This window comes from Phaseolus vulgaris, chromosome 2 (assembly GCF_000499845.2).
Source record: "Phaseolus vulgaris cultivar G19833 chromosome 2, P. vulgaris v2.0, whole genome shotgun sequence".
Taxonomy (NCBI): Eukaryota; Viridiplantae; Streptophyta; class Magnoliopsida; order Fabales; family Fabaceae; genus Phaseolus; species Phaseolus vulgaris.
This window is the reverse complement of record NC_023758.2, coordinates 8,282,006-8,354,094: the sequence shown is the minus strand read 5'-3', so window position 1 is coordinate 8,354,094 and position 72,089 is coordinate 8,282,006. Positions and strand designations below refer to the sequence as shown.

The 72,089-nt window shown below is 36.3% G+C and overlaps 4 protein-coding genes across 10 annotated transcripts in view; 3 read left to right on the top strand and 1 right to left on the bottom strand.

Annotated features, from left to right (window-relative positions):
- The first annotated feature begins 31,624 nt into the window (after positions 1-31,624).
- Positions 31,625-32,509, top strand: LOC137810580 (thioredoxin H2-like). Of its 2 annotated transcripts, none has more exons than XM_068611931.1 (3): positions 31,625-31,824; positions 31,965-32,042; positions 32,139-32,509. In XM_068611931.1, exons 1-3 carry the CDS (start codon positions 31,696-31,698, stop codon positions 32,268-32,270), a joined length of 339 nt encoding a protein of 112 aa, XP_068468032.1. In that variant the 5' UTR covers positions 31,625-31,695; the 3' UTR covers positions 32,271-32,509. The 2 variants fall into 2 exon arrangements, with proteins under 2 accessions (XP_068468032.1, XP_068468029.1); XM_068611928.1 differs by having other exon boundaries at positions 31,629-31,824; positions 31,920-32,042.
- A 3,467-nt stretch (positions 32,510-35,976) lies between these two features.
- On the top strand, positions 35,977-37,103 carry LOC137810579 (thioredoxin H2-like). The gene is made up of 3 exons (XM_068611927.1): positions 35,977-36,192; positions 36,386-36,508; positions 36,657-37,103. Exons 1-3 carry the CDS (start codon positions 36,037-36,039, stop codon positions 36,786-36,788), a joined length of 411 nt encoding a protein of 136 aa, XP_068468028.1. The 5' UTR covers positions 35,977-36,036; the 3' UTR covers positions 36,789-37,103.
- Positions 37,104-40,645: 3,542 nt separating this feature from the next.
- On the bottom strand, positions 40,646-42,851 carry LOC137810578 (uncharacterized). Its single transcript, XM_068611926.1, has 2 exons — positions 42,146-42,851; positions 40,646-41,352 (listed from the first exon to the last, which is right to left on the bottom strand). Exons 1-2 carry the CDS (start codon positions 42,526-42,528, stop codon positions 40,902-40,904), a joined length of 834 nt encoding a protein of 277 aa, XP_068468027.1. The 5' UTR covers positions 42,529-42,851; the 3' UTR covers positions 40,646-40,901.
- Positions 42,852-70,796: 27,945 nt separating this feature from the next.
- Positions 70,797-72,089, top strand: part of LOC137810576 (uncharacterized) — a 3,495-nt gene continuing 2,202 nt past the window's right edge. For 2 of the 6 annotated variants that reach the window (XM_068611924.1, XM_068611922.1), the window contains exons 1-2: positions 70,797-71,140; positions 71,485-72,076. Coding sequence is in view for 2 of the 6 variants with exons in the window: in XM_068611920.1 (XP_068468021.1) it covers positions 71,524-71,672 (149 nt within the window). In the remaining 4 variants the exon portion in view is untranslated. The remainder of the gene's footprint in view (positions 71,141-71,484; positions 72,077-72,089) is intronic. The other 4 variants (XM_068611921.1, XM_068611920.1, XM_068611923.1 and 1 more) reach the window with 4 other exon arrangements.

Here is a 72,089-nt window from a genome sequence, read left to right as displayed (position 1 = left end):
CTAGTGATCGAGATCAAGCTCAAGTGGACATGGAGGCCAATCATCAAGAGCAAGGAGAGGTTGAGGCTCAAATGGAGGACGCTCATGGAGTTCAAAGCCCACCTCAAAGGCTTACAAGAAGTATGTTCAAGGCTTTAGGAGCTAATGGACGTTTGTTTTCTCTTTTTGTAATTTCTTTGTTTGAAGGTGCTTAGAGGGAAACATAAGAAACTTCTTTTGTCAAAGCATCTTTAGGTTTTTAGTTTAGGAGTCTTAGGGGGGTGTGCATTTAGTAGAGAGGTGTAGAAGTAATAGGGAGGTGCCAAAGTGGGAGAGGAAGTCACACCTTCCTCATGCTTGGCACCACTTTCATATATTTGGGGGGAATTTTGAATTTAATTAGCTTTGCATTTCAGCACCTCTAGGCTATAAATTAAGGTGTTGCCTTTGTATTTTTCAGATTTGAATTTTGAATTAGAGAAACTCTACTCAATTTGAGAGAGAATTGGAGAGCTTTGTGCCTTCCTCACTTAGTCTTATCTTGAGAGTTCTTTGGTTACCTCAAGTGGCGGCTTTGCACACTCATCTTGGAGTCTCCATCCTCTAAGTGGCGTGATCATCCAACCATTCCTCCATCTTCATGAGCTTTCTCTTCTCCTTCCTTCCTTCTCTTTTTATGTTCATGTCTTAGCTTGTTTCCTTTGTTTTTCAGTTCGGTTTTCTAGTGTTCTTGCTATTTGCTTCGGTCTTTTACTTTCTGCCGATTCATCTTTGATTCTTCTTCTTTTCTAAGCTTAATTGTTCGGTGCAATTCTATTCTTATGCATTTTGTTCGGTGCTTTTGCCTTTTCATTCAATTTGATCGGTTCAATTTGACAATACATGGAACTTCCATATGAGTTTGGGTTTTGGTACTAGTCTTGGTGAGTTCTTGAACATAGAACCTTGATCCAATTCTATGAAAAAGTGCCTATCTCATATCCAACTCAAGATGATTCCTAAGAATGTCAAGAATCATCCATATTGTGCTATTGGAATCATATCATGTGGTATCTAGAGTTTAGGTGTGTTCTTGTTTAATTTTTGAGTTGTGTTGCACTTTAATTCAAGAGCTCTATAATTCTTGTTGTTTACATTTCTGTTTTTAGGCTTATTTTGAGTTTTTTTTGCTGTTTTCTTAATTGTGCCTATCATATGTTTGTGTATTTTCCTTTTTTGAATCCATACAAGTTTTGTCCTAGTCATGTTTTTCCATAATTGTCATCACTTCTTGTAGTACTTTTATTGAATTTTTTGTTTCTTGCTTTGGTGTCATACTATTTTCTGAGTTTAATATTTGATCCTTTGTGCATTTTCTGTTTTAGATTGAGTTCATACTTGTATTTTAGACCTATACAAGTTCCTATACATCATTTTCCATTATGTCTTTGCTAGTTCTTAATTCTGTTTTTCATTCCTGATTAGGATTTCTCTGTTTTCTGAAAACGTGCTTACTGTTTTTCCTTATTGAAATTGATTTACTCACTGGAAAATTCTGAAATTCTGGATTTGTGTTCTTCAAAGTGTTAGAAAAGAGTAGAAAAAATAAGTACTTAAAAATTCAAAGTACACAAAAAAATGATAAATAAAATACAAAAAGTGTACAATTCTGCCGAAAAAAATACGGTAATCTGGCAGCGATTTTGAAAAATTTATCTCAATTAATTGGCTTACTGTTTTTGCGTGATTCCAGTGCCATTTTTGATCTAAGATCTTGAAGTTTCTGTGGTTAAAATTTCATAATCCAGTTCGCTTTATTTCGTTCCATTTAAATCAGTGAACATCAAGCACAGTTTGCATAAAATTTTTTTCCAGTAGCTCTGTTTTTGTTTTCTTCATCTACTTTAGTGCTTTTCTTTAAGTATTCTTTTGTGTGCCTAATTTTTTCATTGAGTTCCTTATTTTCTTGCTTGTCTTTTATTCATTACTCTTTGAGTTTGTCATACATCTAGTATTCCTTTTGTTATAGCCTTTTATTGCTTATACCTTTTCTTGTTTGTCTTTATTGCTTCATTGGTTTTGTTGTGGTTGGCTTTGAGATTGGTGTGCCTTGCTTTGACATCTTTCATTTGAGGATTCCTAAGGCCTCAAGATCAGCTTGGTGCAGGGATATTATTTCTTTGAGAGTGATTTTCAGGCCAGTTTCACTTCGGCAATTTGGTTGCCAAATTCATTTTTGCTAACTTTGTTTCTTAACTTCTTTGCTTTTTTTTTTTTTGTGTTTGCTGTTTTCATTTGCAAATGGCTGGCTATTCAAGTGGTGAATCTTACAAGCAACACTCTCCTTCCAAAGCTTCAGTCCTTGGTGAATTGCATAAAGCTCAATGCACCATTCGGCGTTTGGAGGAAAAATTGCAAAAGATGGAGGTGCAACAAGCTAGGCCATCTTACTCTATCAATGGTGGGCATCATTCACAAAGACCTTCATCAAGAGGTTCTTCAAATGACTTTTTCCGTGAGGAGGACCATAGGAGAAGGCAAACTCCACCTCAATTCCATGGACATAGACATCACAACCAAGGGGAGAGACATCACCGTGGAGTTGGATACTACCAAGATGCAAAGGCTAGGCTATCTTCGGTCAAGCTTCCATGTTTTAATGGCTCTAGTGATCCTAATGTATATTTAGATTGGGAGGCTAAGTGTGAACAAATATTTGAGATCCATGAGATCCAAGATGAGCACAACCTTAAGCTAGCCACCTTAGAGTTTAGTGATTATGCCATGAAATGGTGGCATGGTATTGTAAAGGACATTATCTATCACAAGGGTCCTCCCGTGGAATCTTGGAACTCTTTAAAGGATCATATGCGGGCTAGGTTTGTGCCCCCATATTTTAGGAAAGACCTCATGTTGAGACTCCAACGGTTTCAACAAGGCACGCTAAATGTGGATGAATATTACAAAGAGTTAGAAACGCTTTTGCTTAAAGTTGAATTAGAAGAAAGTGAGGAAGCTATGATTGCTACGTTTGTGAGTGGTCTAAGGAAGGATATTCAAGATGTTGTTAAGTTACAAGAGTATTCATCATTGGGTTCTTTAGTTCATCTTGCAATGAAGGTGGAAGCCCAACTTGCTAAGAAAAATTCTTTCAAAACTTTTCCCAATGATGGTTACTACAACAATTCTTGGAGGAACAAAAAGTCTTTTTCAAAATTTCCTTCTAAAGATTCTTCTTTCAAACCCAAGGAACCTAAGCCATCTACTTCTAGGCCTAAATCCCCAATTAAATCGTCTAGTAAGAAATGCTTTAAGTGTATGTGTTATGGTCACATTGCGGCTAATTGTCCTTCTAAAAGGAATATGTTTGTGCATAATGGCATTGTCATGAGTGAGCATGATTCGGATTCACCTAGGCATTCTTCACCTTCTAGGGCGTCTAGTGAGAATGAGAGTGGGAGTCCACTTGAAGGAGATTTGTTAGTTGTGAGAAGACTTCTTGGACAAGTTTCACAACCTTTTGATGAAAGTCAAAGGGAAAATATTTTCCATACAAGATGTCTTATTCAAAACAACATTTGTTCTTTGATAGTGGATGGGGGTAGTTGTGCTAATGTGGCTAGTACAAGAGTAGTAGATAAACTTGGATTGCCTACTATCTCTCATACAAAGCCCTACAAATTGCAATGGCTTAGTGAAGTAAATTGTTGTGAATAAATAAGTCCTCATCCATTTCTCTATTGGAAAATACAAAGATGAGGCATTATGTGATGTTGTGCCCATGGAAGCTACATATGTTCTTTTGGGAAGGCCTTGGCAATTTGATAGAAAAGTTTTTCATGATGGCTTTTCCAACAAACTTTCTTTTGATTTCCATGGTCACAAGGTTACTTTAAAATCTCTCTCTCCTAGAGAAGTCCATGAGGACCAAATCATCATGAAAAAAAAGAGGGAGAGTGAAAAAGATAAAAAAGATAAAAAAAGATAAGAGTTCTAAGCCTACACTTCTTGTGTCTAGGCATGAGCTTCAAAGGGAAATAGTGGCTCACCATCCTCTTTTCTTAGCCATCCCTAGAACTCTTAAGCTAGAACCACTTGTTGATAGTCCTCATTGTTTGGAAAATTTGGTAGAAGAGTTTCAAGATGTGTTTCAAGATCCTCCAAAAGGACTTCCACCTTTGAGAGGGATTGAGCACCAAATTGATTTGATACCGGGCTCTTCCTTACCAAATCGTCCAGCCTATAGGACCAATCCAAGTGAAACCAAGGAAATTCGCCAACAAGTTGAGGCTTTGATTGAGAAAGGGTGGGTTCAAGATAGCATGAGTCCTTGTGCTATGCCTATCATCTTAGTGCCTAAAAAAGATGGCACATGACGAATGTGTTCGGATTGTAGGGCCATCAATAACATTACAATTAAGTATAGGCATCCCATACCTAGGCTTGATGATTTGTTGGATGAATTGCATGGTTCAAAAATCTTTTCAAAGATTGATCTTAAAAGCGACTACAATTAAATCCGTATCAAACCGGGTGATGAATGGAAGACGACTTTTAAGACCAACTTTGGTTTGTATGAGTGGTTAGTTATGCCCTTTGGTTTAACTAATGCACCAAGTACCTTCATGCGCCTCATGCATCATGTTCTTAGACCTTTCATTGGTAAGTTTGTTGTTGTTTACTTTGATGATATTCTCATTTATAGCTTATCTTTGAATGATCATATAATGCATGTTAGGCAAGTTTTAGAAACCCTTAGGAAGGAACATTTGTATGCTAACCTTGCTAAATGTATGTTTGCTCTTGATCATATAGAATTCCTTGTGAGTAGCAAAGGGGTCCATGTGGACAAAACAAAGGTGATGGCCATTCAAAATTGGCCTACACCGAAAACTTTGAATGAAGTCCGAAGTTTCCATGGACTTGCTTCTTTCTATAGAAGATTTGTACCAAACTTTGGTACCATTGCTGCACCTCTCAATGATATAGTGAAAAAGGATGTGGTTTTTCAATGGGGAGAAGCACAACAAAAAGCTTTTGAAACTTTAAAAGAAAAATTGACTAATGCTCCCATCTTAGCCCTTCCTAACTTCACTAAAACATTTGAGATTGAGTGTGATGCTTCAAGTATAGGCATTGGGGCTGTCCTCCTTCAAGAGGGCCACCCCAAGCTTATTTTAGTGAGAAATTGAAGGGAAGTCATCTCAATTATTCCACTTATGATAAAGAATTATATGCACTTGTTAGGGCTTTGTTTACTTGGCAACACTATCTTTTTCCCAAAGAGTTTGTGATACATAGTGATCATGAATCTCTTAAGTATTTGAAAAGCCAAAACAAGCTTAACAAGAGGCATGCTAAGTGGGTGGAATTCATTGAGCAATTTCCTTATGTGATCAAACATAAGCAAGGCAAAGTAAACATTGTAGCGGATGCACTTTCTAGAAGATATACTTTGCTAAATCTTTTAAGTTCTCAATATCTTGGCTTTGATCACATTAAGGAACTTTATCATGATTACCTTGATTTTTCTCTCATCTATCGCGAGTGTCTTAAGAGAGGACACAAAGATTTTTTTATACAAGATGGCTTTCTTTTTAAAGGAAAACGTCTTTGTGTCCCTCAAAGCTCTATTAGATTATCTCTTGTTAGAGAAGCCCATGAGGGGGGGGGGGGGGGGGGGGGTTAATGGGTCACTTTGGGGTTGCTAAAACTTTGGATGTGTTGCATGAACATTTCTTTTGGCCTCATATGCATAAACATGTTCATAGTTTGTGTGCTAAATGCATAGCTTGTCGCAAAGCTAAATCTAAGATGCATCCCCATGGTTTATATACTCCTCTTCCTATCCGTTCAATGCCTTGGGTTGACATATCTATGGATTTCATCTTAGGATTACCCAAGACATCAAAGGGAAATGACTCCATTTTTGTGGTAGTGGATCGTTTTTCAAAGATGGCTCACTTTATTCCTTGGCACAAAGTGGATGATGCATGTCATATTGCAAACCTCTTCTTTCAAGAAGTGGTTCGCTTGCATGGGATCCCTAGATCTATAGTGTCCGATAGAGATCCCAAGTTCTTAAGTCACTTTTGGAAGACCTTGTGGGGCAAGCTTGGAACTAAACTTTTATTTTCTACCACTTGCCACCCACAAACTGATGGTCAAACCGAGGTGGTGAATAGAACTTTGGGACAACTATTGAGATGTTTCATTTCGGGGAATCCTAGAGTGTGGGAGAATTTACTACCCCATGTTGAGTTTGCATATAACCGTGTAGTAAATTCTACCACTTCACATTCTTCTTTTGAGGTTGTCTATGGGTTTAACCCCTTAACACCTCTTGATCTTCTTCCTATTCCCATTCTTGGAGATGTCTTGTGCAAAGATGGGGATGAAAAGGCTTCTTTTGTGAAAACTTTGCATAAAGACATCAAGAAGAGAATTGAGAAGAAGGTTGGCAAGTATGCTGAACTTGCCAATAAAAGGAGAAAAGCATTGTTGTTTGAGGAAGGTGATTGGGTTTGGCTTCATTTGAGGAAGGATCGTTTTCCTACTTAAAGGAAGTCCAAACTAATGCCTCGTAGGGATGGACCTTTCCAAGTCCTAAAGAGGATTAATGACAATGCTTATGAGTTAGATATGCCTGATACATTCTTAGGTAGTCATACTTTTAATATCAATGATCTAACTCCTTTTTCTGTAGGTCTCCAGAATTCGTGGTCGAATTCTCTCCAACTCGGGGAGTATGATGGAGATCAAGCTCAAGTGGACATGGAGGCCAATCATCAAGAGCAAGAAGAGGTTGAGGCTCAAATGGAGGACGCTTATGGAGTTCAAAGCCCACCTCAAAGGCTTACAAGAAGCATGTTCAAGGCTTTAGGAGCTAATGGACGTTTGTTTTCTCTTTTTGTAATTTCTTTGTTTGAAGGTGCTTAGAGGGAAACATAAGAAACCTCTTTTATCAAAGCATCTTTAGGTCTTTAGTTTAGGAGTCTTAGGGGGGGTGTGCGTTTAGTAGAGAGGTGTAGAAGTAATAGGGAGGTGCCAAAGTGGGAGAGGAAGTCACACCTTCCTCATGCTTGGCGCCACTTTCATATATTTGGGGGGAATTTTGAATTTAATTAGCTTTGCATTTCAGCACCTCTAGGCTATAAATTAAGGTGCTGCCTTTGTATTTTTCAGATTTGAATTTTGAATTAGAGAAACTCTACTCAATTTGAGAGAGAATTGGAGAGCTTTGTGCCTTCCTCACTTAGTCTTATCTTGAGAGTTCTTTGGTTACCTCAAGTGGCGGCTTTGCACACTCATCTTGGAGTCTCCATCCTCTAAGTGGCGTGATCATCCAACCATTCCTCCATCTTCATGAGCTTTCTCTTCTCCTTCCTTCCTTCTCTTTTTATGTTCATGTCTTAGCTTGTTTCCTTTGTTTTTCAGTTCGGTTTTCTAATGTTCTTGCTATTTGCTTCGGTCTTTTACTTTCTGTCGATTCATCTTTGATTCTTCTTCATTTCTAAGCTTAATTGTTCGGTGCAATTCTGTTCTTATGCATTTTGTTCGATGCTTTTGCCTTTTCATTCAATTTGATCGGTTCAATTTGACAATACATGGAACTTCCATATGAGTTTGGGCTTTGGTACTAGTCTTGGTGAGTTCTTGAACATAGAACCTTGATCCAATTCTATGAAAAAGTGCCTATCTCATATCCAACTCAAGATGATTCCTAAGAATGTCAAGAATCATTCATATTGTGCTATTGGAATCATATCATCTAGTGCTGCTACTGATCATGAACAAGATGAACTTGCTGATATAGATTTTCAACATGAAGATCTACCTGAAGCACATCAAGATGTTGGACCTAGTGCTGGTGCTGGGAATCAAGAAGAAAGGATTCAAACCATGTCTCCTTTTGAGAGACTCATGATAAATAGGCTTGATAGCTTTGAGGAGAATCAAAGGAATCTTCATGATCTCTGTGTCAACAATTTCCAAAGGATTGATAACAGGTTTGACAGCATGGATGCACGCTTCATGACTCTAGATGAACAGATCGAGGCTGTACAGAATCAAATCTTTGATCTTCAATATGCTGATGATGATGAATGAAGAAAAACAACCGGTTGATGTATCGAAACAACCGATTGTTTTCTTGGTGGATGTATCAGTTTTTCTTTTTGCTGCTTTTGCTGTTTAATTCTGATGTATTCAAAACTGTTATCTTGTTTTATCTCTTCTCTTTGTCTATTTGTGAAGACAAATAGGGGGAGATATATGTTGTGTTTAATTTCAGTTTTTATTTTTTTTTTGCAAAACAGTTTGGATGAGTGAAACCTTATAGGTTTTTGCTCTTATATTTGTTTGTTGATTACTATGATATTATGCTCTGAATTTCTATACTTGTTTCTGTGCTAACCAAATATCAGAAGTTCTATGCTTTGCTTAAAACTGTGCTTTGTAGGAACTGCTTCAGATTCAATCAGGTACAACACAAGCATCAGGGTTTTGTCTTCATCAAATAGGGGGAGATTGTTGAACCAAGTGGTGTTCAAGCTTTGAAGAGTCCAAACCCTTTGAAGGATGTTGAAGGCTTGCTGTTGCTGAGCTGTCTTAGTTAGGATCTGGGGTAGTTTGAGTTTTGTAATACACTCTAGATTGAATCCAAAGCATAGGCATTCTCAATCTTTTAAAAGAAAAGTGTTTTTCAAACTAAGTGAATAACAACCGATTGTTTTGTCGAAACAACCGATTGTTTTATACTTAGATGTTTTTAGAAAAGATTGAAAACTGTTTTTCAAATGGTTGAACTGTTAAAACCAAAACAACCGATTGATTCGAGGAAACAACCGATTGTTTGTTTTGGTACCATAACAGAAAAATTGTTTCAGCTTTGACTGAGCTTTAAATGATTCTAACTGTTTACGCTCCAGTCTTTAAAGCTTTGACCAATATTTAAATGCAATGAATAAGTTTGTTAAGATTTGATAACAAACATCTTTGAATAAATTCAGAAAAACAGATTTGAGAAATAACAATCTTTTGAGAACAACAAGATTCTGATTTTCAAAGAGTTAAGATTGCTTAGAGATTGAGATTGATCAAAGAGTGTGAGATAGGATTTCTACTTGTATTGATTTCAGATTTTCTTCTGTAACAAGTGTAATCCTTGTATCTATTGAACAAGTTTCTTCTATGTGTTTTCTGAGAAGTGTTGTGTGTTCTGGAGGGGATCAAGATCAGCATTCTTAGTGTTGGTGTGTTGGCCAAGAGAAGTGTGTGTCTTGAGGGGATCAAGGTCACTTTCTTGGTTTTGTTGTAAGTGATCTAGGTTTGATTGCTTAGTGGAATTCCTCAGTGGTTTTTGAGAAGACTGGATGTAGCTCTGGGTTTAGAGTGAACCAGTATAAACATCTGTGTGCATTCTCTCTATCCCTAACTCTTTAAATTCAATTTTGATATTTGTTTACTGGTATAAACAACCGATTGTTTCTGCGAAACAACCGATTGTTTTCTGGTGCTGTTGTTTTTTTGCTTATTGTTTTGGCAAACTAGATTCCTTATCAACTGTTTCTTGAGATAATTTCATTCTTGGCTTAAAATTTTTCGAAAACCCTCTTTAAACAATTCATCTTTCAAAGGGTTGGGACGTCAAAATCAGGGTCCTTAAGCTTTTTCCCCGTGAGTTTTCAGCCTCACACTCTTTGATGGTGATGACCTTCTGATTGGGGGCTCGGCCATTCGAATGAGAATAATCGGTAGGAGAAGTTGTTCCTGGTCTCTTCCTTTTGAAGACAAGGCCTAAGGTGGTATGCCCGTCCTGATCAGATTGGATTTGAGCAACACCAAATGAAGCTTTTCTCTTTTGCGACAAAGAATCCTTTTGCAATCTCGTAGCTGCCCTCATTTTCCTGGTAAGCTCGGCCAACTCAGCCTTGCTAATATTGGAAAGCATGCTATCTGCAAAAACAAATAAATATTTAGAGGTCATGGATTAGCTTTTCCCTTCAAGGGTGAGAAAGGAGATGTACCAATATAGGCTTTGAGAGCACCGTGGAGATATTTTTTAGTCAACAGTGTTGGAGTATCAAAGACGACTTTTAGATTCACCAAAAATTCACAAATGCCTTGGTCCCTTGGGGGCAGATCTTCCAAGTGATAAAATTTTTTAGGTCATGATTCCCTAAACTCCCTAATTCGTAAACGAGAGGTATAATAAGAGGTCTCTTTAAGAAGTTCATTTTTAGCCCAAGGATATGCAAATCTATAATCCATCCTTGAAGACAACTAAAGCATAAACAAAGATAGAATACGAACACAATTCAGGACAAGGCATATGTTGAGTGAATCAGATCAATGTAAGTTAAGATAGATTTCTCAAGACGCAATCAATGAAATGAACGTTAAAGCACTTAGTGAAGATAAGTGGATAAAGCATACCTGGTTTTCCGGTGAGAGATGACGGTGTGTGGTTGCGCGAAGAAGGGAAGGAGAAGTTTGTTCTAAGGAAAGGAAAGCCAGAATACAATGGTGATTGTGAAGAGAAAGGGAAAAATATATTTGAAAAAGGAAGGTGAAACGGTAGGACTTTCCCACCGTTGATGCATGCGCCACGTGTACAATCCACGTTTAGTAAGGTGAAGTGTCTTTTCATGAAGTGCTTCGATAATCGTGCCCAACTACCCCCTACGAGAAGTGTCATATCAACCATCGTGCAGGTAAGCCTTTTCGCCTTATCAAGCTCGGCTTGAGCCTGGGGGCTTGTGTACTGGTCGAACGTGCTCGGATCCTCAACCCAAGCACTTAAGGGTAGTAGCTCGGTTAGACAAGTTATGTGAGAAATACCCTGCTCAGCCTGGGGCAGGTATGGCCCAATGACATGTCATGAGGTCAGCCCAGATAATTGGCAGTCCATATTGAAAGACAAAACCACATGGTTAATAGCTGAAGTAGTTAAGCGTGTATATATTTTCTTCGTTAGGAATAATGTTTCATTGTACTCGAAGACTAAAGGTGCACATTAACGAAATATTCTTGTTGTTGAAATTATATTCTTATTGTTGAAAATTGTTGAAAGAACGTCTATAAAAAAAGGTTTGAGACCCTAAGTAAAGGGAAGCTTTTTTTAAAACTCTACACTTATACAAATTTTATAGTTTGAATGATATCACTGACTTGATCGTCGGAGTATAATCAACAGATGGAGTCGCCTTCCTCACAAAGCGTCTTCATCTCGATTCAATACACCAAGCAAAGTCCCTTTAAACCAGAACTCAACCGATGAGAACAAATTACAATTTAATTTTCTGTTATATGATGTTGGGTTTGTAATGGAACACTGTAGTTCAAGATTTGTTGTAGGTTTTTTTAATTAGTATGGTGTCATATGCACACTTCATACTTCATATGTGTAAATAAACAATGACTTGATCAGCATTGGAACACCTGATGTACTCCATATAATTTCACTTTTAATTACTGATAAAAAAAAACTATCTCATCTTATAATCTCTTTTACTTAGTTTAAACATATTGAAATTCATGATTGAACTCTTTTTACTTAATTACTTTTCACTTGATTAAGTGTAGTGTTTAATTTATTATATTATAGCATTTATGCTTTATTAATTACAAAATTATAAAATATTGAAGGATATTTTAATAAAAAATAGTTAATACAATAAACAATTTGAAAGGAATGGGCAAACAAATTTCAACAAGTGCGTTATATGCTTATAAAAATAAGAAAGAGTGTCATAAAGAACCTCTTTTTTTCTTGAAATTTTTTATTTCCCCCTTTTCTGCAATTTTCATGCGGTGAGATGAACCTAGACCAGTGTCATAAAGAAGATGCCTCAAGGCTAGCCGCAATTTAACGATTGAGACAGCACATGGATATTGACCTGAAAGAAGCTTCGCCATTTTTATTTGGTGGAGAAGAAGTTCTTATTCGAAACTTTTCCCTCTTCTGTACATAAATATATTATTCATCGTCTTTTCGGCTTCCATTTTGTTCTGTCATTTGCGGTTCATCACATTACATCGCCCTACTTTTTCCTTTTGCTCACAACTTGATAAGATTTAGGATCAACAAAATGCTATCTATGTTATTCACTATCACAGATTACTATTTCAGGGCGAGGAGAACACACACTCTTCCATTCCACAAAGAATTACATTGCAGAATTATCATATAGGGAAAGTTTATGATCCCATCGTTCATAAAATAAAATTTACTAATAATTTGTTTAGTGCTATTTCCCAAATTCAACATCAACCATGTATAATGTTGGTTGTTTTAAAATCAGTCTACAAATAATATGAGAGTCGAATTCAAATTTGGCTTGAAATTAGTATATGAAGAAGATTGCTTCTTCCTCTTCCCCTTCCTCTTCATCATGAAAACTTTTTTTTATCACCCTAAACCCTACACCATTAATCTTACTCCTAAACCTTAAATTCAAATTCTAAATCATAAACCTTCTATCCTTAAACCTATTTTTTAAAAAAATATTTTCATATATTTTATTTTTTTAATTATTGATATACTTAAATCATATGTAAAACAATCAAGTATTTTTAATTTATGTCACCACAAGTTTTTAACACGAATATGTTAAATTTAACCAAAAGGAAATATAATTTAAAAAAAAATATGAACTAAAGTCATTATAGGATAGGATGACTTTAATGTAAAAAAATTATGTAGTTATGCATGATTTTAGTCCACTTATGACAACTTTAGTTCAAATATAAAAAAAATGAGATTAAGGTTAATCAAATTGGTGAAATATGACCACGATTCTTTCAATTTCAAAATGCAAGTCGTGTGGACTGCTAATGATTTTAGTGTAATTTTTGTTTGTCCAAGTAAAATCGTTTACGTGTGACGACTTTAACACAATGAACTCCTGCTTCATAAACAGGACTTGTCTATTTGTGTAATAAATTTGAATTTTCTCATTCTCGTAATATCGAATACAAATGGCATCATTTATGTGGAAAATCAAGTGATTGTCCTACAATAATATAATAATTAATATTTTTATAAGAAAGTTCATTGAATAAATGTTAATAAATAGGTTAGACAAATATAATAATAATTAATCACCTCCCTTTTTAACACTTTGATTATGAATTAAGAATAGTTTGATCAATGCTAAGTTGAAGATAATTTAATATATGAAGAAGATATTTTAGATGAGGTTGGTTTGAAGATACTCTTAAAAATATGAAGATTATAATTATTTGATAAGTAACTAGTTGAGATTGAGTTAAGAGTAAGTTGAGAGTTAGAATTTCATTAATTAAAGTTAGGCTAACAGAAACTAAATAAGCTAGCTTGAACCTGAAAGAAAAATATTTTAGTTGGTAGTAGATTTAATAGAAACTTCATAATAGTTGTACTCTTTTATTTAAAAATGATTAATATATTAATTTTATTAAGTAAATTATTAATATATGATGCTTTTAAATAAAATTATAACGAATTTATAGATTGTTTTTAATCCATACATATTTTAATCCATAAAATTAGTGTACAACTACGTTGAATTTTGCTATGAATTTTATAGAGACAGATGAAGATTACTAAATACTAACACTAAAAAAGTCGACTATCATGTATCTTGTCTAGTGGGAACATGAGAGGGAGAGCCAGCGGGAGCAAATACCAGAAAGTGGCATGGAGACCATGGATTATCACAGGATTTCACAACATTCTTCTTCTCCAATTTCCCAAACGAGTATACTGAATCGGATATGTTCAAAGTTTTTCAAAGATGGGCCAGAGTGAAAGAAGTTTTCGTATCTCGAAGGTTAAACAAATGGGGGAGAAGGTTCGGTTTCGTGAGATTTTTTGATGTGAGAAATGTAAGGTGGCTGGAGGGTGAGCTAGATCAACTTATTGTCGGCAATAGGAAGCTATACGTCAATATCCCGATATATCGTCGATCACAAGAGGAATACGACAGGCACGGGAGAAGGGAGTTGAGGAACACAGAAGTGGGGAGGCACAGGGGGGAAGGGAAGGAGCAGCAGCAGGAAACTCGGGAGAAAAATGGAAAGAAGGTCTGGGTGGAGAAGCAAGGTAGCAAGTCCTTTGTTGAAGCGATCACAGGGGCAAGCCAGGCGACCTGGAAGGAACCAACGGTAAAAATCCCACAACAATCGATGCCTTGGATGAAAAGAAGCGGTATTGGTCATTTTAAGGATGATCTAACTTTCGACCAGGTGGAGGAGGAGCTACTCAAAGGGGGGCTAAATATGATGTAGGTAAGGTTTTTGGGGGATAACCATGCCTTATTGACCCCAAAAGAAGGGGAGGATTTGGAAGCTCTATGTTCGGATAACAAGCCATGGTTCGACAGTATTTTTGTTAGCATTAAGCCTTGGACGCCGGCTTTTGTTGTGGACCATAAACGTGTATGGGTGAGGTGTTACGGGCTGCCACTACCCTTGTGGAACATGGAAGGTTTTACGCAGGTGGTGGGAAAAGAGGCAACGTTGGTGTTTGTGGACGATGCTACATTATCTTGGGAGAACTTAGAGTTCGCTAGACTCCTTGTGCGCAAACATCTAAGTCATAGATTACGGTGGGCAAAAACTATGAGGCTTAATGATCTAGTATGCAACGTTGTTATGGAGGAGGAACTATCAGCAGATGGCGGAGGTCCCTGTAAATGCAATGTTTTTGACTCAACGGATAGTGTATCGTCCTCCGAGACCAATGTTGAGGAATCATCCCTATCGCTCAAGAGTAGCGAGGACGAGCTCCGGCAGTGGGTGTTGGGTTTAATAGTGCCAAAGTTCAAGAGGGGGGGTGAATTGACCTTTTAAAACTTTCTCACAGAAACAGTGTTTAACACAGTTTTACAGAAAATAAATCGATTTATGTGAAAATGAACAGATTTATTTCAGCACTGTTTTTGTTTGAAAACGTTTATACAGCAAGGTTAATCACAAGATTATGCAGATAGATTTTACAGATGCACACACACAGATATCATATTGAAAAACAGTGAAACACAGAAAACAGCAAACCTTAATTCCAATTAATGTGATTTAGGTTCAGTTAAGGGCTTGACAATTAGTGAGACAATCTATCACACTCAACCAGTTCCAGTGACTTTTAACAGATTATAAGTGTTCTTCTTGAAACACACAGTTTTCCAGAAATTAAGAACAATGAATCACAGAACAACAAACTTCAATTTTAAGCAATTGTTTAAGGTTCAATTAATAGCTTTGACAATTTCTCGAGCAACCTATCACAGTCAATCTGTTCCAGTGGCTTTTAGCAGATTTTATATGTTCTCATCAAAATCAAACAACTTTTTTCAAAAATTAAGAACAGTATGCACAGAGCCCAGAAAGAACAGATTTATTTTCAATTGAACAGATTTATTTCTTTGCTGTTTTATCCATTTGCATAAACGAAATTGCAGAGAGTGAGAGAGAATGAACACAAGCAATTATACTGGTTCACTCAACTGAGCTACATCCAGTCTTCACCAAAACCAGGTGGAAATCACTAAAACACAGTACAACCAAGTACAATTCCCACTGTTCTTCAACCCTACAAGAACTTAGGTACTCTTGCTGAAAAAACCTATTTCAGCACACACCCACTCTTCAAGAAAACCTATCAAGAAGAGTGTTCAACCAAACTATTACAAGAAAGAGAAGTGAAATGACTACACATGATTGAGGATACAAAGATCTACCTTAAACCAGTTGGCAAGATTGCTAAAACAGTAGCTGCACCTCACACCAAGCTTTTGGAACCAAACCAAGAACAAGCACTTGACATGGCACCAGAGACAAAAAGAATCTATTCATTTACAGATGAACAGATTTATTTTTCAAAACGAAAACAGAGAAAGTTTAACTATTTAAAACTCAGTCGTTTTGAAAGATAGAAGACTTAGTCAAAATACATGATGCACAAAATCTAATTTTCACAAGACTTAGCCAAGGCATCAGTGTAAAAAAGAATCTGTTTATTTAGAAAAGAACAAATTTATTTTTATGCAGTAAACGTGTTTTTTGTAAAACATGTGAAAAATAGTTTAAGAAAACTTATGCTTGTTCTTATCACATGGTCAGTGGTTATGAGGTGAGTTACTTAGCAAAAAGCCCACTCTTAAACAACCTCTAAGCACTACCTAAGACACACTTAAAGCAAAGCAAAATACAAATGAAATGTACATATAAGTCTTCATCAAACACAATCTTGAAGGGGCAGCAACCATCTTCAACAGTGGGAAGGGGAGAGCTCACGCCCAAATCGAGAGGAGGACGACAGGCAGGAAAAGGTGAGGGGCAATTTGGGAACCTTGTCAGAAAAACAATTTTTTAAGGATTTAAGTACAGGAATCAGAGACAATCAGGAGTAAAGTTGCTCTTTTATCATGAAAGAAGTAAGTGAACGCAGGACGCCTATGGAATGTGCAGGACTAGGTTCACTTTCAGAGTTTGCGTGTGCCGAAGTCTATAGTAGCAGTCCTATACACGATGATTTGGCCAAATTGGTGGTTGATATAGAATACTCCTCTTTTTTTACGTTCAAGTGCAATGGTGTAGGCCAAGAAGGTTTTCTGGAGTCCCAACCCGAAATGGGGGGGGACCATTTTCCCTCTGAAAAAGAAGGTGGGCCAAGGCCCACTAAGGAGACCTGTGGGAGAGAGGAAGGGAGTGGAGGTTACGCGGGTGGGATGCAGGGGGCACAAGTGACGGAGAATGTATGCAACAACGTCAGTTACACACACACCAAAGGACATCGGGAGAGAGATACAAGGCCCTTGAAAAGTGCGACGTCGGATAAGAAGGAGAGAAATGGGCCATTGGGGGAAGACGAGCCCCAAAGTTATGTCGAAGATGACGATGTTGAAGGGGGAAAACAACCAAGGGGCCATATGATACGAATTACAGGTCTGTGTAATTCGCCACTCCGCCAGCGGAAGGAGAAAGGGCTCATTGAATTGGGGGATTCATCTCTCCCCCAAAGGAGGCGGTCTGTTAGACTACATGAGAAACAAGCTCGTTCCGCACCGCCCATGAACCACCTAGAAGGTAAGACCTCTGCTTCAATTTCGGATGGAGACATATTTAAATGTAATTCTCGACTGTGTGAACAAGGCAATGGGGGGGGGGGGAACCAGAATTGTTATGAGAGATTGGAAAATTATCAGAGATTCTCTGTCATGGGAACGAAGAGGAAGTTGTCCAAGAGTACGTGTGCATGGAAGTAAGAGACACGGAGGGTGCAAAACATGCCAAGGAGGGGGATAAGGATGGGTTATCATGATAATTGTAAATCTGAACATAAGAGGGTTGGGGGGTGGCACTAAAGCAAGGTACTTGAAGCACATTATAGCTAGAGAGGGAGCGAAATTTTTGTGCCTGCAAGAAACTAAAACGGTCCATTTCTCGGATGCTAGATGTTACTCGCTATGGGGGGATAACAAAGCTGGATGGTTGCTTTACGAAGGGGATAATGGCGGAGGAAGCTTACTTTCGATGTGGCACACAGATGCTTTTAGTTATGACAGCCACGTTATGGGGAAGGGGTTTATTGCCGTGACTGGGAAGTATGTGAAAGCTAACTGCAGGTGTGTGGTGGTCAATGTCTACGCTGCCTGCTCTTTGGGGGAGAAGAAGATCCTGTGGGGGGAGTTATCACGAATCAAAATGGCATCTCATGATATGATCTGGTGCTTTAGTGGAGATTTCAACGCTGTTAGAAGCATTTGCGAAAGGAAAGGCGCGACGGAAAGGGTTTCTCAATCAAGCGAAATAAGAGGTTTCAACCGGTTCATTGATACCAACTTGTTGATCGAGCTCCCTTTCGTCGGTAAGCACTTTACTTGGCTCAACTCCAATGGGAAGGCCAAGAGCAGGCTTGATAGAGTCTTGCTATCGCAAGATTGGATGCAAATGTGGCCAATGTGCAAACAGTATGTGCAGCGAAGGGAAGTTTCTGACCACTGTGCGTTAGTAGTAAAGGTTGTGGACAAGGACTGGGGTCCTAAGCCTTTTAGAACTATCGATGCATGGCTAGTAGAGAAAGGATTCATGGAGATGGTGAAGGATAGATGGTCTGATTACTGTGTACAAGGGAGTAGCTTCATGAAGGTTAAAGAGAAAATGAAGCGTTTGAAGGGGGATTTAAAAGTATGGAACAGGGACACCTTTGGTAATTTGGAGACATCTAAAAAGAGGATTTTACAGGAGATAGAGGACCTCGATTGCCTAGATTGCAACGGTAATCTGCTGGGAAGTGATAGAATGAATAGGATCGAGTTAGTAGGACAGCTCAAGGAGATTGATGTTAAGATTGAGTCTCTTATGCGCCAGAAGACCAGAGTCAACTGGCTCAAGAATGGGGACTCATGTACGAAGTTCTTTTATTCATCACTGCGATGGAGAAGAATCAGGAATGAAGTGAAGGGCGTCGAGATAGGAGGTTTGTGGTGCGAAGAACCAAGCACGGTACGTGTCGAAGCAAGGAGATGGTTTGAGAATAGGTTCAGAGCAACAAAAGACTTACGGGTAAGACTCAATGCAGTTGATTTTAAGTCTTTATCTATGACAGACAACCTGAATCTGATTGAGGGATTCACTGAGAGGGAAATAAGGGATGCAGTGTGGCAATGTGAAGGCTCAAAAAGTCCGGGACCTGACGGGTTCAACTTCAACTTCCTAAAGAAGGGATGGAAGGTAGTAAAGGAAGATTTTTTGGGTGTGTTGAAGTTCTTTCATGAAACAGGTTGTATACCGAAGGGATGCAATGCGTCATTCATTGCACTTGTTCCTAAGGTAAGGAATCCTGTGTCTCTCGATCATTTCAGACCTATATCCCTAGTTGGGGCCATGTATAAAATTATATCCAAAGTGTTGGCAGAAAGGATTAAGAAAGTGCTACCCACGATTATTAACGACTGTCAGTCGGCTTTCCTGAAGAATAGGGGGATCCTGGACAGCGTTCTAACGGCTAATGAAGTGGTAGAAGACATTAGACGACGAGGGCAAAGTGGGCTATGCCTAAAGGTCGACTTCGAAAAAGCGTACGACTCGGTTAGATGGGAGTTTCTGTACGATATGATGGGAAAGATGGGGTTTCATAGGAAGTGGATCAGATGGATCCATGGCTGTCTGGAAAGTGCCTCTATCTCTGTGCTGGTGAATGGGAGCCCGACAGATGAATTTAAACCTGAGAGAGGGTTGAGGCAGGGAGACCCACTTGCCCCCTTTCTTTTTTTGATAGCAGCGGAAGGCTTGTCAGGGTTGGTAAGGCAAGATGTGAAGGCTAACTTACTATCCGGTTTGAGGGTCGGGAGAAAAGAGGTTGAGATAAGTATCTTACAGTTTGCTGATGACACTCTTTTCTTCTGTGAGGTCTCTTTTAGCAATGTGGTGACTTTAAAGGCTATCCTTAGAGGGTTTGAGGTAGCGTCAGGCCTCAAGATAAACTTCTACAAGTCCAGGATTGCAGGTATTAATGTGCATAGGAACAAGATCCGCTGTTATTTGAGGAACTTGAATTGTGTGGAGATGACAGTACCTTTCAAGTATTTAGGGCTTCAGGTGGGAGGCAACCCGAGGAGGAAGAAGTTCTGGGAGCCAGTCATTGATAAGTTGGAGAGCAGGCTAAGCACGTGGAAATGGAGGTTCTTATCAATGGCAGGTAGAATCTGTGTTATTAAATCGGTGCTTACAGCAGTACCCCTGTACTACCTTTCCATGTTCAAAGAACCTGTTTCGGTTTGTAAGAACATCAAGCATATTCAAAGAAGGTTCCTGGGGGAAGGAAAAGAAACCGATCTCATGGGTCAGTTGGGAAAATGTGTGCAAACTAAAACAGGAAGGAGGGCTGGGGATCATAGATATACGTGATTTCAATTATGCTCTGATGGCAAAATGGAAGTGAAGGTGGCTCTCAGATGAAAAAGGAAGATGGAAGGACATCTTGGAGTCGAAATATGGAGGAGGTGGTGAGGGGACTAACCCACCATTTAAGCTGCAGTCTTGGTGGTGGAGGGACCTACATAAAGTTTGTATGGAAGGAGGAGGAGAGGGATGGTTCCAAGCCGAAATGGGTTGGAGGTTAGGGTGCGGTGACAGAGTGAAATTATGGGATGACGTGTGGGTTGGGAATACCAATCTCAAATCCGTGTTCCCCAAATTGTACACCATATCATGTAATCAGAGTCAAACAGTGGAAGAGGTAGTCATGTGGGAAGGGGACGTCTGGCGATGGAACTTAAGATGGAGGCGGGCCAGGTTTGAGTGGGAGTCGGTGATGGAAACAGACCTAGCCTCATATATTTCTAGGGTTGTTATTACACGGCAGGAGCAAGACACTCGGGTATGGGGGATCAATGATAAGGGGTGTTTCTCAGTGAAATCAGCTTATGCGAGCATAAGAGGAGATGGCACCCGCAATGCTATTTTTGACCTCCTTTGGAAGGCCAAGGCCTTTCCCTCTGTTCTGACCACTGCGTGGAGGTCCTTCCTGGATAGACTACCAACTAGAGAATGCCTGAGTAGGAGGGGGGTGACGATGGAATCCACTTTATGCGAGTTCTGCCATTCTAAAATTGAAACCAGCCATCACTTATTTTTGGAGTGTCAAGTGGTCGTGCGTGTTTGGGACTTATGTCATAGATGGCTAGGCATCCTTTCTGTTCAACACAATGTTCTGAGTAATCACTTTGAAAGTTTCACTTTGATTCAGGCCAGTAACAAACAAGACTTGATTTGGAAAGGTATCTGGACTGCTATAGTACGTAGTGTATGGGAACATAGGAACTTGGTCGCGTTCAAGCAAGGAGTTGTAGATGCTGAAGAGATGTTACAGCAAGCTCAACTGAAATTATGGTTGTGGATGAAGTATAAGGTATGCAAGTTCAATTACTCTTTTGTGGATTGGGTTTTAAACCCAATTTTGTGTATCAAGAGCTATAAGTAATGGACCTCCAAAGTAAAGTCCGGTCCAGGAAAGGCAGAAGGGTCCGTGGAAGATTGGAAGATCTGTAGGCCATTTAGCATTTGTGGTAAGATCGTTGGTTTGCAGGTGCTGTGTTCAATAGGCGTAAGCCAAGGCGCGACTGGGATGGATGGAGGCTATGGTTCTGTTCGCTCGGCAGAATGGCTTGGGCATGCTCGAAGAGGTTGTTGCCTTGGTCTGGGGAGCACTATAATAAACGGGGTATATGACTGTTACGTAACATGGTGCATGTATGGACTGGAATGGAGTAAGGACTGTAGGGGACGTCTGTGGTCGATCAAAGTTATGCAAAGGTCAACATGATCGCCGGTCGACGAAGCGGCGTTCTCCATATGTGTGTAGTCGGTGGTCGCCGAAGTTATACAAGGTTAACATGATCGCCGGTCGATGACACGGCGATCTCCATGCGTGCGGAGTCGGTGGTCGTCGAAGTTAGTCAACATGATCGCCGGTCGACGAAGCGGTGTTCTCCATATGTGTGTAGTCGGTGGTCACCGAAGTTATACAAGGTTAACATGATCGTCGGTCGATGAAACGGCGATCTCCATGCGTGCGTAGCCGGTGGTCGTCGAAGTTATGCAAAGGTCAACATGATCTCCATGGTCGATGAAACGACGATCTCCATGCGTGCGAAGTCGGTGTCGCCGAAAGGTGTGTAGTCGGTGTCGCCGAAAGGTGTGTAGTCGGTGGTCGCCGAAGTTATGCAAAGGTCAACATGATCGCTGGTCGATGAAGCGGCGATCTCCATGAGTGCGTAGTCGGTGGTCGTTGAAGTTGTGTATCATTGCCGTATTCGAAGAACAGAAGATCAGATACTGAAAATCACCGAGGTAGACACATCGTCGGGTTTTCCAGAAAGTTACTTGAAGCTTTTGGAGTTTAGGTGACAAAGTTCAGACGTGCTGGTTCGATAAAGATGTCTGTTAACCTTAACAAGAGCAATGAGATGAAGGGAACAGCACGGTCGTCGACGAGGGGATTTCCCGAGTGGATCCTACTCGAGAGCAGGGTTTCCTTAGGTCAAAGCATACATGGCGAGAAGCATTGGCGGCAGGCGATTTTGCAAAGATTGTGCTCCTTGTGGCACTTAGTGCTCACCAGAGTAAGTTACATGGCGAGTTATTCCGTGCATGGGTAACTCGTCGTGTGGCGAGGTGTTCTGGGTGTTTCGGTAAGGTCGAATGTTGCTTTGAGGTAACCTGTTGGTTATATTTTTGGGTATGTTTTTCTCACTTTAAGGTTGTTCTGCTCCAACCATAAAGGAGAGTTTCTTTTGTGGATGATATAGGAAGTCCACTTGTGGTTACTGTATATGGGTTGGGATACCCCTGAAGTATTCCCGTTAATTTTATTTATTCATTGCTGATAAAAAAAAACACTAAAAAAATTTATTAAATATAAATTAATTTTAGAGATAAAAAATAATTAGTTACTATATTAATTAAATTAGATACTATTTTAGAAATTAAAAAAATTATTGATATTTAAACTAATTTTTATTATTAATAAAATTTATAATTTATTTTTTAAATTGATATATAATTAGTTATCACGGTTTTAGTTATCAACTAATTAAGACTCTAAATTTGATAGTTAAAATCTTGGTAACTAATTAGATACCAATTAACTAAATTAAATACTAATTCAGAAATTTTATAAATTTTGAAACTGCTTACAATAAATTTTTATTATATAATTTAGTCAATATAATAATTAATTAATTTTTTACTCTAAAATTAATTTATATTTTATTATTTTCTAGTAGTAACCAAATATTAATTTTTGTCTCACCAAATCATGCAAGTATCATGATTAGTTAATACACCTTAACAATTAAGTAATACTAGAACTAATAATGATACACACTTTAATCTATGTAAAAAGTTCAATAAATTATTTTTTAAAATTTGATTAAGAAACCTTAACATTAGCTAGGATTTTTTTTATTGATAACTTCAACCAACCACATTAAGCAAAAATAATTATTGAGTAATGCCACCCACGATGTTTTTTCACCGCGACTTCACAACCACCGTACGAACACACGAATCGTAACCTGCAACCACTACATGAACGCACGAACCGTAACCTGCAACCACCGCACAAACCGTCACCACCGAGTGACTTCCTCTGCCCAATCGCTGCCACCGCGCGACCTGTTCTGCTCGATCGCCACCATCGCCGCACTCGTTCAGAGAAGACACGCCACCTCCGCACCAGAGAAGACGCAACGAATGTGACTGAAACCAAAACGCAGCGCAAAACCCTTGTTAGTATTTGCGAATGGCGGGGGCCTATATGAGTTTCCTCATCCCATGAAATTGTTTGATGGATCGAGAAGTGTCTTCTAATAAGAAAGCATTTGTTATGTCAGGCCAAAGGAAGACATTTGCTTAGGCTTTGGGAAATACATGTGACATTCCTTTGTCCCAACTCCTTACTCCTTATATTAAGGGAGACATGATTGTTGTCTGGATTGATGAGGCAGATTACTTGGTTGGTCTTCAGGATTGTAAGACCATCTTCATGGTCGGGTTATTCTATCTAAGGGGGATAAACCTCTCACACACCTGGATTTAACTAAAAAGTTGCAGCAAGTGTGGAAGGCTCTTGAACCGTGGAAAGCAATTCCTCTTGGGAAGGATTTCTATGAGTTTAAGTTCACTTCTCTAGAACACATGCGATGGGCCCTCGGGATGGGTTCCTTGAATTTATTGCCTGGTTTCTTGAGATTGTTTGCTTGGACAAAAGACTTTGTTCCTGCAACCATGAAGAGTACCAAAACTCAGGTCTGAGTTAGAATCTACAACTTGCCTTTGGAGTATTGGAGACTAATGCTCAGTTTGTTTCTAAGCAATGAAAAGCGTAGAATTACTGTGTGGGAGGAAAGCTCGAAAATCAAAACATTAAAATATTAAAAACACAGAAACCCATAAAACTTTTGCCCTCTAAACTTTCTTCGCACATTTGCGAAGAAAGTTGAGTATTCGTATATTTATTTAATTACTTAATTTTAATTTACTTTTATACCCTTTTTATTTTAAATAAATTATTATTTATATTTAAATAGAATTTTAATTTAAATATAAAAAATATATTTAAAATTATACGAAAATAATTATTATAAAATAACATAATTAATCATATTATATATATAATAAATTATAAACATAAATAATAATAATAAATATACTTTTTAATAATAAAGAAATAAATTTATATAATAATTATATTAATTTAAAAAATTAAAATTAAAAATAATAATGTTATTTATAATAAAAATAAGTTTTTATCAAACATTTATAATAATAAATATTTAAATAATATTTTAAATAAAAAATAATTATAATTTATAAATAAATAAATAAAATTAATTTTTTAACAATTTGTAAATGTAAGGGCAAATATGTAAAGTTACATTTTTATCAATTAAAAAAAATACAATTTTAATCACACCCATCACATCACTCACAAACTTTCGTCACACTTTCCACTCTATTTACCTTAATCCAAACATCCTAACTTTCTTTACACTTTCTCTTCAAATCATCTCAAATCCACTCCCTCATTTCCCCTCTCTAATCCAAACAAAGCATAAGGGAGATATTTTCCATCATCCGAGGACTTGGTACTCCTTTCTCTTTGGATGAGCATACTATGAGAAAGAACAAGGGTATGTTTGCTAGAGTGTTGGTGGATAATGATTTGTTGTTCCCTTTTCCCGATCACCTCTTGGTTGAACGTCTAGACTATGCCTTTGTAGCTGGTGTGGAATATGAATGGCTCCCTCCATTTTTCTCTCACGGTAAGACGATTGGGCATGAGTTTGCTCAGTGTCAGGTGATTCATGATCAGGGTCGTGTTCTTGGGCATCAACATAAACCTTCTCAGAAGACAACTTTTGATGAACAGGAACAGGGGAGGACCGCGGTTCCTAAACAATGTAAAAAGTATCAGAAGAAAGATCTGCAACCGCAACTCGTGGAACGCCCCACTGATAAATTTTACATTGATGCTCCTGGTGGGGCTAATGTAGGGTCACTTTTGGGTCACCTTGCTTCTGATAAAACAAATGAAGTGGAGGATGATTTTGCAAATATGCCTCCTATCGAGTATTCATCAAATCATGAGAGGTCCACATCCAGGCAAGGGTTGCCCACTCTAACTTTGGATTTCCCATAACTGGGGATGCTAAGAAATTCATCTGATGTTATGCAAGCTAAAGGTTCAGAGTCACATTCAATTATGACTCCTATTGATGATCATCATGTGGAGTTCTTTAATATTCCAATTGATGGTCATCATGTGGAGGTCCCTGATATTGTGAATGTACAATCTTCGTAGCCTCATACCTCCCCTCGGAAGGCTAAATCTCTTGGGGATGTTAAAGCATTATCGTTGGTCCTGCAAAATCACTTTTCCTCTCTTGATGGTTTGGAAATTATAGATGTTGTTTCAGAATTTTGGGTTGATCCTAATGAGATGGAGGAGGATGCCAGTGATACTGGAGAGGAAATAGTTTGCACTAAAAGAAAACCAGGGAGACCACCTAAGGGGACAGGTAAATCCAAAAAAATTGTTGAGGCAGCTATCTCTACAATGTCGCAATGAAAGTCTTTTCATTTTTCTGGAATGTTAGAGGATTTGGAAACCACAAAATTGTGGAGATGTTGATTAGTTTACTTAAAATACATAAACTCCTCCTGATTTTTCTTGTTGCATCTATGATGTCGTACACTAATGCAATCGACATCCTTTTCAAATTTGTTAATATGCATTTGGTGGCTACATCTCCTATTGTTAATAAAGCTTCTAAGCTTTGGTGTTTGTCAGTTCTAATCTTCTCCAAAATTTCTTGGTTAATGATCGGTTTATTTTTGTAACTTGTCTTTTCATGATAATTTTTTTAGCTTTGCAAGTGTTTATGGTGCTAACACATACTTGGCTTGACGGTTTTTGTGGAGGGATCTTAGTTCCTTCACAGTGCCTTGGTGTATTCTAGGAGATTTTAATTTTGTGCTCTCGGCGGATGACTGCAAAATGGGGTGGCTCCTAATCAAGTTTCTTGTAATGAATTTCTTGATTGGATTAATACTAATGATCTTTCTTGTATGCCTTTTACTAGATCTTTTTATACTTGGTGTAATGGAAGGGGAGGGTTGCATAGAATTCATAAAAGACTTGATAGGGCTTTTATGTAATGGAGTGTGTCTGGATGAATGGGATTCTGGTACTTATCAGGTTCTTGTTAAAATTTGTTCTGATCATTCCCCTATTCTTGCTAGTCTTGCGAGTAATTCTTTGAGGAAGGTTAGCAATTTTCGTTTCTTTTCTATGTGGCTTTAGGACACTTCATGTCTGAAGCTTATTCATGATTCTTGGGCTAATAAGGTTGTTGATTTTCCTATGTTTATTTTGCAACATAAGTTAAAAAGGTTGAAAATTGAGCTCCGAGATTGGAATAAAAATTCTTTTGGTAATGTTCACAACGCAGTTCTTCTTAAGCAGGGTCTACTCCTTGGTATTCAATAGAACTTAGAGACTACTAGTTTGTCTGATATTGATGGACTTCTTTGTCAAGAAAAGATTGCTATGGAGGAGCTTGATCATGCTCTTCACTGTCAATATTTGTTTTGGAAAGAAAGGGCTAAGATGTTATGGTTCAAAGATAGAGATCGAAATACGACTTTTTTCCATGTTGTGGTCAAAAGGAGAAATAATTCCAGTGGGATTCATTGTCTACTGATTGATAATGAGGTTACTGAGAATCCTAAACTCATTGATGATCATATTTTGGACTTTTATAAAAAAAAATATGTTGAGTCTATTTCTAATGTTCTGAATACAAGTTATATGGAGCATTTTATGGGTTCTTATAATCCTGAGCTAGTTTCCTCATAGCAGAATATGATGTTGATTAAATGTTCTGATTTTTTGAAAATCAACACTACTATTTTTAATCTTAATGGTAATAGTGCTCTTGGTCCTGATGGTTTTGGTGGTGTTTTCTATCATTCTTGCTGGGACATTATTGGGACAGATGTTTGCAATGTTGTTCAATAGTTTTTAAACAAAAATGGGTTCTCCCTGTAATGAACAATAATGTGGCATCTCTTATTCCTAAGATTCAGGGTGTTGACTCCATTAAAGATTACAGGCCAATTGTTGTTGTTAATTTCAAAATTTAAGATTATTTCTAAGATATTGGTGGATAGGCTTGTACTTGCGGTTGCTAGAATCATTTTTCCTAATCAATATGGGTTTGTGCAGGGTAGTCAGATTCAGGATTGCATTGGTATTGCTTCTGAAGCTATTAACATGCTTTCTAAAAAGGTTAGAAGAGGTAATGTGGCTTACAAAGTTGATATTCATAAAGCCTTTGACACTCTTAGTTGGAAGTTCTTATTATTAGTTTTGACACGCTTTGGTTTTCACCCCTCGTTTGTCAATTGGATTAGTATAATTCTTCGTTCAATTATGCTTTCTATCAAAATAAATGGCAGTTTGGTGGGGTTTTTTCCTTGCAATAGAGGTGTCAGACAAGGTGATCCTTTATCTCCTTTACTTTCTGTCTTGTAGAGAAAGTTCTTAGTATAGGTATCTCTAAGCTTGTGAATGATTAGAAAATTTTACATATGGCTAGTCCGCAAGGTTATCTCAATCCCTCTCATATTTTATATGTTGATGACACATTTGTTTTTTGTAGGGGGGATTTTTCTTAAAACATATGGTGATTTTTCTAGTCAATGTGTTAATAACTCTAAAAGTAGCTTTTTCACCGTGGATAATTTTGCAAGATTTGTCACCAAAATTCAACGTATTCTTTCTTGTAGTCATGGTTGTTTGCCTTTCGATTATTTTAGAGTGTTTATCTTTGTTGGTTCTCCAAAGTGTCGATTTCTTCAACCTTTGGCTGATAAAGTCAAATTGAAGCTAGCATCTTGGAAAGGTAAATCTCTTAGCATGATGGGTCGAATTCAGTTGGTTAATACGATGATTACTGGATTTCTAGCTTATAGCTTTAATATGTATAATTGGCCTATTTCACTTCTTAACCAAGTTGAGCAATGGTGTCAAAATTTTATTTGGACTGGTGATATTCTAAAAAAGGGCATAGTCACTGTGAATTGGGATACGATTTGTTCTCTTCTTGAGAATGGAGGTTTGAAGATTATTAATCTTCGTCGTGAAAATAATGCATATCTTCTTAAGCTTGCTTAAAACTTTGCTTATAGCAACAGACCTTGGTCTTTACTCTTGAAAACCAGGGTTCTTAAATCAAAATACAAGTTTAGAATGGTTTATAGAACCTCGTCTCTTTGGCGTGGAATTAAACAGTTTTATTCTACTATACTTGATTATACTTCTTGGATTGTTGGTACAAGTTCTTTTATTAATTTCTGGAATGATAAATGGTGTTCTACTACTATTTTAGCCAATATTGTAGGGTTATCTGATGGTGCTAGCATTTCGGATACAGACTCTCAGTTTTGGACAGATTGTGACTGAAATATTCCTTTATCTTTATAGCAGATGCCTCATTTTTTTAATCATATCATGGTTAAGGAGGAACATGATATTCCTAATTGGATTCTAGATGAGTCTGGTTGTTTCACTCTTAAATTGGCTAGGACTTTTTTCTTGGAACCAGGAGTTCTCAGTGGTTGGGGTAAATTCATTTGGTCTTCATCTATTCCGCCTTCCAAAACTCTAGTACTCTGGAAAGGTTTTCATGGGCGACTTCCTACAAATCAACATATTCAGAATAAAATTTTACATATATGTTCTATGTGTACTCTTTGTGAAAAAGCATGAGGAATCACTAGTGCAAAAAGAAGAAAAGGATACTCTTTATTTAGTGCGGCTTTTGTGCTACCCGCTTTCGTAAAAAACGCGGTGGCATTTTTTAAATTATTTTGATTTACGAATGCGGCTATTTATATAGCCGCACTTATAAATCAAACCGCTTGATTTACGAATGCGGCTATTTGTATAGCCGCACAGCCGCACTTGTAAATCAAAACGTTTTGATTTACGAATGCGGTTTTACCTTTAGCCGCATTCGTAAATCCGTTTTTATCCTAAATTTTGAAGCGCGCCACACACAATTTCATACTTTCTTTCTCGTCTTTGCCTTCGTTTCACGTTCGCACTCTGAGTTCGTCTCCTTCTGCTGCATCTGCATTCCATTTGTGTCAATGTAAGTTTCTTGAGCTCTCTTTCTTCCTCTTCATCTTCACAAATATATGCATAGATGTTTTCGTTTTTCCTATATATATATATATGTTTCTTTCCTTGCATTGGTGGTCTCGAAGCACTGTTCCGTTGGTTGGCATTCGTTTTTCTTACATTGTTTGGTTTCTTGCATTGCTCAGTACTCTTTCATTGTCTTTGTGGGTTCTTGTGGATTTTTTGGTTTGCTTCGTCGCTGCTTCCCTGTCCGCCGCCGCTTCTGCTGTCGCCACCGTTGTTGGCGCTCCCGTGACTCTTCATCAACGTTGCCTTCACACAAGATTGACAATGTTTTAAAATTTTTAAATTGTTTTTTTAATGATTTGGCATATACAAGTGCGGCTAAAACAAATAGTCGCACTTGTAAATGGTATTTATAAATGCGGCTATATAACCGCATTTGTATTTCTTGATTTACAAGTGCGTGTTGATCAAATGCGGCTATAAAGCAGCATTTATAAATTCGAAATAGCCGCACTTGTTTTATGTTTCTGCACCAGTGAATCTATTCAACATTTATTTTTTGAATGTTCTATACTTTGCGTATTTGGAGTTGGGTTCGGCAGATCTTTCTTACTTCCCATTTCTCTAATAAGGATAATCTTCTTTCTTTTATTAAGAATGATGGTAGTCCTTTGGTTAAATTGATTAAGCTTGTTGTGTTAACTTTTTCTATTTGGATGATATGGCGTATGAGGAATTATGCTAGATTTCAGGATAAAATTGGGGTTTCTAAGGCTATTTTGATAATTAAAGATTTAACTTGTCTAATGGGAAATTCGTCTAAAGCTTCAATGAAGAATGATATATTGGATTTAAAAGTGATTAAGTTTTTTGGTATTAATACTTGTAGTGGTAAAGTCCTCTTCCTGTTAGATGGGAGTTTCCTTTACCAGGCTAGGTTAAAATTAACAATGATGGGGTTGCTACGGGGTATCCTGGTCTTGCTACTTGTGCAGTTATTTTTCTTGGGATTATGGGAGAACTTATTGGTGTTTTCTCTACGTTTCTTGAAGTTCAGACTGCTATGGTTGTTGAGTTTTATGGAGTTATACATGCTATAGAGGAAGCCCAAAAGATGGGGTTTACTAATGTCTAGCTTGAATGTGATTCTGCCTTGGTTTTTGTAGTGTTTACTACTAGGACTAATGTTCCGTGGATGCTTCGTAATCGATGGAATACTTGTCTTAATTACTATGGTAAAATCAGGTTTAGGGTTACTCATATTTTTCGTGAAGGAAATGCGTGCGCGGATAAGTTAGCTAATTTAGGATTTATTCATAGAGAATCATTTCATTGGTATAATAGACTTACATCTAATTTGTTCTTAGAATTCTTTATGAATAAATATAGTCTACCTATGTATCATTTTTGTTAACATATGAGTTTTGATCAAGTTCCCCCGTATTTTTGTATTTTTTTAATTTTTTTTATTAATATTTTTTTCATATGATGGCATATGATTGTTATTACTTGAGATCTCAGCCTAGATGAGATGTCAAGTTGCATAGTAATGCTTAACAAGAAAACTTTTATAAAAAATAATAAAAAGAAAAATAGGATATGAAGTATAGAGCTTAGATAACAACTCAAATTGTCATAGTTTTATCGAAAAACAAATCTCAAACTTTAACACACCTTACCCGACAAAGACGTGGACAAATGTTTCTCTTTAAAATCCTCTTTTAGGTTTGTTGAAAAACAACAGAAAATTATTCTATACTCAAATTAATAAGAGTTTTGAGATATATAAAAATATTAAGTGAATAAACAAAATTAATAAATACTCCTTAATAAATAATATATTATAATCTTTTAATCTATGTTAATATTCAATAATATAGTAGTGAAATATATTAATCCGTTGTAATAAAAATCAGTTTTCAAATAAAAAATTTATTTGAATTTACAAGTGGTTTTACCTGAATTTACAAAAACAAGTAAAATTATTTATTATTTTACGGTACATATAAACAGAAAAAAGAGAGGAGATTTTCAAAATTTGAAACTTAAATGCTAGTGATTATTTATTTAACACATTCTTTTAAATATTAAATTATGTTTTAATTGATTAAAAGTTTGTAAACTCAAATATATTTATTGAATCCCTTTCATAATTTTTAACAATTATTAACACAGAATTGTATGGGATGATATATTAACTTGAATTGACAAAAGTAACAAGAAGAAATTGATGTGCTTGATTATAGTGATTTGGATTTGAAAGATTAGTATCTAAGTTCACTAAGACATCCATGATTGAAACATTGCCCAAACCTTAAAATGTGTTCTATTCTTCGAACCCAACACATGTGGTAAATGTCCATTAAAGTACTCACTAGCATGGCAGTTAGCAAAGAATCATATTCGTTTTCAAAGGTGATTAATTCTTTGTACTTTTCTGGTCCTATAAATGAGGCTTTCCTTAATGCTTTCACTCATCCAAACAAGTAAGAAGCAAAATCTCTTCTAACTAGACTGTTTGGTGTTTTGTTAAGATGGGTGGCAACTTATCGAGCATGGAGAATGCTCATGTATCATCCAACTCATCCTCCCACATTCTCACCTTCCATTCTACTGCTAAATGGAAGGCTCATTTTGATGCCTCCAAACAAATTAACAAGTTGGTATGTATGTTATTACAGCTACAGTTCCTAATTCTTTTTTATTCTCAGCTTTCAGAATCACCATCCCATTCTTTTCTTACCGTTTTTGCTTAAAGATGGTGATCGATTTCACTGCTACATGGTGTGGACCTTGCAAACAGATGGACCCAGTTATCCAAGACTTTGCTGCAAAGTACACCAACGTGGAATTCATCAAGATTGATGTGGATGAGTTGATGGTATTCATATTTTTTTTTCTTTCACTATTACTTGCATATATACAATGCATCATTATTTTTGTTCAGTGGATCATCTCAACATTGATATGCAAACAGGGGGTCTCTGAAGAGTTCCAGGTGCAGGCAATGCCAACGTTCATATTGATGAAGAAAGGGAAAGTTGTTGATAAGGTGTTGGGAGCTAAAAAGGAAAAGCTACAAAAGCTTATTGAGAAGCATCTAAACTGAGTGTGTGGATCATTCATGGCTATTGACCTGTAAAGAGGAATAAAGACAAATTCTTCACTATCAACTGCCATACCCCATTACCATGTAAAATGGACTCATGTGTGTTTAGCATTTATGTGTCAACTTTTTAGTGTTTCATCATAAATCTTTAAACTCAGAAATTATTTATGTAACCAAAATGCGCAAAATTTGTCCATTGGGTTTTTGAGAGACTTTAATGGCAGATCAGCCTATGCTAATTAATGTGTCTTTTACTTAGTTTAAATGCTTAAGTTTTTTTTTTCAGATCAATTTTTAAGTTTCAAACTTTTTAAATTTTTTTTAACTCCTTTTAAAATATTATATTATTAATTATTAATATATTGAGTTTTGAGTCCTAATATATTGACAGTAACACATATTAGACGCTGCAAATGTGGCAATGACGTGACACAGGTTTAAAATAGGGTAGTAACTTGCAGTGAGGCACGAGCTTTAAAATAGGGTAAAAAGAATATATTACAAAGGTTCTTTGTAACAGCCGATGTAATATATTGTTTTTTTTACTCAGAACATATTACATCAGTTAAACCATCTAACCGGTTTAATATATGGCTCATATTCAAAAGCTTTTAGAATTTTTTTCATGAAAAGTGGGTGGCCGTAAACGTCACATAAGTAACCACTCACGAAAACACGGGTAACCAATTTTGCGTGTGCTAGTATATGTGGAGGAACTTGTGGCTGAGTCATCGATTTTGATAGGGGGTGTCCAGTTCTGCCATGGGTGTAATATAGAACCCATATTACACTTGTTCAACCATCTAACCGGTGTAATATATGGCCCTTATTAAAAAAGAATTTTGATTTTTTTTTTCATGAAAAGTGGGTGACCATGAACGTCACATAAGTAACTACTTACAAACACACGGGTAACCAATTTTACGTGTGTTTTTTTTTTTTTTTTTTTTTTTTTGATCAGCACCAATTTTACGTGTGTAAAAACCTGTGGTTGGATAACCAGTTCTAGTAGGGTGGTTGTAATATATGGCCCATATTACACCGGTTAAGTCTTCTAACCAGTATAATATATGACCCATATTACACCGGTTAAGCCATCTAACAGGTGTAATATATGTGATCCCCGTTACTTCTTTCTCCCTCTCTCTAAAGAGGTCGCTGCTTTTGTCTCCCTTTTGTTTGACATTCCATTTCGTTCGAAACTCTCTCGCTTCCAGTTCCGCATCCGCACTCAAACGTTAAACTCTTACACTTTTACAAAAACTGTCATATCACTCCCATCAGAATTACAAAAAACCTCACTGCCACATCCTTACCCAATGTCACGTCTGCAATATCAAGTCTGTGTTAATTGACAGAAAATGTTAAAAATAACATTTTCGAAATGTTTCACATCAACAAGAATACATCATCTCCTTGACAAAAGGTATCATGTCACCGAAGTCATATAACTCAACAGTAAAAAAAATAATAAATAAAAAAATTTAAAATAAAAAATTACAGAAAAATGTAATATAAAAAAAATATGTCTCGTATAATGAATAGAACTAGCAGGATCCAATCTGACACCTAATCAAATGAATTGTAATATTTTGTATGTTGTAATGAAGTACCTTTTAATACTTTTGTTTTTAAGAATTCAATACTAGTCTTCACACTTTTAGAGTTGTTGATATCTGTAACAGCGTAAATAAAAAAAAGTGCAGAGAAGCCCTTCCACCACCATGTGTCTTTTTTCTCTCTTTTTTCACTCTCTCCATATTCTTTTTCTTCCTTCTCTTCATCTATTTTAAAATCTGATCGCACCATGTTATAATTGAGAAGTTAATGAACATTTCTACCGATCAGATTTTCAAACAGAGCAAGTTCATTTTTCTCTAAAGATCATTTGTTCTCTGTGTTTTCCTTAGGATTTAATCATCAATATTGGTGGTGTTAATTGAGAAGAGTAATCCTCTCAATTTATTATACTATATACTGAATTTTTGTTCTCTTTGGATAACTTGCATTAGGCCCTTAAATTTCGAAGTTTATCCAGACTGGGAGGATAAAATTCTAGAAAATGCTTGGAAAACAAGCAATTAAGGTAAGAAAAACTAAATTTAATTTTTAATAGCATCCTAGGCTAGAAGATCTTGATGTGGAGGGGACGTGGTCTCAGTATTCAATTTTTCTTGTAGAGATGTTGTGTGTTTATATATTGTGTTGTTTGTTTATATATTATTTAAACTTGTAGAAATATTAGATTTTGATGGTTTAGTATTTAAGTGTTGTTGTTTTTATGTTAAATAGGATTTTGAACATTGTGGATTGTATTTTGAATAATATTGCATGATGAAAATGGTATGAAATTCAATTCATACATTTGGGATCATATATGGGTTGATGTTTGTTGCGTATTAAGTATTGATTCCTATGTGGTAATATAGATCTCCGAACTTCACTTATTATCTAAGTCACATAGACTAAGATATTAGATGGTGAGAAGCTAATGGGGGAGTTCATGCACACCGTGACATATAAGATGCATGACTTTGGTTGTATTGTACTTATCCTGGTCCTTTCTATTGGATTCGCTGATAATCTTTATATTAAGTGTTAGTCTCTGGTAGGACTTACTTAATACGGGTCTTCCAAAAAGCGTCTCAAATGTTATTTGGTTTGTTGAATATCCTAGATGTGTAGATCCATGTGAGATCTATGTGATTGTTTTGTGTTGGGATTTAAAGAAGATTGAATAATTGAGAAATTGATTAATGTAATTTGGTTTTCTCTTTTGATTTAATTGTGCATATAATTATATTTTCACTAGCTTACTCTTGTTTTTCTTATTGTGTTTGAATTGTGATGACTATACTACGTACACGAGCAAATGATCTCATACAGGTGTCGGAGGGTCTGAAGAGCTTTAGGATTTTGACTTGAAACTTATATTGTAAATATTTGTATGTATTAGGAATGTTTTTGAAAAACTCTAAGTTTGTATATAAACATATAGAATTTGTACAATAATAGTGAGATGTATTTCTTGGGTGTTACAATATTATTTTCTATAATATTAATTACTTAATATTGATATTTTTATAACACCGATAGTTAAAGATAACAAATAAATTATTTTTTGTGCTGAAAAATATTTAAATTAATCAGACTTTAGTATATAAATATAACTAATATATAATGTTTTCAATAAAAGAAAAACGAAAATAAATATGTACATAATTTTGAATTTTATCTTCATTTTAAATTATTAAAATATATTTAATTTATTTCATATTTTATTATATTTTATCTTTTTTATTTATTTATTCATTTAGCATCCATCTCTTTGATATGAATGATCATTTATGGAAGGAAAATATTATTTTGACAATTGTAGAATAAAATAAAAAATGCTCTAGTTTACTAAGTGATATAATGTAATTTTAAAATTGTTTCATTTATTTACCTTTACATTTCATAAAAAACATTTTTTTTAAAATAATTTGATGGTACAGGATCAATACTTTTTCTTTAATGAACATGAATATTGAATGACATTGGCACCAACCATTTATTGTAGCACTTATGCTCTCGAATGTCTCAAAGCAGTTGTTTCAATGGTCCACTTTACCACCCTACTTGATAGAATATATTCATTTCTATAGAAGTTACATAGCACATTCCTACTTCTTTGTAAACCATCTCTATATATTCCAAGTTTGTAACCATTTTGCCACCAACCAAACCAATTAAGAAACCTCACACTAGCTTCTTGCTATTTATCATGGCACCCACCATTTATAATTTTAAGTCTTTTAGATCTTCAGGGTCATTCCATTATTCAACACCAAAAACAGACTCCAATTCCAACCTCCTTACCTTTCACTCAACGGATAAATGGAATGCTCATTTTAAAGCTGTCAAAGAAACTAACAAGCTGGTATGTTTGTGTTTATGCTCTTTAACTAGTAACATAATTAACTAAAAATATTATGTTAGTTTTTGGTAGCCCCAAATTCAAACTCACAACCTATCTCTCTCCCTTTCACTTTTCCTACCAAGCTAACTTTATATCACCTTATCACTCTCATAAAGCTGGTTTTCCTATTTGTCTGTTTTTGTTTTTGGTGCAGATGGTACTTGATTTCACAGCTACATGGTGTGGACCTTGCAAACTCATGGACCAAGTTCTCCAGGATCTTTCTGCAGAATACACAGATGCTGAGTTCATCAAGATTGATGTGGAGGAGTTAAACGTGTGTCACTCTTTCCCCTTTACTTTAATTAATATGTTAGTTGATGTCAAAGCAACAATATACTTAACATCTAAATGTTATTCTTTATTAGACAATTGAATTTCACCCAGTGAGAACTGATTTATATTCATGGTATGAATGATAACAGGAAGTTTCTCAAGCACTCCAGGTTAACCAATTGCCAACATTTGTACTCGTTAAGAAAGGGAAAATTGTTGATAGAGTGGTGGGGGTGAAAAAGGAGGAGCTGAAAAGGTCGGTTGGGAATCACATCAAATAAATGAGTGATTATGCACTGTAATAAAATCAGAAAGGCTCAACACCACATTCTGCCATCACTATTTCAATGAAAAAACAAACTATCAACAACTGAGTTTGAAATAAACTGGTGTCATCATTTCACCAAAGAGAAAGATATTTGTTCTTTTACCATTACAAGTGTACAATCTACTATGTTGCACGTAGTTGCCCTCGTTGCCCCTGTTTAGCATACAAGGGCATCTATTAACATATATCAATATTATCCTCTTTATTTTTTTTTTGTTATTTGTGTTGGTGTTGATGAATAAAATAGAACAAGATATTTTATTATCAATATTTGCGGTAACTGTATCCTAAATGTTTATGAGCACTTTACTTAAAAATATTTATTCAACAATTGAAATAAGAAAAATAAAGAGTCACATGCAGTTACGTGCAGTTACAAAAACACAATATTTAATACTCCTCCTTGATTTTTGAACTGCAAACTCCAATCTTCTGTCTTAAGAATTCAAACTTGCTAGCTGGAAGTGACTTGGTAAACAAATCTGCAACATTTTTTTTCTTTTCGCAGATTCTGAAAGACTTTTGTCAAAGCCTAAACTAAGAAGATAATCATCTATTCGCCTATAAACTTTGTCTTCTTTTTCTTTCCACAATAAAACCTTTAGGTTGCTCAACATAAATTTCCTCTTTAAGAAATTCATTTAGGAATGCTGACTTGACATCCATTTGATGTACCTCTCTATCTCAAGGTATGTCAAAAAACTCTCAAGTTTTGTTCTTCTCAATCATATACAACTCCTCCTCCATTTCCTTTTTCCACTTTGGGTCATTGATAACTTCTATGTGATCAGCAGGTTTACATATTCCAACGTTACATCTCTGATATATGTCGGAGAGTAATTGAGTGCCTTTAATTGGTGGATCATCTTTCATTTCATATTTTTGCATCTTGAGAAGCCCTTGACCAAGCTTCTTGTGTCATAACTCAGTAGTATTTTTCTTTGTTGTTGAAAATACTATCTACTCCTCCTGAAATAGATCTAATGAGAAACTTTTGCCTTTCATTTTTACCTTGAACATATCTTGTCCTGTAGCATCCTTGACCAAACAGTGGTTATCTTAAAAAAAACACCTTGAAGCTTTTTTGTAGCAACTGACCAACACTTAATAAATTTTGGTCTATGTTAGGTAGATATAACACATCAGTAATAGTTTTAGTACCTGAATGTGTTGCTACAACAATGGTTCCTATTCCTTTTACTGGAATGTGACCCCCATGACCTATCTTAACCTTTGAAATTTTTGAAGGCTTCATTCATGATACAAACCAAGACAACAAGAAGATGACCAAGGATGCAAACTATGAAAGGTCATCTCAACATTCAAGTAAAGACCTCACCAGAGGGAGAAATGGACAAAGACCAGAGCATCTCAAGTTCTTCCTGCTGGTTTACTTAAGTATAAAAAATGTTGTAAATAATTTGAGCTCACTCTAGGGGTCCAAATAACAAAGATAGGCTAGAATAAGGTGTCTTTAGAATAATAGGGGGTGTGGGTAGCATTTTAGCTTGTTCCTAGCCCTTTTGGAAGACATTTTGACCTAGTTTCTAGAAGGACAAGCCTAGGATGTGGGTTGCCCATTTTTTCCCTTTTCCCATCCTACCATTTTAGCTTGTTCTCCAAGACTCCTTCACCTATAAATAGGAGGCCTACCTAGTGTATTTTTAAAAGTTGAAATTAATAGAAGAAGAGTTACTTTGCACAAATTGTGTGAGGTGTTAGTGAGTCTTGATTCTTCTTAGCATTTAGGTCTTATCTTGTGAGTAATTGAGAGCTCTCAAGTGGCGGCTAGCAACACTTATCTTGGAGGTCAACCACACTCCAAGTGGCGTGTTCCACTTCTCAAATCCATCACATGAGCTTTCTCCTTCCTTCATCTCTTCTTCCCTTTGTCATTCCATTTTTTACTTTTTATGTTATGTTCTTGCTTTGTTTCATTCTTCCATTCGGAAATTCTTATTTGGTTTGTCCTTTCATGTTTTTTAATTTCGCACCCATTGGAATCATGTTCACCTTGTAATTGTCTTTTCATTTTGCTCTTGTGAAGAAAATCTTCTCACTTACTTAACCACTTGGTTAAGTTCATGTCCAGTGGGGATCTTCTTAGAGTTCTCACCTTATACTTGCCTAAAATCTCAACCTAAGTAAAGTGTCACATCATAAAATGAAATATCCTAAAATCAACTCACATCACTTCAACTCCTTGAAAAGTTCTTTGTCATAGGTCATGTGATTTGTGCATCCACTGTCAATTAGCCAAGATGCACTTGAAATATTTCTGGAGAAACCAGTTGCAACGAAAATTTCATCCTCCTCCTCATTTGCAATTTGAGCATCTACATCTTGTTGCTCATTTTGGTTTCTACAAATGAATACTTCATGCCAAAGTTGATTGCACTTGATGCACTTAGCATCAGGTCTTCTCCAACATTTGAATGGTGGGTGGCCTTTCTTTCCACAGTGTTGGAAAGGTGGATAGGTTTTCTTTTTATTCCTGTTGTAACCTTGATGCTTGGTTGTTAAGGCTCCTATTGCTCCATCTTGTCTCATGACTCTTCTTTGTTCTTGTGCTTGTAAAGCATTGAAGAGCTCTGCAAGAGAAATCTTTGATAGGTCCTTTGTGTTCTTCAAGGTTGTTATGGTGGCTTCAAACCTTTCTGGAACGGTTACAAGCAAATTTTCCACAATTCTTGAATCATTTAACACAGATCCAAGCAACCTCAATTTGATGGCAATGCTTAGAAGTCTGTCAAAGTACTCTCTTACGGATTTTGACTCCTTCATTCTCTGCAATTGAAACTCCCTAGATTCAGCACTTGCATTCCATGAATCTTCTCATCACCTGTATATTCTGCCTTGAGATAATCCTAGATTGTTTTTGCTGACTTCAAGAACATTATCCTTGTGAATACCATAAGAGATACAACTGCAAATAGGCATGTTTTTGCCTTTGATCTCTTCATCTTCTTTTCCTTTTGTGATTTTATTTGTGCCACAGTAGGGTTTTTTGGAAGGGACTCAATTTCATAGTCTTCTTCTTCAGCTTCTCATAGATCCAATGCTTTTAGGTAGGTCTCCATACTAACAACTCACATCTGATAATTGCCTCCATCGAAGACTAGTGGTGCCATTACAAAAAAATTGGACCCTCCTTCCATTGGTGCACTCTACTAACCACACATATCCCTCAAGAAGATAGTTTGTATACCAATTATTGGTGTTGATGAATAAAACAGAGCAAGATATTTTATTATCTTTGCTAACAATTAACTTATAATACTTACACTAATAGTCTCCTAAATGCTTCTGAGCAGTTACAAAAACATATTTTCTAACAATTTGACTCTCCTCATCAAAATCCTCTAACTACTCATTTTATTGTTCGACTTCTCTCACAAGAAAAAAAAAACAAAATAATAATACTCCAACTGTCAGCTTAAGAAAAGGTTCTACAAGATAGAAGGCAAAATTTGAAAGAGAAATGAAGGGGCCAAAATGAATGGACATTGATACACGAAAGATTCTAACTAAAATAAAGAAACACCTTTAGAAAAGTCACTTTCAAACTAATCGCATCATAATAAACAAGACACTTTTGTATTTAACTGAAACCAGCCAATGCACAAATTGGTGGGATGCAGTGAAGTATGAGTTGCCTATATAAAAATAACATGATATCACCTACAACTAAAATCCTTAAAGTTATGCTTTTGTAGATATTTATGTCATATCTATTCATTTCTCATATCTATTTATTTCTATTCAATTCAATTCAACTCAATGTGAGACTTCAAGTCATACTAAAAATCGTAACACAAATAGCTATACTTCATTTCCTTTACTTGTTTATAGGAGACAGAGTAAAAATACTCCAAAACTGTAAAAGTATCCCTATATACACTTGTTTCCAAAGCTACATGTATGATATAGCATATAGCAACTATACTTGGTTTATTTGTCATATGCACAAACTTCCTGTAGATTGGTGGAGTTGCAAAACAGTTTACAGTGTAATTATTTTTTCTTGTTAAAGGATATTTACAGCTATTAGTCTCAAAATATTGGTTTAGTAATGAACAGCACTAAGAAGAATCCTTCTTAGACCAGACTTTTGTTGCGTGGTCAGTCTTGATGGAAACGCAACATCAAACTTGATTCTGAGGTTTCCTTTCTTGCCAGGTTCCTTTGAGATGGGCATACCTTCATTTGAGACCACTAGCTCAAAGCCTGGTCTCACAATATCAGTCACTTGGATTGTGAGATCTCTTCCATCCAATGTAGTCAAGTTAAAAGTCTTTCCTATTAGAGCCTCTACAAGTGATATCTTCTGGATCACTACAAGATCATTTCCATCCCTCTTGAAAATATCATGAGGTCTCTCATCCAAAACAAAAATTAGATCAGTTGGAGCACCACCTGGTTCTTGGTTGCCTTTTCCAGGAAAAGTGATTTTTGTACCCTTCTTCCAACCAGGTTTAATATTTATCTTCAAGATTTCTTCTACAGACTTTGACACTCTGCCAAAACAAAACAATAGGGCTCCTAATGAAATTGAAATGAGGAGGCAAAAAGTAGATAGAATGCTTCAAATTATAAGTTGGTAAAATTAGATGCAAATAGCCAAGTTCAACAGTAAATAAGTCTGATTGAAACAAGCCTATCAACATTTTTTACAAAGCAAATAAATTCTCCTTCTTTGTCTTCACTTGTTGGCACAGAACGGATGAATGTTTATGGATGTGTTACTGCACTAAGTGCACGATCAAACCAAATAAGCGTAACGCCAAAATAAAAAACATACCAAAACAACAGCGAGTGTAGAATCCAAACATAATAATGATAAAAACAACTACAATAATAACGAAAACAAAACACAAAGGACACAGTCATAGTATGGCCACGGGGTCATACCAACTACTCTGTAAACTATCCCAGCTTTATGGAGCAAAAAAACACAACATATTTGCCTTATAATACAATTCCATCTTAGCAGCAAAACTTCATTTGTTTATGGTTACATGTAATACAAAAGCGATCAATTTTCTATACTAGAAATATTTCAAATTCAAAATGCTTGGCGTTGTAGCCAACACAGACTTCTTGGTTACCTAAAGTTTCAACTCTAGTTAAAAACAACACCAAAACGCAAGAAACTGCATGTAAGTAATGTCCTCTAAAAATAACCTTCCAATACTCTAATTCAGGTAATGTAAAAGCAAATCATGCATCATAATTCTACCACAGGAATCACAATCTCTACTTGCAATGAAGTAACAACATTACCAATGAGAATACAAGGGAGATAGTTACCCGAATTCATCAGGAACAGTCCTTGAGACCTTCAACTTCTTTTTGCATCCCTTGTAAAGCTCCACAAGGGTACAAGTCAAGCTGCTTTCAACCACCCCTGCTTCCTTCATAATCCCATTACCATGTTCTTTGCTGAAGCGTTGAGAGTTAAGGGGATAGTGACCGTATAGATCATAGATCTGGCGCTTCTTGGGGTCAATGAGCACATCATAGGCCTCAGCAACCTGCTTGAACTTGGCTTCAAACTCTTCCTTCCTAAGCGGGTCTTCAAGGTTTTTATCCGGGTGCCATTTCATGGCCAAACTCCTATAAGCCCTCTTCACCTCTTCATTAGTGGCATCACGTTTCACCTTCAGTATCTTGTAGTAGTCACCAGCACCCATTTCAACACAACACGAACAAAAACCGAGTTCTGCTGAAAATCAGAGCTTTGTGAGGGGAAGAAATTTTGTATGCTTTTGTAAAGGACTTTGTGTAAGTGGCTGCAAAAGGGTAGGTAAGTATTAGAGGAAATCACGGTTTTTGGAAGAGATTTAAGCGGAGATAAGCACTGAAACAGAGTGATGACAAGAAACAGCACCAGATGCGTACTTTCAATTGTTGAGCTTTGCTTTTCTGTTATCTATTTTATCTTTTTGAATTACATGATTGGGAGATAGTTGATTGTTGTTGTAGTTGATTGATGTATATGTGCAGCAAAATGCGTGAATTATACGGAAATAATAGTTATTGGAGAGAATAATAGTGATAATAGATAGTGGCAAGTCAAATTGAAATCTTGGTTGAGTGTAAAGTTAAAATTGTTACATATACACAATACTGATATGAATTACTTTAAGTATTTTGTGGGCACAGTTTGTTTATCATCATTGATTTTCTCTTTCAGTATTGAAGGTTTTGCTTTTTATTGCATGAAAGCTACTCTGAAATATCTAGTGTAGATGCTAAGCGTTGAATGATTGAAGTATAGTAACAGTTATGACTAAGACTAGAGCTGCTTTTATTTAAAGCAAAGTATATTATTTATCTGATATTTTAAACATATTCTGGGACCACATAAATCTTACTATTTGAGACTTCTTTTTATAAAAAAATATAATAACATATTAAAGTGTGTTGACTTATATATATAAAAAGAGAGAGATATTTAGAAATAGAGTGTTGTACTTTGAAATCACAATCTATCATTTTAAGTAATATTTTTCTTAGTAATATTAAAGAGAATTGAGTGAATTATATATAAAACAGTGTATAAAATTGAAATTGAAATTTGCAACTAACACTTTTCTGATATGAATTGTATATGGTGGAGTCAAAGCACACGTAAATAACCCAGTCGGCAGAGAGTAGGGTACACGCTTTATTTGGAATTTCTTTTCTTATTTATCGACTTGGTTTTCCACTTTTTTCCTTGTAGTGCACCCCAATAAACAAGCAGAATTTTTTAAGATACGTATTTTTCAAACAATGATATTAAATATAAAATACTCCTCTATGTTTCAATCTCTGTAATTAATATATTCACGAATCTTACATCTTGTCAACAACTATTATAAGAGAATTTCAAGCAAGAATATTTCTTCCTTTAAATTTGAGATATTTGAATTTAGAAAATAATGAAAATTTTACCAATTGTTGTACTTTTTCCTTGTTTACGTATTCATATATAACTTTCCTTCTTGCAAGGTATCAATTCAATTTACAATACCAAAGTATTAATTCTCGATATTGCAAAATTAAGCCTAGCTTCAGGTAGTGTTCAAAATTGGGTTTTTTGTCGCAGTGTAGTATAATTTTAAATAAAAAGTTCACGAATGGGGAGATATTTTTTTTTCGAAAATGGGTAAATATTATATGGATTAAAATGGCCAAACGTAAGATACGAGATTTGTAAAATAAAAACGAATTCAATCTAAACCAGTAAATGGAATATACGTTTTTAATTAAAAAAAATAGAATCCACAGAAGCAAAAAATTAAAATATATAAGAAATCGTATTACATTGTAAATGCTTTTAAGATTTTCTTTATTATATATAATTAAAGAAAAATATGTTTTTATAAAATATTTTTTTATTATATATAATTAAAGAATGGTTGAATGAATAGGTTTTTATAAAAATAAAATTATTATATATATACTACAAGAAAATCATCAAATACAAATAGACGGTACTGTGGGAAAACCTGGAGTATGCGAGACTCCAAGTTCGCTTGCTCAAAAATTGTAATGCTAAAGTGGCTAAAAGTATGAGGATTAATGGCCAAATGTTGAGCATCTACATTGAAGAAGAACACCCTACAAAATTTGGAGGTCGGTGTATGTGCCATCGGAATTTTTTGATTCCTCCGATAGCATTTCTTCATTAAAGACCTACGTTGAGGAAATGGCGCAGTCGGTGTCAAGCGGCGAGGTGGAGGTCATGGGTGGACGGGTAGATCGCCGACCAGAGGAGGAGATGGAGGGAGGGGAGGTCCTGAGTGCGAATAGGACAAAATGGTTGTATTCTAAGATACCTGTTATCAACAGAATTGATGTTTAGAGAAAAGAACCCTTGGTATTCACTAAAGAGTAAACTGAGGGCCAGAAGAAGTCTGCGGAGGCTGCTGCGTTAAACCAAGATGAACAAGCATATTCAGTACCACAAAATTACCATCATGTGCATGATGAGCTGGCAAAGTTGGTGATGGATATAGAATGTAGCGGTACCCATAATGCACCTTTGGGCTAGGAGGGGAATCACGAGGCCCACTTCAGGACTGGGGGCGATCCTGGAGAGCATCGAACACAAAGAGCTGGTGCGTTCTCTAGTGCCAGGAAGAGTGCCTTAGAGGAGGATGGCGGTGGCAATCAGGTACGAAACTTGGAGACACCTAATTGTGAGGCAGAAGGAAAAGGTGAAGACAGTTGGTCATATAACCCAAACCCTAATCTCGTGGTGACTTGGAATAACGGAGGGTTGGAACTGCATAGCTTGCTCGAACCAGAGGAAGGCGCAGTGGGAAGCTCGTGCAATATACCTTCACGGCGGTGCATGATGAAAGATCTTTGTGAATTGGTGGAGCCAAGAACTCATCCTAGGCGACGTCAGATTGAGTGAGAGATTGTCTCAGGCTAGGAAGGACCTGCTGCCAAGTGAAGACTTACCAATAATTTCCATTTCAGATGGGGACATTAGCAATTGTAATGCCTGTGTGTGCATCTCTGGAAATAGGGAGGAGCTTGCAAATTTATGGGGCCTTGGTAAGCAAATTGGGCTCGCTTGTCGTCGGGAGGAAGAGGAGGTGGTCCAAGAACTTCAATGTATGGAAGAAAGAGATATGGAGTTCACGAAGAAATTAGAGGTGGGTAATCTAAAAGATTTTTATGCTGATATTTAATTTAAACATAAGAGGTCTAGGGGGAGGAACGAAAGCAAGATATCAGAGATGGTGCATATCTACAGAGGGGGTAGAATTTGTGTGCCTCCAAGAAATAAAAATTGCCCAACTCACGGATGCTAGGTGCTTTTCTTTATGGGGGGATAACAATATTGGTTTGATTCATAATGGTGGGGATAACGGTAATGGAGGTCTTTTATCTTTGTGGCACAAAGAAGCTTTTATCTATGAGAGTCATATCATGGGGAAAGGGTATATAGTTATTATGGGCCAACATAAGAAGTTTGTCCAAAGATGTTGTGTGGTTAATGTGTATGCGGGGTGCACCTTGAAAGAAAAGAAACTACTCTGGGAGGAACCGTCTATCTGTAAAGAAGCTTTTCATATTGCAATGTGGTGCTTTTGTGGGGACTTCAATGCAATAAGAAGTCGAGCTGAAAGGCAGGGGGCAAATAGAGGTGATTTTAACAGTGAGATAAAGGGCTTCAATGAGTTCATTGAATCAAGCATGTTATTGGATCTGCCCATTGTGGGGAAAAAATTTACTTGGTTCAAATCGAATGGAACGACAAGGAGTAGGATTGATAGAGTTCTTGTAACTGAAGAATGGTTGCAATGTTGGCCTATGTGAAAACAGTATGTCCAACGGAGGGAAGTCTTTGACCACTGTGCCTTGATGATCAAGTGTTTAGATAAGGACTGGGGTCTCAAACCTTTTAGAACAATTGACGCTTGGCACTTGGAACGAGGCTTTGATGGGATGGTGGAGGAAAGGTGGAAATCATACTTGAACCAAGAAAATGGTATAATAGGGCTTCAGGAAAAGTTCAAACTCCTAAAGACTAACTTAAAAACATGGAATAGGGATGTCTTTGGGAATCTGAACTCTACCAAGAGGACTATTCTACAGGATATTGGGAACCTTGATCACCAAGATTGTAATGGCCAAGTCGCGAAAAGTGTGAGGCGGATTAGAATCGATCTACTAAGGAGGCTCTGGGAGACAGACTGAAAGCTAGAATCTCTTCTTCGTCAAAAGGCTAGAACCAACTAGCTTAAATATGGTGATTCTTGCTCAAAATCCTTTCATTCATCACTAAGGTGGAGGAGACTAAGGAATGAAGTGAAGGGAGTTGAGGTTGGGGGTTGTTGGTGTGAGGAGTTTAACACTGTCCGTTTTGAAACAAAAAAGCTTTTCGAAGCTAGATTTAAAGCAATAAAAGATTTCGGGGTTAGACTTGATGGGGTTGAATTTAAATCCATCTCGATAGTAGAAAGCTTGCGGTTGATAGAAGTTTTTTCTGAGGAAGAAATTAAAGAAGTTGTGTGGCAAAGTGAAGGCTCAAAAAGTCCTGATCCAGATGGATTCAATTTCAACTTCATTAAAAAAAGTTGGAACTACCTTAAAGCAGATTTTGTAGCAGCCTTGGAGGTTTTCCATCAAACATGATATATCCCGAAGGGGTGCAATGCATCATTTATTGCACTTGTACCCAAAGTAAGGGACCCCTGCAAGCTCGATCAATTCAGACCTATCTCGTTAGTGGGGGCCATATACAAAGTCATATCTAAAGTGCAAACGAAAGACTAAAGAAAGTTCTACCTTCTATCATAAATGAAACCCAATTAACATTTATAAAGGACAGGGGCCTGGTTGATAGTGTGCTACTGGCAAATGAGGTGGTTGAGGAACTCAAGAGGAAGGGGAAAAAAGGCCTATGTATGAAGGTAGATTTTGAAAAAGTGTATGATTCAGTTAGATGGGATTTCTTGTATGACATGCTAGGTAGGATGGGTTTTCACAGTACATGGTTAAAATGGATTAGAGGATGTATGGAATTAGCCACAGTATCAGTACTAGTGAATGGGAGCCCTACGGAGGAATTTAGGTCGTCAAGAGGGTTGAGACAGGGAGACCCATTAACACATTTTTTGTTCATTATAGTGGTTGAAGGCCTTGCAGGAATAGTAATGCAAGCATTAAAAGCCAACATCTTGTCTAGGGTCAAGATTGGGAGTAAGGAGGTAGAGGTGAGCTTTCTGCAATTTGCGGATGACACACTCTTCTTTTGTGAGGAATCCTGGAGTAATGTCATCATTATGAAGACTATCTTAAGGGGTTTTGAACTAGCTTCCGATTTGAAATTAACTTTCACAAATCAAAGTTAGCAGGTATCAACGTTCAGAACCATAATCTTATTAGCTACTCAAAGATCCTGAATTGTTCCCAGATGGGTCATCCGTTTAAATACTTGGGTTTAGAAGTAGGAGGCAATCCAAGGAAGAAATCGTTCTGGGAACCTGTTTTGAATAAATTGAAATCTAGACTAAGTGTGTGGAAGGGGAGGTTCTTATCGTTGGCAGGTAGGAGTTATTTCATTAAGTCTGTACTCACCACAATCCCTCTTTTTTACCTGTCAGTGTTCAAGGCACCGGATTCAGTCTACAAGAGTATTATAAGCATCCAAAGGAAATTTCTATGGGGGTGGGAAAAGGAGAAAAGACCAATATCATGGGTAAGCTGGGGCGACTTGTGTAAACCGAAGGAAGATGGAGGTTTGAGGCTCAAGGACATCAGAAAGTTTAACTTTGTTCTCCTAGCTAAATGGAGATGGCAGTTCATCTCTCAAGAGAAAGGGAAGTTGAACGAGGTGCTACATTAAAAGTATGGTGCAAAGCTAGAATGCCCTCTTATTCCAGCGAAGCACCAATCGTGGTGGTGGAGGGACATAGTTAAGGTTTGTAAGGAGGGAGGAAAAGAGGGGTGGTTCCAAGAAGAGTTGCGGTGGAAACTAGGGAAGGGAGATAAAGTTAGATTTTGGGAAGATGTGTGGGTTGGTGAGTCAAATCTTAAAACATCGTTCCAAAGGTTGTTCTCATTGTCAACTAATCAGGAGTAAAAGGTAGAAGATGTAGGTGAGTGGGAGGGAACAAATTGGCGGTGGAGGCTACTGTGGAGGAGAGACAAGTTTGAGTGAGAAGCTGAGATGGAAGAGAAACTTAAGGAATGCATAGCTAGGGCCTCTATGAAGAGAAACATGAATGATATCCAAGTGTGGGGGGACGAGGCCTCTGAGAAGTACACGGTGAATGCAGCATATGAATGCCTAGCCAAGCAAACGAGAGGTATGCGGCAGGCTACTTTCGAGATTATTTGGAAAGCTAAAGCATTACCTAATGTGCTGACAACAGCTTAGAGAGTTCTCATAGATATAATCCCAATAAGGGAGGGGCTCTGTAAAATAGGAGTGCAGATGAATTCAATAGTATGTGTTATGTGTATGATCAAGGAGGAATCATGTCAGCATTTGTTTATAGAATGCAAATACGCTCAACTTGTTTGGTCTTTATGCCTCAATTGGTTGGGCATCAAGTTTGTACGACACAATGATCCAAAGATTCATTTTGAGAGTTTTCATTGTGCTTAGGCCAGCTATAAGAAAAATTTGGTCTGGAAAGGTGTATGGGCAGCCATTGTAAGGTGTATTTGGGACCAGAGAAACTCTATCTTGTTTAATTAAGGAGTAGTAAATGCACATGAAATCTTTCAGATGGCCCAACTAAAAGTGTGGTCAGGGTTGAAACATAGATCCAGATCCCTTGATTTCTCTTATGCATAATGGATTCTTAACCCGGTTATATGTATAAGTAGCAACAAATAATAAGGAGTGAGTGGCAGAGGGGCAGAGGGAGATTTTACGAGCTTTAGTGAACAAGTGTAAGGGCAAGCGGAGCCTTATGGTTTTGCCTAAGTCTAGTTGGGACTAAGAAGAGGCGGGTTACATCAACAGATTGTTGAGTTATGGGTGTGAAGTGGGTACAGGTACATGTGCAGCAAAAGGCGTGCGACAGTTGAGTAGGAGGCCAAAGGAGAGGAGGGATGTAGCTGCTGGTTGGAACGAGTTAAAGCAGGGTTAGGTTGGCAAGTGCAGGATTCTCTCAAATCATCATTACTAGTTGATTGGCTGATGTTGCATCAAGTTTTGACAATGAGGACCTAACTGGAAAAGTTTGGCAGAATGTAAGACTGGATGGTGCTTGGTTATGAGGAAAGGCACGCACATCAGTGTGGCGGATACAGAGCATAGATCACAGGAGCATTGACAGATAGGCAGTAGAAGATATAATATTGATAAAAGTGTATTGGCCCTGGTGGAAGATATACTGGTTGGTGCTTATAGGTGGAAATCAAGGCTTAAATTGATGGCTTTTTAAGTGGAGTTGTTGGATCCAGTTTGGCAGCTACAGGGTGCAGGTTGGGGGAGACGCATGGTTTTTTTTTTTGTAGTACAAAAGGTAAATATGACTTGCTATCTTAGACTAGTAATGTGGTCGTTTTGTTATAGCTGAAACGCATTTTGGTTTACCTGGAAGGTACTGATGGTATGTGAAACAAGTAGCATTTACTTGGCTTATTGCAATTAAGGCAATCCAAGTGAAGTTTGGGTGGAGTTTTGTTGGTTGCTGGTTTTATGCAGGTGTAAGGACTTGTTAGGTTGTAGCTTATGGTTTTTTATTCCTGTTAGAAGTAATAGAAACTGTTTTCTTTAGCTGCTATTTTTATGGGTTGTTGTGTGCTATATGGTCAGTGTTCAGCTTGGCTGATCTGGTTTATGATAATAGGAATGCAGGAGTGCTCTTGTAGTATTTATCTACTTTTGAACTTGTTTTTTTTATACGGGCAAAAGTGGTCCCCTTTATTAATTTAATTCTTTGTTGATAAAAAAAAACAATTTTAGAGACAAAAAATAATTAGTTATTATATTAACTAAATTATAGACAATTTTAGAGACTAAAAAAAAATTGGTTTCTAAATTAGTTTCTATTACTGTTAAATAGTTTATAAATTGGTATCTAATTAGCTACCAAGGTTTTAACTACCAATTATTTAAATTCTAAATTTGGTAGCAAAAACATTGGTCCCTAATTAGATACCAATTTATAAACTATTTAACAATAATAGAAACTAATTTAAAAACCAATTTTTTTTTTTAGTTTCTAAAGTGATTTTTAATTTAGTTAATATAACAACTAATTATTTTTTGTTTCTAAAATTGATTTGTATTTAATGATTTTCTTGTAGTGATAATTAAAAAAATAAATATACTTTTTGATATTTAATACATTAAAATTATTTTAAATTTTTAATAAAATTAATGATGTAATATCTTAATATAAAAAAAATATAATTAAAATGTTTCACATTCATCATAATTTGCCGTCATATACATTCACTGATTCAGATCAATGTCACACTCATACATATTTCTTAGAGTCGACTTTATGCATTCACACGTCATCCAATGATATTAGATAGAAAGTAAATTGTTTAGGAAGGTAATATCTTGACATTCTTCTAGAAAAAAACACTCATTTAATAATTAATTTTAATTATATATTTGTATTTGTATTTTAAATTATAATATATTTTATTATATTATTAAAGTGAGTTATAAATTGGAAGTTTAACTTTTCAAATTATCAATTTGTTTGGGTATGGATGTAGTCCTTAGAAAGAGAGTTATTTTAGACTTCTCTTCCTGCACCTTTACATTTTTCTTCCTGCACCCCAACAATTTTAAAATTCCTAAATTGACCTTGACCTATTATTTGAAAAGGGGTACTGGAGTTTCTTTGCCACTGTTCATCTTCTTCATTCATATCAGGTGTTGGTGCAAGGTCTTTGTAGTTGTGCGGAACAAGGTGACGGAGTAGGCTATGTTGTCGAAATGTTGCTTGGGTTCTAAAGATAAAAATTAAGTTTTTTTTAGAATCATTGATGATTATGGAGTTTTTGTGGTTCCTGAAAACCAGGATTGAGTAATGTGCTACGGATTCATCAATCCGGAATTGAATAATGTACTACGGATTCATCAATCTGGACTATTACTGGAAGCAGCAATATGAAATATTACCAAAACTACCAATCTGAAAGGATTTTTGTGGATTCCATAATCTGGAATGTGAAAAAACATATATGAATTCTTTATTCCATAAAACTACCGGATTGCATTATCTGAGATATTATAGATTAAGTGTGGAAACGAAAATCCGAAAAAAAAATAGAAGTACATATCCAAAAACCATAAATTTACTTACCTTCAAGTTGTTAAGATCACCCAAAATCTGGACACTGGGAGTTGCGGCTGTGCTGGAAAGAAGAAAATGAAAGTGAGAGTTTTAGGTTTTTAGGAATTAGAGGCATTTTAGGGTTTTTAAAAAATAATAAGAACAGTTTAGTCTTTACATAACATTATGGGGGTGCAGGAAGAAAAATGTAGGAGTGCAGGAAAAAACTGCCTTCTTTTAGTTCTTAAGCTGAATCAACCCACTTATGTTCACTTCAAGGCTTTTGCTTTCTGTACCCCTGATTTTTTAACATACACCCTTGTAATTGGGTGAAATGATTTAATTGTCTTCTATCTTCTTCTCCTTCAATGTCCGTCACCATTGTCGTCACCCCTGCACCATCATCGTTGTAGAAGAATAAGAAGAATAAGAGAAGGAGAACAGTGCAGAAGAAGAGCCAAAAAAAAACTCGTTTTGAAATGTTTTTTTCTAGAACACATCTCATGTTTTCCAGAAAGTCCTTTTCAGAACATATTTCATATATTTTAGAAAACTAAATTTTTTATTCTGGAATGCTCTTTCGAAAGTTGAAGTTGCTGAATAGGGCTAGTAGTTTAGTTTTTTGTTATTCTGCTAACAATTTCACGTGCAACACTTACCAATTTCAAGAAAATTCTCATACTATGAATTCCATAAGACAATCTCCTTCCTAATTTTTTTCAAAAAAAAAGGGAAAAATTAATCATTTTTACGTCGTGTTTCAATTCTTTTGTCTATTTCTATTAAAATAAACTAATGGGTGGGCAAGATCAATTGCAAGAAGTACAAAAAAGTTTACCTGCCTAAATTTTCTCTAGTTTAAATCCAGTGATTAGGGAGTGGAGGAATAATTACTATAATAAATAACACGTAAATCACCCATTAATTAACCCCAAGTGGAAGGATAAGTTATTAAGGATATTTTAGAAAACAATAGTTGATAAAAAAGTAATAAGAATTGATCTTATACAAAATTTATTGTTGGAATATATAAAATGTATTTTCAATAGTTTTTTATGAACAAATCATCATCGGCATGGCCACCGACTAAACGCGTCAAAAATACATTTAAAACATTAAATGGCAGGTGGTGAGAGTTATGGAAATGCCCTACGAATTAGAGTCATGTTCCATCAAATCCGATTGACACCTCGAGAACTCAGTTAACCTTGATTTATTAAAGATATCATCTAAATATATCTTCCTATAAATCAAGTAATCATACTAGAAATCAATTAATACTGATATTTGATAGATTCAACTCATCACAACAAAAGGTCTATGACTAAACACTATAAAATAAACCTTGTACATAGGTGTAAGGTACATTTTCAATCAATTTTCACTATACATTTTTAACACATAGTACTTACTTGATCGTCGAAGTACTTTTTGCATGACAACTTCGACCAAGTACAAGCAACTAAATAATAAGGAGATTTGAAGGAAGGAGGAGGGAGTGATTAGTCGACTGACACGTCAACAATTGTACAACCAATTTCAGATACTATATAGACCCACTTTATTTATATAGACCCACTTTATTTATACAATTACAATAGACTTTTAATTCATCTCATATGATTTTAAAAACAATCTTCATTTAATTTCTTAACCAATACCCAATTGTGACTTGGTGGAAACACACATTTTTGCTATCTGAAATAAGTTAATGAAAATATTGTATTTTCCTATATAAAGGTAACTTGGACTAAAACATTTAAAATAATTTATGATAATTCTTTTCCAAATAAATGTTATAAAATAAAATTTCACAACCAATCTCTACGCAACCTTGTGAAACTATAAGTCAAAACCTACATAATTAGATAGGGGATGTAATACCCGTGCTTACAATCTATATTCATTTTATAAGAAAGTTTTAAGTTAATTAGGTTTTTGATTCTCAAGTAAGACTCGAATTTATATGTTTATGAAATCTGAGTCATATTTATCACCTAGAACAACATTAGTTAATTAAACTAAATAAATGTTTTTTATACAAATGTTCAGTAAAATTTGTTCACTTTATTAAATAATGTATGTATGTTGGTTGTATATGCATGCATTTAAATCCTGATATGAAATCATATTCTTCGTTATTCAAAAACTTGAAATCTTCCTTAGAGTAGTTAGATAACTGAATTTGATGATAGATATTATGATATCAGGATTTGCTTCTGAAACTTCAAGAGGAATCTCCCTATAAATGAAAAAGCAATTCAAGTCTAAAAGGAGACTCCAATACAAATAATGTTATTTGAAACCACTCAAGCTTACCAGAACAATTATAAACAAGATGTTGAAACCAATGAGTTAGAGTATATAAAAAAAAGTATACACAATCAAAGTAAAAACCCAATAATCCATATTTGATTAACAGTTGTAAGCATTTGTTCCAATCTTATAAACCGACTTATAATACGAGGTTAGGGTTGATAATGTTAGATGGGCCGGTCCGTAGCCCACTAAAAAATGCAGGACAAGTTCACTATTTTGGCTCGACAACCCACTTAGGTCTATCCCACATAACTCGTAACTCGCACGGGTCAAGCATAGGGTGGGGCGTGCTAGCTTGCTAGCTTGCTAGCCTGCATGAAAATAAAAATATTTTTTTTCAGCACCTCATCAAATTTCTTTCTGCATCTCATCAATTCTTGAAATCAAATTTCGGAAGTCAAAATAGTTGTTCCAGATTTTGAAAGGAAAAATAATTATTTCGGAAAGGTTATTCTGGAACTATTTTTTTATCTTCTAAATTTTCATTTATGGAATTCACTTTTATATTATGGAAATTAAATTTTGAAATTGATGAGGTGCAGAAAGAAACATCCTAATAAAAAATACAATTTTTTCTTATACGAGCTAGCCCACCAGGCAACTCTTATGCTAGACGAGCCAGCAAATTCAACCCGTATCACTTTTGCAGGGCGAGCCAACCTGTATTTTTACCCCTATGTGAGGTTTATGTTCACTTATATACTATGAAATATCCTTACCTTTAGTCGATGTGAGATCTCCAACACATCCCCTTGTGCGACTATATATTTATGGGTGTGCCGATAACGGGTGGCTTGATAAGCCCAACAAACTTTCGCTATGATAGACTTTAAAATGACTCTTATACCATATTAAGAAATGGACTTTAAACCTAACTCAACCTTATAAAACTAGGTTATAAGATGAGACTTTCACTCACTTATATAGTATGAAATGTCCTTATCTCTAGTCGATGCATAATCTTCACTAATGCATTTGTTGATTAACAACAAATTTTGAAAAGAAGAATCTGATACGTTATCGTGTGGTTGCGCACGTGGGAGGGATTTATGTTAGAGAAAATAGGCAACACAATTTGCCCCCTCATGTTCCACATTCTAGTATTTTCACAAGCTCATTCAAACACACTTGGAGTTTCCATATATTTTGGAGAAAACAATGACAAAGAGTTTTTCCTCCTCAATGACATTAAGAAGAGAGGAGGAAATATTTTCTCATCTATGAAGATTGTAGTCAATGTATATGTTTTGTTGGAGTCTGGTAAAGGAGACATGAAGGTGGGCAATGAAAGTGTAACGCATGTCCTCGCCTCTGAAGTTGAGGAACACGTCGTGGTTTTCATGAGTGGGTCCAGAGAAAAAGGTTGACCATGCCATGGATAAAAGGGTTTGGTGGGAGTTTTTCTTAAAGGATTTAACACTCGTTGACTATGTGAATATTGTTGGGTTCAATAGTGTCAAAGTTCAAGAAGGGGTGAATTGACCTTTTAAAACTTTCTCGCAGATTCAAGTTTTATCACAGTATACAGAAAATAAATCGATTTATTTAGCAATGAACAGATTTATTTTTACACTATTTATGTATTAAAACGTTTATACCAGTCAAGTAATTCTTGAAATTATGCAAATTGATTTGCAAGCTATACACACACTGATTTTAAGAGGATATTATGTAAAACAGAATCAGTGACCTTCAATTTTTTTTAAGCAAGTGATAAAGGTTCAATTATTAGCTTGACAATCAATTGGGTAACCTATCACAATCAAACAGTTCCAGTTGTAATTAACAGTTCATATATCTTCTTAACATAACCAAACTGATTTTCCAGAAAATAAGAATATATTCAATTTTAGACAGACTAACAGATAAGTAAGAATCCGAGTGCATGGATGAAGAGAAATGAACACACAACAGTTATACTGGTTCACTCAAATGAGCTACATCTAGTCTCACCTAATCCAAGGTGAAATCCACTAAACAAATGTACCAAACACACTTACACAACCACTGTTCTTGAACCCTACAAGAACCTTGACACACTTGTTGTAAAACACTATTTCAGCACACACACTCTTTAAGAAACCCTATCAAGAAGAGTTTACAATCACACTTTTACAAGAAATGAAATATGAAACGAATACACATGATAGACGCTGCAGAAATCTGCCTTAGACCAGTAGAACAGATTGCTCACCCAACTAATATAGAAAAGCAACTTATAACAGATTTTAAAAAAACAGTTAAAGCTGTTATAAAAAGAACAGATTGAAAATAAAATGAACAAATTTATTTTCAAAAGCAGTTAGAGAATCTATTATGTGAAGGAGACTTAGTCAAACACACTGGTGCAAGGATAAAACGAAATAAGCTTTTAAGATACACATGGCACCAGACTAAAAAGAATACATTCATTTACAGATGAACAAATTTATTTTTCAAAACGATAACAAAATAAACTTAACTACTGAAACACAGTCGTTTTGAGAGAGTGAGGACTTAGTCAAAATACTTGATGCACAAAACCTGATTTTCAAAGCCCTTAGTCAATGCATCAGTTTAAAAAAGAATCTATTTATTTAGAAAAGAACTGATTTATTTTTCATGCAGTAAGGGTGTTTTTGCAAAACATGTGAAAAACAGTTTCAGAAAACTTGTGCTTGCTCTTATCACATGGTCAGGGATTAAGAGGTGAGTTACCTAGCAAAAAGCCTACTCTAAAAACCTCTAAACTATACCTAAGACATTCTTAAAGCAAATGTAAATACAAATGAAATTTACACAAAAGACTTCATCAAACACATGTCTTGAAGGGGCAGCAACCATCTTCAACAATCTCCTCCTGTTTGATGGAGACAAATCCTCATAGCTCTGTTCCTTTAAGAACCTGTACTGCACCAAATACCAAACCAAAAAATTGAAACATTGCATAACATGTGAATCAGTTTCAAGGTGCAGAATGTAACTTCCTGTTTCACCTAGCTTCACCTAGCATGGTGAGCTATTTTTCTCCCCCTTTGGATTCATCAAACAGCATTTAAGCATAGAGAAAGATAAAATAGAAACCCAACCATAACAGTCCAGAAAACAAATACAAATTGTTCAACTTTACAGAAATATAAACTGATAAAAGGAAAGCATGGAAAGCAAGATACTTCTAATCTTTGTAATATAACTCTGCAAGCTGCAACTGAACTCCTTCAATTTGATCATCAAGGTGCTGAAACCTTGCTTGAGTTGTCTCAAAATATGCTCTTTGTTCTGATGTCATGGCATCAAGGCGATACAGAACTTGGCTAATGGTTCACCTCTGTACTCTGGGGTTTAATATGCAACAATAGCCTTCTGATGAGTTGCAGCAGCTTCTTCATGCACTGATTGGGGAGCTGGTGAATCTCCTCTGATTTCTACAGATGGAGAGCTTATCCTTTGACTTCTAGCATGATCAGCAAATGGCTCTTGCCCGTAGGAGTGATGGATAATATAGCATGAGTGTTCTGCAGCTTGAACCGTGTCATCTTCCATGGGAACAGCCTCATTTCCATCTTCATTGTTGAGGTTCGAGGCTCCATGTTCTTCTTGAGGATCCTTGCCTTTGAGAATCACCCAGCTGTCCTCCACTTTATGAAACCCCATTTTTGTGAGAGTTGAGCTATCAATCTCACTTACAGCTTTGATGGTTTCATTTCGCTCATTAGAAGTGTCAATGCCAAAGTATTCAATCAATTTTGAAACAAGTATAGCATAAGGAAAGCGATAATCAGTTAATCTTTTGGATTTCAGCATATGCTCATTGATGATATACACCCAGTTAACCTTGATTAGATTCATGATGCAGTATAAAAGGATTAAATCCTCTTCATGTAAAACAACATGATTTGTACCTCTAGGAATGAGTTGCCATGCTATTATGTAGGCAACAAGTCGTGGTGTTAGGTTCAGATTACCTGCATGGAATTTGCTTATGCTCTGGGCAGGGTTCCTCATACAACTTCTGAAATATTGGATTTTGTTGAACTCCTGAATCCCACTTTTGTTCCCTTTTCCAACCTTTAGACCAGAGTATTTAATTCCAGCCACTGAATTCCAGACTTCACTAGTGACCTTCATTTTGATTCCTTTCACATAGAATACAATGTTCTTTCCATCCAAGGCTAGATTTTTGTAAAATACCTTAACTAAGTCAGGGTATATTACCAGTTAATTCCAACAGCTTTTTCAGTTTCCGGTGCTTCAGTGCAGACCTTGTTTCAGTCAATTTTTCAGATTTCAGCCAGTTGAAATCCAGTACCTTGGGTATGTTAATCTGTTTTTTGCTCATCTCGTGAATGTAGGCATTGATACTCTCTTCATCTCCAGCGAACCAGCTTTCTAGCACTCCTTGAAAGGTGCTTTGCCTGTCCTGATTTTTCTTTTTCTGTCTTGAAGAGGAAGTCACGGTTGAACCAGAATTTTCTTTGTGATTTAAATGGTGAGCAACGAATATGGGCAACCAATGTGGGTAGCAGTTTTTTTACACAGATTTATATTGTAAAATGAATAACTTGATGGAGTAGTTATGAATGGATATGCACGAAGATTTTATGTTCTGAAATTGTGCAGAGAATCTTTGAAAATATGCAGCAAATATTTAGGGTCACGATGCACACATATCACACCTTCATTGAGCAGCCAATGCATCAAATCGGTTACATAACCATGACCAGAACCGTCAAAGGTACAGTGGTTAATGCCCACTAAGTCAGTCAATCAGTCAAAGAACACATTCTCTTTCCTAGTCATCAAAGCATATCAGTACCAAAAATAAACACATTTAATTGCGAATAAACATATTTAATTTTTCACTGCAAGGTACAATTACATTTATAATTCCCAATTCATTGAGCAGAAAATTAAACCTATCTTTAGCCAATGGTTTTGTGAACAAATTTGTAAGCTGTAAATCTGTACCAATGAACTTAATCTCACATGTTCCATTTGATATGTGTTCCCTTAGGAAGTGATGCCTAATTTCAATGTGTTTGGTTCTTGAATGCATGACAGGGTTTTTGGTTAAGTTGATTGCACTTGTGTTATCACACAACAGAGGTATATGGTTAAGTAAGATACCAAAGTCATTCAATTGTTGTCTTAGCCATATGGTTTGAGCACAACAACTCCCTGCTGCAATGTACTCTGCTTCAGCATTGGAGAGAGCAACACATGCCTGTTTTTTGCATTTCCATGAGATCAAGCTTGATCCAAGCAAGTGACAGGTACCACTGGTGCTCTTCCTATCAATTTTGCAACCTGCAAAGTCTGAATCAGAATAGCCAGTCAAACTCAATGAAATGTTACTTGGATACCACAAGCCAACTTCTTTAGTTCCTAGCAAATATTTTAGAATCCTTTTGGCAGCATTGAAGTGTGATTCTTTAGGAGCAGATTGAAACCGAGCACACATGCAAACTGTAAACATTATGTCAGGCCTGCTGGCAGTGAGATACAATAGAGATCCTATGAGTCCTCTGTATTTGGTTTCATCAACATGAATTCCAGCTTCATCATGATCCAAGTGACAACTAGTTGAGAAGGGTGTGCTGATTGGTTTGCACTTGTCCATTTCAAATTTTCTCAGCAGATCCTTGCAATACTTGGCTTGATTAAGGAAAATTCCATCCTTGAGTTGTTTGACCTGCAAGCCTAGAAAATAGTTCAACTCACCCATCATTGACATTTCAAACTCACTCTTCATGATTTTCACAAATGTTTCACACAATTCTCCATTGTTTGATCCAAAAATGATGTCATCCACATATACTTGTACTAGAATTGTGTCATGCCCTTTCTTCTTGATGAATAAGGTCTTATCTGATGTGCCTCTGTCATAGCCTTGTGAGGTAAGGAAATCACTTAGCCTCTCATACCATTTCCTAGGAGCTTGCTTGAGCCCATAGAGAGCCTTTTTGAGTTTGAACACGTGTCCTGGATGTTCATGGTCTTCAAAACCTGGTGGTTGTGAAACAAATACCTCTTCATTTATATAACCATTCAAGAAGGCACTTTTCACATCCATTTGGAATAGCTTGAACCCTTTGATGCAGGAGAAGGCAAGCAGCAATCTAACAACTTCTAGCCGAGCCACTGGTGCATATGTCTCATCATAGTTTATTCCTTCTTCTTGATTATACCCTTTAGCCACTAGCCTAGCCTTATTTCTGGTAATCACCCCATGCTCATCCATCTTGTTTCTGAATACCCATTTTGTTCCAATGATATTTATCTCAGGTATTCTAGGAACAAGAGTCCATACCTCATTTAAAGCAAATTGATTTAGTTCCTCTTGCATGGCCATAATCCAGTTATTGTCCTTGAGGGCTTCATTCAGATTTTTGGGTTCCACTTGAGATACAAAGGCCATTGTTTCACAGAAGTTATTCAAGGATTTCCTAGTTGATACTCCCTTCTCAATGTTTCCAATGACATTATCAAGGGTTAGGTCTCTTGGGGTTTTCTATTCTTTTTGGCAAACCTGCAGACACAGTAGGTTCTTGCATAACATGTGAGTCAGCAGTATCAATATGAATTGATTCATTTTGATTTAAAATAGATTTAAATTCATCACGGTCAAGGTCATCAGCAGCAGTTTTAGATATGCTATGATAAGCTTCATCAAATACAACATGCATTGATTCTTCTACTATGAGCAATCTTTTATTGAAGACTCTATATGCATGACCATTCAAAGCATAACCAATGTGCACACCTTCATCAGATTTAGCATCAAACTTACCTAAATTCTCTTTGCCATTATTCAAAACAAAGCATTTACACCCAAATACTCTAAGGTGACTCACACTAGGTTTCATGCCCTTATACAATTCATATGGAGTTTTCTTAAGAATGGGTCTAATTAAGGTTCTGTTTAACACATAAGTTGTAGTATAGACTGCATCTACCCAAAAATACTTAGGAAGCTTAGATTCATTTAACATGGTTCTAGCTAGTTCCTCTAATGATCTGTTTTTCCTTTCAACTAAACCGTTTTGTTGGGGAGTCCTCAGGGCTGAAAAGGTATGTGATATCCCATGCTTCTCACAGAACCTCTCAAATCTAGCATTCTGAAACTCTCCCCCGTGATCACTTCGAATTGATTTTATGCAACAACCATTTTCATTCTGTAAAGCCTTTGCTAATTTCTTAAAGGCATTGTAAGCATCATTTTTATGTGCAAAAAACAAAGTCCATGTAAATCTAGAGTAGTCATCCACAACAACTAAAACATACAAATTTCCAGCAAAGCTAGCAACTCTAGAGGGTCCAAATAAGTCCATATGCAATACATCCAATGGATTTTTTGTTGAAACAATGTCCTTTGAATTGAAAGAGGATCTGATTTGTTTACCTTTCACACAAGCATCACAAAGCCTGTTATCCTGAAATTTAATGTTAGGTAAACCAGAAACAAGATCTTTAGATTTCAATTTATTTAAGTGATTAGTGTGTATGTGAGCTAACCTCATGTGCCACAGCCAAGACTCTTCACTTCTAGACAGTAAACACTCATTTGAAGAGTTAGATTCCATGATATCCAAGAGGTATATGTTATTCACTCTCTTACCAGTAAACAACACCTTACCAGAGGAATCACTTGAGATTGTGCAGCCCTTTGACTTGAAGTTCACCTTGTATCCTTTGTCACAAAGTTGACTGATGCTGAGAAGGCTATGCTTGAGTCATCCTACATAAAGCACATTCTCAATAGTGGTTGAATTCCCTGTTCCAACAATGCCTCTTCCCAAAAAATTTCCTCGGTTATTATCACCATAGGTTACATGTCCCTCTGCTTTGAGCTTCAAGCTAGTGAATTTTATAAGATCTCCAGTCATATGTTTGGAACAACCACTGTCCAAGTACCATTTATTTCTCTTGCTGCCTTTTGAATCAGAGATTGACCCTTCATCTTTCACCATGAAGCACATATTATTTTCCTCACTCTCAGTTGAAGAGCTGCTGGTTGAAGATACTTCATTCTCTTCCCACGAAATGTAAGCTCTTCTCCCCTTGCACCTTTCAACCTTCTTGTTGGCAGATTTTTCCTTTGATTGATTGTTTGGACAATCCATTATGAAGTGCCCTGTTTTGCCACAACCAAAGCAAGTGTAGTTAGAGGAATTTGAGTCATTAGGTTTAGGATACCTTCTTTTCTGTTGGTTCCTATCTCTTCTTTTCTTCTTCAGGAATCTGCTAAACCTCTTTGTAAGTAGGCTGATTGTTTCATCAAGTTCAACATCTTATTTTTCCTCATTGATCTCATTCTGTTCACTTGCTTTCAGTGCAACTCTTTTGGGTTTTCTTTTCACTGTTTCCTGCTCTTTGAGTCTTTTGAGCTCCAGCTCATGCTCCATTAATTTCCCAAAGAGTGCAGCAGTTGACAGCTTTGACAGATCACAGCTTTCTGATATGGCAGTCACCTTGGGTTGCCAGCTTCTGTCGAGGCACTTCAACACTTTTATGTTGAGTTCCTCTCTGTCAAATTCCTTTCCCAAACCAGTAAGGTGATTCACAATATGAGTGAACCTTTTCTTCACATCAGAAATGCTCTCCTCGGGTTGCATTCTAAAAAATTCATATTCTTGGATGAGAGAATGTTTTCTTGATCTCTTCACATCTTCAATACCTTCATGAGTGACTTCCAAGACCTCCCACATCTCCTTAGCTGAACTGCATTGGGATATCCTAAAGAACTCATCCATTGTTAATGAGGAGGTTATGATGTTCTTGGCCACAAGATCATATTGAGCCTTCTTCCTTTCGGTCTCATTCCATTCAGATCTTGGCTTTGCCACTTCTTCATCCTTGACAACCTGCATTGGCACATAGGGTCCATGGACCACAGCCTCCCAAATAAAAGAGTCAATAGATTCCATGAAAATTTTCATTCTAATTTTCCAAAAGGCATAATTCATTCCATTGAACATAGGGGGTCTATTAACAGAAGATCCCTCAGCAAAAAGCACTTTAAACTCAAACATTATTGCAAACAAACTTGATTAAAATACAAGTCCTAGCTCTTGATACCAATTGTTGGGTTCAATAGTGTCAAAGTTCAAGAGGGGGGGAGGGGGGGTGAATTGACCTTTTAAAACTTTCTCGCAGATTCAAGTTTTATCACAGTATACAGAAAATAAATCGATTGATTTAACAATGAAGAGATTTATTTTTACATTGTTTATGTATTAAAGCGTTTATACCAGTCAAGTAATTCTTGAAATTATGCAGATTGATTTGCAAGCTATACACACACTGATTTTAAGAGGATATTATGTAAAACAGAATAAGTGACCTTCAATTTTTTTTTAAGCAAGTGATAAAGGTTCAATTATTAGCTTGACAATCAATTGGGTAACCTATCACAATCAAACAGTTCCAGTTGTAATTAACAGTTCATATATCTTCTCAACAGAACCAAACTGATTTTCCAGAAAATAAGAATATATTCAATTTTAGACAGATTAACAGATAAGCAAGAATCCGAGTGCAGGGATGAAGAGAAATGAACACACAAAAGTTATACTGGTTCACTCAAATGAGCTACATAGTCTCACCTAATCCAAGGTGAAATCCACTAAACAAATGTACCAAACACACTTACACAGCCACTGTTCTTGAACCCTACAAGAACCTTGACACACTTGCTGAAAAACACTATTTCAGCACACACACTCTTCAAGAAACCCTATCAAGATTAGTTTACAATCACAGTTTTACAAGAAATGAAATATGAAACGAATACACCTTAGAGGATGCAGAAATCTGCCTTAGACCAGTAGAATAGATTGCTCACACAGTAGCAGCACCTCTAACCAAGCCATAGAGCCAACCAAGAACAAGCACACTTTTGATTTGTAAAATCTTTCAAGAACACATGCTAATTCTCTGTAAATCCTTAATTCTTTGTTGTAAAACTTGTTTTCTCAATTGTATGATTCACGTTTAAATGTAGGAACAAGCTTTCTTTGATGGAATAGGGCCACACATCACTTCAAAGGAAGGTCATACACAAAGACATATAGGGCCAACTACAAGGGCAATGACCAAGAGGCTTGATGAGGATTGGGACACTGCCACTGATGGCAGAGAAACCTACCTTTACATGTTCCAAGAAGTCCAAAATCAAGCGTAGCATAGTCTTTAAATTCTTGTCAAAATAGTATAGATTTTCCTTTTGTAAAATTGTTTAAATTGTAATTAGGATAAATGTAGGTTTCTAAAAACCAACATAAGTTAGCTTACGGTTTCTAGAAGCTACTAAGCTAACTTAGACCGGTCATGTTAGGCTTAGACGCACCAAAGGTCACACTTGGTTCACGCTTACGATGTGACTTCCTAGGTGCCACATTTACATGTCATTTGGCTAGCATTTCATTTCCATTACCTCTTCATTTCCGGTCCTCCAAGGCTACATAAGGAGGAGCCTACCTCATGTTTTCATAAGATTAATTTGAGTAATTAAATGCTGCCAAAATGTGTCATTCTTACTCCCTTGCCTAAAATTTCTTAAGATTTAGGTCTCTAATCTTCAAACCTTTCACCTACAAAGAGAGTTGGCCGAACCTCTCTCACTCTCCTACTCTTCATGCTCCTCTAAGGCTTACACAACTCCTAGGAGAGCCTTATTCCACCAACAATCCATTGAAGCTTTCGCAAATTCCACATCAAAAACGCAAAGATGAAGAGCTCAAGCTATCATTTGGTATCAGAGTTATGGTCTTCAAGAGATAAATGTCTCTTTTTATTTTTTTTGTTTCAGTTCTTCTTATCTTCATGTTGTTCATCTCTTGTTCATGTTGTCTTGTTGTTTTTACATTTTTAATTTGATTTAGATGTTGTTCTAAGCATTTCAATCGGTAGAAAATGTTCAAATTGTTCTTGAGCACCTTATTTTCAATTTTTGTGTAGGAATCTATGGAGAATTGTGTTGCTGTTTTGATTTTAGGTTACTTGAGTCTTGTTTGAATTTCTGTTCGGTTCATATGATGTTCTTGAGTCATTTTATTTTCTGAATCTATATGTTTTGTCTAGTCATGTAATTCCAAGAAATGTCAACAAATCTTAGTAGTACTTTTCTTGATTCATTTGTTTCTTGTTTTGAATTAAGTGTTTAATTTGAATTCTGACTTGTTTTGTTCCTTTGGTGCATTTTCCTTTTAGTTTGAGTTCATATTTGTATGATAGATCCATACAAATTCCTATAACATTCACTCCATTGTGTTTTTGAAGTTTCGTTTTCTGTTTTTAATTCCAGAACTAGGATTCCTGTGTTTTTACAAATTCTGTACTGGATGTTTTGTGTTATGAAAATTAAATTCGTTGAAGAAAAATTCTGAGATTCTGGATTTCAGTGGTTTGATGTGTTAGAAAAAGAAGAAAAAAAGAATTAGTCGAAAAGACAAAATATAAAAAAAAAAGATAAATCACACAAAAAAAGTGTGCATTCTAGCGCTAAAACTGGCGGTAATTGGACAGTGATTTTGAAAAAATTATCACAATTAATTGGTGCATGTTTTTGGTGTGATTCCAGCTCCAAAAGTTTGTGTTTAAATTTTCAGAAGCAAATTCAAAATACCCAGCTCAGCATAAATATTTTAAGTCACGCTATCTGAACCTGAAATTTTCCAGTAGTGCTGTTTTGGTTTTTCAAATCAATTCTAGTGTCATTCTTTAGGTTCCTTTTGTGTGCCAACTTTTGTTGAGTGCCTATTTTTTATTTTGCTTGTCCAATATCATTTTGAACTCTTTCTAGTTGTGTCATATTATTAAATCCAATTGCTGTGGTGCTGTTTTTAAAATTTAATTGTTTCTTGCTTTCTTTTCTTGACCTCTATATTGTTGGTGGATAAATTTCAATTGGTGCTTGTTAAGTGGAAATTGACTTGAGGAGAGTCTAGCTCTACTTAGTAGGTACTGTTTTGGAGAATTTGATTGCTTAAATCATAAGAGGTTCAAGGCAAGGAGCAGCAGCAAATACAAATACCAAAAACAAACCATACACTTTGAAGGACACAACAAAGAAGAGCAAAAACAAGCCTAAGGAGTGCATAACTTAGCAAAGCTGAAATTAAATTTGTGCAATTCAATTTCTTTGCATTTCTTGAGTTGTAATTACATTTCACTTTTGTTAATTAGTGGATTAATCATGATTAGACGGTGAGTGTTTCTTCAAAGGCTCAAAGTGTCTAAGAAGCCTCACCTAGGAAACGACTAGTTTAAAGTTTTGTAGATTAGCAATTTTAATTGTGTTAGCTAGTTTGTTTTACGGTAATCCTTGCTTAGTTTTTGCTTAAAATTGCTTACGTTAATTCTTGTGTTAGCTATGTTTTAATTGCTTATGTTAATTTCTTGCTTAAGCTTTGATTAATTGTTTTTGTTTGTTAAATAGATTGACATTGTTTTCATTGCATAAAATTTGATTTCTCCATCCTCATTGTGTTATAAGTACTTTACTTAGAAAAAGAATTGTGTGAAGTTTTTTAGGGATAGTTTTTGGCTAAGGCAAGACTTGGTACTTAAGTAGTCCTTAGTGACTCATCTCTCTTACCTGGAAAGCTACCTTCATGAACTTTCCTCTTCTTTCTTAAAGTAAAACACTTCTAAACACAAAGTTTTAGTCATTTCTTCTCACTCCTCTAAATCTAAATCTAATGAAAGTGATATGAAGTCCATTAAATCTCTTCTAAAACAACTTGCCAAGGACGTTCAATTACTTTCATATAGACAATTGGAGAATGAGGCCAAAATTAATGAATTGACTAAAGAAAAGGATGAAAATTCTAAAAAATAAAAAAAAATTACATTCTCATGCATCTAGCTCTAAAAATCATGATTCTCTTGGGGAGGGAAGTCTTAGAATAAATGAATACTATCAACCACCCCCTAGAGGAATAGAAGAAGAGAGCAAGAAAGCCCAAAGAGGTTAGGGTAGACCTACCTCATTTCCATGGCAAAGAAGATGTAGAAGTATACCTAGATTGGGAAATGAAGGTAGAACAACTTTTTGCTTGCCATAGAGTGAGTGAAGAAAGGAAAGTGCCCCTAGTCACTCTTAGTTTTCAAGGAAATGCTATGTATTGGTGGAGATCTATAGAAAGAGATAGGCGTCTTCATAGGGAGCCTCCCATAGAATATTGGAATGACCTTAGGGGAGCCCTAAGACGCCGCCACATACCTTCCTACTACAATAGGGAGTTAATGGACAAGCTCCAAAGACTCCAACAAAGAAATATGAGTGTAGAAGAGTATAGACAAAAGATGGAGCTTTATATGATGAGAGCCTCCATTAGGGAGGATGAAACCACCACCATAGCTAGATTCCTAAGTGGGCTCAATCTTGAGATAAGGGATAGGGTTGAACTTCTACCTTATCAAGACTTGAATGATTTGGTTCAACTTTGTATTAAAGTTGAACAACAAAATTTAAGAAAAGCTTCAAGTCAAAGAGTAGGTTCATATCCTAACTCTTATCCCAAGAAAGATTATAAAAGGGAGGGTAGTTCATCTAAAGAGAAACCAAAAGAAACTACCAAACCTTTAGTAAAGGATACCTTCACTCCACCCACTCGTGCTAGGGACACCAAATGTTTTAAATGCTTTGGAAGAGGACATGTGCAAGCACAATGTCCAAACCAAAGATCTTTGTTCTTAAAAGGAATAGATGAATACACTAGTGGTGGGGATGAGCCTAGTGAAAAAGAAGAGGAAGGGGGAGATGATGAGAGGGTAAATCCTTTAGAGGGGGACTTATTGATGATTAGAAGAACCCTCAACAATCAACCTAGTGCATCTATAGAAACACAAAGAGAGAACATCTTTCACACAAGATGCAATGTTTTAGAAAATATATGTTCTCTCATTGTGGATAGTGGATCATGCTGCAATTGTTGTAGCACTAGGATGGTTGAAAAACTAAGTCTACAAGTAGTTCCTCATCCTAAACCCTACAAATTACAATGGATCAATGAGAATGGGGAACTAAGTGTAGATAAACAAGTGGAAGTCAAGTTCTCTATAGGTAAATACAAAGACAAAGTGTTATGTGATGTATTACCTATGGAAGCTTGTCATATCTTATTAGGTAGACCATGGCAATTTGATAAGAAAACCTTGCACAATGGTCTAACTAACGAGATTTCCTTCACCCATAAGCAAAAAAAGTTTGTACTTAATCCTTTACCACACTCTCAAGTGGTGAAAGATCAAATACAAATGAAACATAAGAGGGATGAGGAGAAAAAAAAACAAAAATAGAAAAAGAGAAAATCCTTAGGGATAAGAAGGCGTGGGAGAAGAGTGTTCCTTCCCACAAGGTTATTCAACAAGACAAACCTTTTGAAAACACCTTTGAAATATGCTTCTTGTTGAACAACCTAGCCTAATCTTTTGTAAAGGAACACTTGCATGCACTGCCACAAACCTTGCACCCATGATTCTACCTCCTCAAGTTAAAAATCTTTTAAGTGAATTTGATGATATATTCTCTAAAGAGGGACCCATAGGACTTCCTCCTTTTAGAGGTATAGAACATCAAATTGACTTGATTCCGGGGGCAAGCCTACCAAATAGGCCAGCATATAGAACTAACCCCGAGGAAACAAAGGAGATAGAGTCACAAGTTCAAGATTTGTTGGAGAAGGGTTGGGTTCAAAAAAGCCTAAGCCCTTGTGCTGTACCTGTCTTGTTGGTGCCCAAAAAGGATGGAAAATGGAGAATGTGTTGTGATTATAGAGCAATCAACAACATCACCATCAAGTATAGGCACCCAATCCTAAGGCTTGATGACATGCTTGATGAGTTACATGGGTCAATTATATTTTCCAAAATTGATCTTAAAAGTGGGTATCACCAAATTCGAATCAAGGAGGGTGATGAGTGGAAAACCGCTTTTAAGACCAAGTTTGGACTATATGAATGGTTGGTGATGCCTTTTGGTCTCACCAACGCACCTAGTACATTCACGAGGCTAATGAATCATGCTTTGAGAGATTGTATAGGTAAATATGTAGTAGTATATTTTGATGATATCTTAGTGTATAGTAAAAACCTAGAAGACCACCTAAGCCACCTTAGGGAAGTTTTTCTAGTACTTAGGAATAATAGTTTGTTTGCAAATAGTGATAAGTGTACTTTTTGTGTAGATAGTATAGTTTTTCTAGGCTTTATAGTAAACAAAAAAGGGGTACATGTTGACCCCGAAAAAATCAAAGCCATCCAAGAGTGGCCAACTCCACAAAATGTAAGTGATGTTAGAAGCTTTCATGGTTTAGCTAGCTTCTATAGGCGCTTTGTGCCAAATTTTTCAAGCATAGCTTCACCTCTTAATGAGCTTGTAAAGAAAGATATTACATTTTGTTGGAATGAAAAACATGAACAAGCCTTTCAAAGGCTAAAATCTCAACTTACCAATGCACCCATTCTATCTCTTCCAAATTTTGCTAAAACTTTTGAGTTAGAATGTGTTGCATCGGGGGTTGGCATAGGTGCAGTATTGTTACAAGGTGGGCATCCAATTTCTTATTTTAGTGAAAAACTTCATAGTGCCACCCTTAACTATCCCACCTATGACAAAGAGCTCTATGCACTTGTAAGGGCCTTAAAGACTTGGGAAAACTATCTTGTTTCAAAAGAATTTGTTATTCATAGTGATCATGAATCTTTAAAATACTTGAAAGGCCAACACAAGCTCAATAAAAGGCATGCAAAGTGGATGGAATTTCTTGAGCAATTTCCTTATGTCATCAAATACAAGAAAGGAAGCACAAATATAGTGGCGGATGCTCTCTCAAGGAGACATGTGCTATGTTCAAAACTTGGTGCTCAAATTCTTGGATTTGACAACATAAAAGAACTTTATCAAGAAGATCAAAACTTTGCATCTATCTTTGCTAAATGTGAACATAGAGCACAAGAAGGTTACTATGTGACTGAAGGGTATCTTTTTAAAGAAGGCAAACTTTGTATTCCCCAAGGTACACATAGAAAACTTCTTGTAAAAGAATTACATGAAGGGGGACTCATGGGCCATTTTGGAGTTGACAAAACTCTTGATCTTTTAAAAGGAAAATTTTATTGGCCACACATGAGAAAGGATGTCCAAAGACATTGTTCTAGATGTATTTCATGTTTAAAAGCAAAATCTAGAACAATGCCTCATGGACTATATACCCCTTTACCGATTGCAAATGCTCCTTGGGAAGATATTAGCATGGATTTTATCTTAGGACTTCCTAGGACTGCAAGAGGTCATGATTCCATCTTTGTGGTAGTGGATCGTTTTAGTAAAATGTCACATTTTATTCCTTGCCACAAAGTGGATGATGCTCAAAATATTTCTAGACTCTTCTTTAGAGAAGTGGTGAGACTTCATGGTTTGCCAAGAAGTATAGTATCCAATAGAGATCCAAAATTTATAAGCCATTTTTTGAAAACCCTTTGGGGAAAACTTGGCATAAGACTACACTTTTCAACATCTTGTCATCCTCAAACGGATGGCCAAACCGAAGTAGTCAATAGATCTCTTGGTACTATGCTTAGGGCAATCATGAAGGGTAATCACAAATCTTGGGATGAGTACCTTCCCCATATTGAGTTTGCTTACAATAGAGTAGTTCACACTATAACATTTTTTACTTTAGACAACGCTGAAATAGACCACGCGTATAAAAATGTTGCCTAAACATAGTAGAGACCACGGTTTTAAAAATGTGGCTTATAAGTTATAAAAAACCACGGGTCCAAAACCGTTGATCTTTTAGGCCATGGTTTTAAAAACGTTAACACTTTAGGCCACAGTTATTTACACGTGGTCTTTTAGTTTTAAAAAAAATTTAAAATAAAATGTAAACAAAATTTGATTTTGCGGGAAATTCTTTTCGTATTTCCCTCTCTCGTAAGTGAAAGATGCGAGTCTCGCACCTCAGTATGACATTTCACACACTCTGACCCAGAGCGCCATCTTCCCAAATCCCATCGCCTTCTTCTGTCCAAATCCTCTCGCGAGCCTTCTTCTTCCCAAAAGCCGTAATAATACCCAAATTCTAAACTTGGGTGGTGTGAGTTGGAAACCCTAGGGCAAATGAAGTTCTTCGTGGTGAGGAGGTAGAGGGTTTCGGTGAAATCGGTTACCACTGGAGCCAAACGAAGTTCTTCGTGGTGAGGAGGTAGAGCGTTCGTCGTTTGCGGTGAAACCCTAAAGGTTAGTGATTTCTTTGACTCGCTTTTTGTTTTACCCATTTGCATACTTAGTTTCAGTCTTAGATTTATGTATCAATATGCCTATTCTGGATGGGTGCCAATTCTGTTTTTTTAATCTGTTATACTAAGCATATTTTGCATATTAAGACCGTTAAAATAGTGTTGATTGTCTGTGCCTTTGATGAAATTGTTAGTGCCAATCATGAACCTTGTTGATAATAGGTTGCGCTCGGTAGGTATATGGTCTTAATCATGAAAGACCATTCACTTAGTAGGTTTCTGGTAGTGAGCACCACTGTTTTGGTGCTGCAATTGTTTTTTTTAATAGTTTTTCTGGTTTTTTAGGTACCACACTATGTTCTGAGCTAGAAGAGAAGCCTTAATATGTTTGGGAGGCTCATAGAGAGGGGAGGTAGGTCTTTTGGCGTGATGGTGCAGTTCTTGAGAGCTGCAGAATCGGTAAAACCTTTAGAAAGAAAGCAGATAGCAGTTAAAATCAGCCAAAGTCACTTTTTCTGCTGGCCCAACCATGTGTGAGATGCTCAAACTTGCATTGTTCATTGTCTTGTACAAGTAGTTTGTAGCAGCCTGCAACATACAAACAACTCTGCATTACTCACTTTAACTAAATAAAATATTATAACATTAAAATTTCTTAGAAAAGCAACTAGGGTTCATGCATTCAGATAATCACACAAAACATGATCATTATTTCAAATCTCTGGTCCTTTGATTTGGTTCAACAAGCGTAAAAGCACCTAGTCATTGGTACTGCCAAAGAATTTCCCTGCCTGTTGATTTTTTTTCTTGGCTTCTAACACAAACTCAAGTGGGTTCAATTCATTGTTATCACTTACAATGGGAATTGGAACATGCATGAAGTGGAATCTGTTCCCCAAGGTGCCTTAGAATCAGTTTGCATCTCCTTAGCTTATTTGTAAGCTCTAATT

Excerpts from the sequence above, each read along its gene's own strand:
- LOC137810580 (XM_068611928.1), top strand. The coding sequence starts at position 31,696 with ATGGGTGGCAACTTATCGAGCATGGAGAATGCTCATGTATCATCCAAC. Across the intron at positions 31,825-31,919 it reads CCAAACAAATTAACAAGTTG|ATGGTGATCGATTTCACTGC; the intron begins GTATGTATGTTA and ends TTTTGCTTAAAG. Across the intron at positions 32,043-32,138 it reads TTGATGTGGATGAGTTGATG|GGGGTCTCTGAAGAGTTCCA; the intron begins GTATTCATATTT and ends ATATGCAAACAG.
- LOC137810578 (XM_068611926.1), bottom strand. The coding sequence starts at position 42,528 with ATGGGTGCTGGTGACTACTACAAGATACTGAAGGTGAAACGTGATGCC. Across the intron at positions 41,353-42,145 it reads ACTGTTCCTGATGAATTCGG|AGTGTCAAAGTCTGTAGAAG; the intron begins GTAACTATCTCC and ends TTGTTTTGGCAG.
- LOC137810579 (XM_068611927.1), top strand. The coding sequence starts at position 36,037 with ATGGCACCCACCATTTATAATTTTAAGTCTTTTAGATCTTCAGGGTCA. Across the intron at positions 36,193-36,385 it reads TCAAAGAAACTAACAAGCTG|ATGGTACTTGATTTCACAGC; the intron begins GTATGTTTGTGT and ends TTTTTGGTGCAG. Across the intron at positions 36,509-36,656 it reads TTGATGTGGAGGAGTTAAAC|GAAGTTTCTCAAGCACTCCA; the intron begins GTGTGTCACTCT and ends GAATGATAACAG.